Source organism: Oncorhynchus mykiss, chromosome 12 (assembly GCF_013265735.2).
Source record: "Oncorhynchus mykiss isolate Arlee chromosome 12, USDA_OmykA_1.1, whole genome shotgun sequence".
NCBI lineage: Eukaryota > Metazoa > Chordata > Actinopteri > Salmoniformes > Salmonidae > Oncorhynchus > Oncorhynchus mykiss.
The window spans coordinates 38,227,852-38,299,940 of NC_048576.1; the positions used below are offsets into that span (position 1 = coordinate 38,227,852).

Here is a 72,089-nt window from a genome sequence, read left to right on the forward strand (position 1 = left end):
CATCGATAAAAGACAGTACTGTGCAGTCGTCTTCATCGACCTGGTCAAGGCTTTCGGCTCTGTCAATCACCGTATTCTTATCGGCAGACTCAACATCCTTGGTTTCTCTAATGACTGCCTCGCCTGGTTCACTAACTACTTCTCAGATAGAGTTCAGTGTGTCAAATCGGAGGCCCTGTTGTCCAGACCTCTGGCAGTCTCTATGGGGGTGCTACAGAGTTCAATTCTCGGGCCAACTCTTTTCTCTGTATATATCAATGATGTCGCTCTTGCTGCAGGTGATTCTTTGATCCACCTCTACGCAGACGACACCATTCTGTATACATCTGGCGCTTCTTTGGACACTGTGTTAACAAACCTCCAAACGAGCTTCAATACCATACAACACTCCTTCCTTGGCCTCCAACTGCTCTTAAATGCTAGTAAAACGAAATGCATTTCCTTCAACCGATCGCTGACCGCACCCGCCTCCCCAACTAGCATCACTACTGTGGACGGTTCTGACTTAGAATATGTGGACAACTATAAATACCTAGGTGTCTGGCTAGTGTCACGCCCTGACCTTAGAGAGCCTTTTTATATCTCTATTTAGTTTGGTCAGGGTGTGATTTGGGTGGGCATTCTATGTTCTGTTTTCTATGTTTTTGTATTTCTATGTTTTGGCTGGGTATGGTTCTCAATCAGGGACAGCTGTCTATCGTTGTCTCTGATTGGGAATCATACTTAGGCAGCCTTTTCCCTTTTGTCATTGTGGGAAGTTGTCTTTGTTAGGGGCACTTATAGCCTTTGTAAGCTTCAAGGTCGTTTAGTTTTTTCTTGTTTTGTTGGTGACATTTTAACAAATAAAGAAAATGTACGCTCAGCACGTTGCACCTTGGTCTCATTCTGACGGCCGTGACAGCTAGACTGTAAACTCTCCTTCCAGACTCACATTAAGCATCCCCAATCCAAAGTTAAATCTAGAATCGGCTTCCTATTTCGCAACACCACTGTGACCTGTATGCTCTTGTTGGCTGGTCCTCGCTACATATTTGTCGCCAAACCCACTGGCTTCAGGTCATCTATAAGTCTTTGCTAGGTAAAGCTCTGCCTTATCTCAGCTCATTGGTCAACATAGCACATGCTCCAGCAGGTATATTTCACTGGTCATCCCCAATGCCAACACCTTCTTTGGCCGCCTTTCCTTCCAGTTCTCTGCTGCCAATGACTGGAACAAATTGCAAAAATCACTGAAGTTAGAGACATATCTCCCTCACTTACTTTAAGGGTCAGCTGTCAGCGCAGCTTACCGATCGCTGCAACTGTACACAGCCATCTGTAAATAGCCCATCCAACCAACTACCTACCTCATCCCCAAATGTGTTTTTGTTTTTCTGCTCTTTTGCGCACCAGTATTTCTACTTGCACATCCTCATCTGCACATCTCACTCCAGTGTAAATTGCTAAAGTGTAATTAAATCGCCACTATTGGCCTATTTATTGCCTTACCTCCTTACTTCATTTGCACACACTGTATACAGATTTTTCTATTGTGCTATTGACTGTACATTTGTTTATCCCATGTGTAACTCTGTGTTGTTGTTTGTGTCGCACTGCTTTGCTTTATCTTGGCCAGGTCACAGTTGTAAATGAGAACTTGTTCTCAACTGGCCTACCTGGTTAAATAAAGGAGATGTATATATTTTTTTTTAAAGACTAGAGCTCACACAACGCCTCAAGAAAATCCCATGCAGGGTGAGTGGCATGAACAAAAAAATCCAGTGCCCTAGAGAGAAACTCATTGGAAGGTTGGGGGGAGTAGGTTACAGAGTTGGGGGTGATTTGTGAGTGCAGTGTCTGCTTTAGTCAGGGAGCTGTTGTGAGAGCTACCACAGCCTATTAAGACATGGGCTGGCATTAATGAAGAGAGCCTATGAGCGCTTTCACAAACCAGTTCAGACAGGATTTACTGTGAGAATCCATCCTGTTGCTTCTGGACCTCCCTCAACCTGTTTAGCACACGTACATGCTCTAACACAGGCATGAACAAACACATACACTCACTCACTCAGTAAGTGTGTATGGTGTACGTGTGCCTATGGAGAGTTCAATTGTGTTGATATCTGCCTGGATGACTGTCCATAAATATATTTTCCCTAAGGTGGATGTGCAGAGGGAGGAATTATCCCTACTGCTTTCTGTTTGGGATGTAACCAGTCTAATGCATTAAAATGCTATGAGTTGATGCATTTTTTATGTGTATCTTATTTGCTTTGCGGAACTGCCTTTCTCTGTGGGACTGAAAGTAAGCCTTTTGAAATAGCATTTTCTCTGTAACACTGTGGCTTTGACCATTCAGAGCATTTTGCATTAGTGGATGTATGTTTTTCATAACCGAGACCAGACCATTGATTGTGTGTCAGCTTTGGTATGGATACGTGAGGTTAGTTTTCTCTTTACTGAGCAATGTGCATGATGTTGATGTTGAGGCTAATTTATAGCATCTTTAGAGTCTGACTAGGAAAGCTACAGTAAATGTTAAAAAAAATGCTATGAAAAGAAATGTAGTTATATGTATATTCTTACTTTTTTGGGAGGGTTAGGGCTAACCTTAGCTCGCTCTTCTCCTTGGTGATGCATCCTCTTATGCCAACATGCCCAACAAGCATTACATGATAAGCAATGGCGACAGGTAGCCTTAGTGGTTAGAGTGTTGGGCCAGTAACTGAAAGGTTGCTGGATTGAAACCCGAGCTGACAAGCTAAAAATATGTCATTCTGCCCCAGAGCAAGGCAGTTAACCCACTGTTCCCTGGGTGCCGTGGATGTTGATTATGGCAGCCACCTGCACCTCTCTGATTCAGAGAGGTTGGGTTAAATGCTGAAGACACATTTGAGTTGAATACATTCAGTTGTACAACTGACTAGGAATTCTTTCCCCAATGAGCAATAAAGAAATAATGTGTCTTAGTTCAAGTAAGAGAGTTGATTACTTGGTCACAATGTGATACCACTTTTACTGCGCAAGAGCTGTGGATTCTGTTGCTCAAGGCAGAATCGAGCCAAGCCTCTCAAGATTTTTCCTTTAAAGGGGAAATTTGCGGTTGAAACAATAACAAAGAATTTTCCCTGCCACTGTTTCGGTAAAAACCTGAGGGATGGGGCTGGAGAAATGTAACACTCAAATTCATAGATAGATCTATGGATGCAAATACTGACCATCCATGTAGTTTGAAGCATGTTTTGAGGCTATACAGTGTTTGTTTACATTTACTTTGTTTACAAACATTGGAGTAAAACAAGTTTAGCCTATATTTTAGGTTCTGATAGGGTAAGACAGTTGAACTAAGTTTGAGGCATTTATAAGATATATTCTTCATATTCTTCAAATATGGCCAATATACCACGGCTAAGTTCGCCACATACCACAAACCTCAGAGGTGCCTTAATGCTATAATAAAATGGTTATCAAAGTAATTAGAGCCGTAAAAATACATGTTTTGTCATACCCATGGTATATGGTCTCATATACCACGGCTGTCAGCCAATCAGCATTCAGGGCTCGAACCACCCAGTTTATAAATATCATGAATTTATAAGTTTAAAAAAATGGTTGTAGCAAATGCAGATCGATCCTTTAAACTAGAGGGAGGAGTGCCCCCTACTGGCTCATCAAGAACTCTGCATTGCAACTTTCCCAATGAGGTACTGAGCCTTCTTTAGAATTACATTCTGAAAGGTAAATCCATTACCTTCATTTGAAAGAACATCGTTATTTGTGTTTTTCTACAAGTGCTTGCCTAATACACCATAGGTAAAATAATAACCTCACCAATTTTGTTCATACTAATTTTTAATTTCCAGCATTTGCACCCCCTTATAACTCAGTATGTAGCCCCAGTACGCTAGGTGGAGCTAAACATTTTACGTACAAATCAATGTAGAAGAAGACAAACATCATATTCGAAAGATGTCGGCGACCAGGGAAAAAGATGGTCGACCTGGGAAACCGTCAGGAAAGGAATCTCAACCTTTGATTATAGCCAAAACTCCGGCAGAGGAGCAGCGCCTTAAATTGGAGAGATTGATGAGAAACCCTGTAAGTGTCGGGGGAGGTTATTTGACGATATAATCAAATAGATCATGTTTATCTCCACAGCCAGCAAGGCTAGCTAACGTTAGCGCCAAACGCAGTGATTCTGTTTACGCAGATAGTTAGCTAGAACATTCCCTGATTCACAGTCTGAGATTGATGGCATTCATTTGTTTGGAAAAATTCATCTCACAAGCCATAATGCTGAATACCATTGTATTTCAACGTAACGTTACTGTGCCATTTGTGTGTGCGGTTTGTCCTTTTTTTGGTAGGAATTTGAGAAAAATATCCGCAGGAAAGTACAGTATCAATAAACCACATTTTCCAAACGCTGGTAATGGTTTATATCACCTGTCACAAAACTTCCAAAATAATGCAAACACGTGTATGTATTTACATGCGCAACCGTTTCAGGTGATAAGGCACTTGAATGCACTACCAGCGCTTTGAAAAGGTTTCGTTAGTAGGGGGCGACAGGGAACTAGTTAGGTGACGAATATGGCGGAAGTGGATGCTGAGTTCGAATTAAGCAGGAAGTCAGTAGTGACAACAGTAGTATCGAAAACGAACGAAAATGAATTTGTCTAAGATTGGAGATGATAATGAATTGCTTCTTGTTCGGATGCATATGTGGAAAACCCGTTTGTGGTTTCGAAAATGTCAGAGTGACATGAGCTGTGTTCGAATACCCATACTAACTTACTGTGTAGTACATACTTAATGAGTATATATTATTAGTTCATTTTATTATACTGTAAACGAACAGTATCCTTTCAGTTGAGCATACCAGCGCTTCGCCTGTCTACAGGAAGTTGATTATGTTGCTATGCAACCTCTTGCTCTCTTATTAGCATAAAATTACTAGCTAGACTTCGAGTGTGTTTGTAAATTCAATCTGGAGTGCCAGAGTGTGCTTTGGGCGTTTGTTACATCAGGGCGTTGATTGTCCGTTCATAAATTCTGAGAGTTTCGCTCCTGGAGGAGTAGGGTTGATCTGAGCGTTCTGACCTCAACTGCACCCAAGCTAACTGGCTAAGGTTGGCTAGCTACTTCCAGACACAAATGAGAGAACACCTCACTCTGACCATTTTACTCGCCCCAGCAGAGTTGGTTAGGCAGTTTTCATGTTATCCAGAGCGTTGGTGACTAACTGTGCTGCTGGCAACAATTTAATTACGCTTTTTTGCCAATGTTTACTGACACCGGCCACATCCAACGATCGTTTGTAAATTCATCAGCTATTCTGCGTTCTGCCTCTGGCAGTCAGGCGAGAGTGCTCTGAAATCGGAGTAGATATTCAGAGTGAATTTATGAACAGACCCGAACGACTATACCACTTAGCTAAGCTATGAATGACGTGAATAATCAAGTCAATAAACGTTGGGTTGTTAGCATGAAGTAGATATACTGGCAAGTTCGATGTACTCGGAGCCAACAAATCTGAAAATGTTGTGAAGCCACGCCCATTTCCGAAGAATTGCATTAAGTGCCCTAAAAGCACGGAAATGTTGCCCATTGCTTTTATACTTTGTATTTTGGCGAATGTAGGACCACATCTGGGACATTTTGCCATACTAACTCTTTCCATACTATGACCAATAAGCATACTACATACTCAATTTAAGTCACAAATAGTATGGTTAGTATGAGTTTTCCAACACAGCTCAGGAGTGGTAATATTTTGATTAATTACATTTCTGAAGAGCAGAGGAAGATTGCAGTGGGCCTCAAAAGAATCAGGACAACAAAGGAGTCATCTCAGGGGTGACGAAGTATGTTCATGTTGAATACCTGAAGAGAATTCCTGATGTGGTTGGTGCCCGTAGTCTGACCCGCTGGGTGAATGGAGTAAAAGAAAGTCTGTCGGTCCTGTTGTTTTTTGATAAAGAGCAAATACCCACACAGGTGAACCTTGGTTATGTAAGATATGCCGTAATGGCTTTCATCCCTAAACCACTGCAGTGTAAGAATTGAAAAGGATTTGGCCATGTTTCAAGTGTGTGCAGATGAACAGAGTATACTGAAGAATGGTGTGTAAAAGGATGACGTTGTTGCAATTGTGGTGGGGATTATGATCCTGAGTTCCTGGAATGCCCTGTAAGAGTGAAGGAAATTGAGGTGGCAAAAGTCAGAGTGGTCAATTGAATCTCCTATGCAGAGGCGATTTTAAAAGAATTGAGAAAACAAGTGATGCTAGTGAAGATATGGTAGTGGATACACCACAGCCTGTAGTAAATGTTTGCTGCCAGACAAGGGACCCTGTGTGTTAAATTGATTTTGTGTTCATTGCCACAGTTAAACTGTACAGCACAAGTCTCAAGGAAGTCGAGGAAACTGGACATTATTGTGGCTGTGGCAGAAATGTTTTTGGGACTCAAGGATTTTACATCTGAAGACTTGCAAGGGGTACTGGCGCTGGAAGACCCACACTCCCAGGTTCCCCATGAGCCTGTATAGGGATGTTTTTTTTATTTTTTACAAAAGTTGTTTAATTTAAAAATGTATATATTTTGTTTCTGGTAGTTCAGTTTTTTGGGGGGAATCCTGTTTCCATCCTGCATAGTAGGTGGCAGGATGCACATTAAATTGTGTGATCGCCAATATACCATAAAAGAAGAAGCACTTTGAAAAGTTGATTTAATTATGCTTTCCTGTGGACATTTTATCACCACTTCCTTCCATCAAAAGGACCAACAGAATGGGCAACCATTAAAGTAAGTTTAAATATAATTTATTCAACATTCTGGCTTGTAGAGACTTTTAGGGTAACTTAATTCAGACTGAATGTCCATGGGGTAACCATGGTAAGTCTGTATTAGGCAAGCTAGAACAGTGAGTGACAATACTAGCTAGCTAATTGTCGAAAAAATGAATACTCATGTATGTTTGTAGGATAAACCTGCTCCTATCCCAGACCGACCAAAAGAATGGAACCCTCGGGCTCCTCCGGAGTTTGTGCGGGATGTGATGGGTAAGCCTGCAAATTTAGCTAAATACCTGTGGTGGATTAATTTGTGAATTGGCAAGGGCATGGGCAAGTAATTTTTTTGCTGCCAACGAGTCGAGCGAGCTCTGCAAGAATTATGGTTATCTATCTTGCAAGACTAGTTATCTACGCACATACACACTATCACATTATTAGGTAGGCAATGGCATGTTGGCACAGTTCCGGCACTGGAAATCTTACCCCATACTACTGAGTTGATTTTAATAAAATCACTTTAAGCCCGCTGATGAGATGTGTAATGAATCTCCCCCTCCTCCAGGCTCCAGTGCAGGGGCTGGCAGTGGAGAGTTCCATGTGTACAGACACCTTCGCAGGCGAGAGTATCAGAGACAGGACTTCCTGGACAAGATGACTGAGAAGGTGGGCAGCTGACCTTATCGTTTCTCTTGGGAACCAATTTCTTTTAAACACTGGGGTTCAGCAATAAACTCTTTCCTTTTTCTTGCAGCAAAAGATGGATTTGGACTATCTTGACAAGGTGTCAGATAACCAACAGGTAGCTGATGAAAGAACAGCCAAACGCAGGAAGAAAAGGTTGGTACATTAATCAAGGACCCACTAAAAATAAAATCTATAAAGTTTTTATTCTCTGCTGTAAACTTTATACTTGCTGGTTTGTTACATTACACGTTTGTGTATTTCAGGGAAAAGCTGAAGCAGAAGAAGCTTATGGCAAAGAAAGCCAAGCAGGAAGCCAACAACGTTGAAGGTAAATTAAACAAATAATATTTAAGTGATGGATTTCATTGAAACATGTTCACTTCAGACTTTAAGTGTGATGAAAGAGCAAGTCCACTACTTGTGTTGCTATGGCCAGTGCAGGAGCCAAATTGTACTCGCATATTATGCTTCAGCAGGGTTTTTCTGGATCAGAAAGGGGCTTAAGTTGAGGGTGTGGCAATGGGCATGGTCAGCCTGTCGGTGTTGCTGAATTTTAGAGACCCCCATCTTGGCGGTGTAGAGACATTTTTGTAATTTTAAGCCAATTTCCTGCAATTCTACAAATGTATCCATGGAGCTGAGAAAAAATGTTTCCGTTTTAAATATGATTTCCTGTGACTACATATTCTGCCATGAAGCTGAGAGAAGATTTTGCTGTTTTTAAAGCTAATTTCCTTAAGTTCTATACCTTTTGCCATGGCTAATGCTTTATTTTGCTCAAACATGATAACAAAATCAATATTGCTAAATTCATTGTTTTGGAATTTTAAATTCTCCCATCTAGCTTTTATTTAGGTGATTGTTGTCAAATATGATTAAAAAAATAGGTAAATTGTCTTTTTAAGTAACTTTACAGTGCATTCGGAAATTATTCAGAACCCTTGACTTTTTCAACATTTTGCTATGTTACGGCTTAATTCTAAAATTGACTAAATTGTTTTCCCCTCATCAATCTACCTCATAATGACAAAGCAAAAACTGATTAATAACATTTACATAAGTATTCAGACCCTTTATTCAGTACTTTGTTGAAGCACCTTTGGCAGCGACTATAGCCTGTATTTGGGGAGTTTCTACCATTCTTCTCTGCAGATCTTCTCAAGCTCTGTCAGGTTGGATAGGGAGTGTTGTTGCACAGCTATTTTCAGGTCTCTCCATAGATGTTCGATCGGGTTCAAGTCCGGTCTCTGGGTGGGCCACTCAAGGACATTGAGACTTGTCCTGAAGTCACTCCTGCATTGTCTTGGCTGTATGCTTTGGGTCGTTGTCTTGTTGTAAGGTGAACCTTCAACCCAGTCTGAGATACTGAGCGCTCTGGAGCAGGTTTACATCAAGGAGCTCTTTGTACTTCGCTCCATTCATCTTTCCCTTGATCCTGACTAGTCTCTCAGTCCCTGCTGCTGAAAAACATCCCCACAGCACGATGCTGCCACCACCGTGCTTCACCGCAGGGATGGTGCCAGGTTTCCTCCAGATGTGGCATTCAGGCCAAATAGTTCAATCTTGGTTTTATCAGAACAGAGAACCTTGTTTTTCATGGTCAGTCTATTTGGCAAGCTCCAAGCGGGCTGTCGTGTGCCTTTTACTGTGGAGTGGCTTCCGTCTGGCCACTCTACCATAAAGGCCTTATTGGTGGTGCTTCAGAGATGGGAGAACCTTCCAGAAGGACAACCTTTTCCGCAGAGGATCTCTGGAGCTCTGTCAGTGACCTTCGGGTTCTCGGTCACCTTCCCGACCAAGGCTCTTCTCACCCTATTGCTCAATTTGGCCGGGCGGCCAGCTCTAGGAAGAGTCTTGGTGGTTCCAAGCTTCTTCCATTTAATAATGATGGAGGCCACTGTGTTCTTAGGGACCTTCAATGCTGCAGACATTTTTTATTACCCTTCCCCAGATCTGTGCCTCGACACAATCCTGTCTCGGAGCTCTACGGACAATTCCTTTGACCTCATGGCTTGGTTTTGCTCTGACACACACTGTGAACTGTGAGACCTTGTATAGACAGGTGTTTCTTTTCAAATCATGTCAAATCAATTGAATTTACCACAGGTGGACTCCAAGTTGTAGAAACATCTTCAAGGATGATCAATGGAAACAAGATGCACCTGAGCTCAATTTTGATTCTCCTAGCAAAGGGTTTGAATAGTTATGAATTCGGCAGGTGGCCTAGTTGTTAGAGCGTTGGGCCAGTAACCAAAAGTTTGGTGGATCGAATCCCAGAGTTGACAAGGTAAAAAATCTGTTCAGCCCCTGAACTGTTCTTGGGCAGTTATTGTAATTAAGAATAAGAACATACTTGCCTAGTTAAATAAAGGTTTAAAAATAAATAAAAATCTGTTTTCTATTTGCAAACATTTCTAAAAACCTGTTTTTGCTTTGTCATTATGGGATATTGTGTTTAGATTAATTGAGGACATTTGTGACCGACTGGCTCAAATCAGTTGTAGCAAAACTTGAAATATATATATATATATATATATATATTTTTTTTTAACATTGGATAAAAGCAGAGACTCAGAGCTACAAAATGTTATATAATACACTACAGTTGAGGAACAAGGGGAAAGTCATTTTGCTTTTGAGAAAATGGAATTTGAATGTTTTGGTACTACTATTGGAGAGCCCTTTGTGTACCCCGATTCTGCACCGTCCCACCCTTCTCTTTAAGGGTTGATCCTAATGTACTAACAGCAGTCAAGCACCCAAGCTATCTTGCTAGCTGTTTCCAGACATTTTAAGTGCGAGAGAACAGCTCACTGAACATTACTCGACCTAGCAGAGCTGGCTAGGCTGTTACGTTATTCAGTGCGTTGGTGACTGCAACTGTGTTGTCAGATCGCAAATTCAGAGCGTTTCACGTTGAGTGTATACTGGACGAGCTAACTGACTAACATTGGCTAGCTTGCTAGCTATTTCCAGACACATAATAAGAAATCCCGAATTCGAACCATTTTACTCACGCTAGCAGAGCTGGTTAGGCTATTTTGATGTTATCCAGAGCGTTGTTGACTAACTGTGCTGCTGGCAACAATTTAATTACACTTTTTTGCCAACGTTTACTGACACTGGCCACATTCAACGGGTGTTGAGCGTTCGTAAATCATCAGTTATTCTGCGCTCTCTGGCACACTGAGACGAGTGCTGGCCATCATGAATCTGCATGTAGCTAACCAACCAGGTTTAATGTAAGCTAGATAACATTAGGCTATAGCTAGCCAAGCAAATAGCTGAGATACGAATAATAATGTCATACACATTTAGCTAAATTTAACTAGTTAAACAATGAACAATCGTAACTCATGACTTTATTATTCTGCCTGAATCTGCAGGTGATTAACCAACCAGGTTCAATGTTAGCTAGCCAACATTAGGCTAGCCATGCAAATGGCTCTTTCTGTCAATTTTAAACTTGTAATATCTGAAAAGGTAGCTAGCTAGACTATCTTACCCATATACATCATTCATGGTTGGACGTGTCTCCTGTCGGATGCCATGGTTGCCCTTAGTTTGAAGATGTAATCCGGAGTCAGGTGTTTTCTCAATCTCCTTAGCTATCATATTTGAATTACACTGATTTTCAAAAACTCAGTCCTCCAGAAAGTGGAGAGCAACACTTATGTAGTTTTAGTACACAAAAATAAAAAAGCCGCATTAGACAGGATTACCTAGACATACTGACCAGCTCAAATAGACAGAAGCATGCTATATGCTCATCTATATGCTCATCTCTCGGCATCTCTCAGCAATCCAAACTCATCTCTCGGCATGTCCAGCCCACTTATCTCAGCCAGTCATGGCTAGCGGGAAGGTTGCTGACTTTTTCTGTGGTTAAACCAACTAGGCTCGTAATTTAACAAATGCCTTCTCGAACATGTGAACATTCATGTGCCTTTACAACAAACTTGTATGCCATCTGTAAATACGAATAAAAGACAGCAACCTTCGTCTTGCACCGAACTGCGCATATGCAGGCCGTCAAATCAGAAGGGACTGCTTTCAATAGTTGTTTTTGACGGGGGGGAAAACGTGTCAGTTTGTCACTTTTCATGAAGTTGGAGTAATAACATGTTCAAATACTTAAGACATTGGCTTCAATATATTTTTTCACTTCTCTCATTGACTTCTCAAACCCCAAATCCAGTTAAAATTGCATTTTAACTCTGTGATCTTAAAAGGTTGGTGACCACTGTTCTACAGTTTTCCCTGTTTACACTATCAACATTTCCCTTTACTGTGGAAATTGTGATCGAATCAATGCAATATTATCCATTTTATATGCAACATACCGAAACAACAAAAGGAACTATGCAAGAGATTTTGTTGTAGGCAGAACTTATCAGAGATGGATTCTATTGCATTGGTACACACAACTCAGCCTGTACTCTACACAGACCGGTGGGGCATAACCAATTAGAGCTGCAGTAGGCCTATATGCAAATAGACCATTTTCATATGGATCTGTGCCATTTACTTTTAACTAGACTGTGTTTACAGCATGAGTGGTAGTGAGTAGATACGCTTGTTTTGAGTTTAAAGCGAGAGCGGCATGTAGCCACGTTTGCACATTTTGTTCATGTCCTTTGCTAGTTAGTTGTTAGCACAGTTTTATAATTTGTAGCCAGCAATAGGGGAATGATTGCTTCCTACAAGAGCACAGAACGTGTACATTTCTAGGCACTTTGAAAGGCACTTATAGTGGCAGTGTTTTCAGTCGCCTCCTTGTCTGAAGGACAAGTGGATAAACAGGTTAATGTCAAGGCCTGCATGTTTTTTTTCAAGGCCTGCATGTTTTTTTGAAGTCTTATGGAATGTAGGCTTACAATGAACAGCATTTCTTTGGGGAACATTACTCCCAACCCATAGGAATCCCCACCCAGTTGACATTAAAATGGCAGAAGCCCTCAATGATAATGTCCATGCCAAAATGGATATAACTCCTCTAGAGCCCTCTTTTTACCTTTATGGTGTAAAGTGACGCGGGAGGGGAAACATATAATCCAAAGACACTTCTATGAGTGGTCTGATGCATTTGTTAGATTACTAGCATTTAAGTGCAACATTGGTAGCAATGGTTTTGGAAAACAACTTAGATTGAACACTAAACCCGGCCCAGTACAGTTTCTTAGTGGAAAATGGTAAAGGTAATAAGTTATGGCAGAAGAGACTGATTTTTAGATTGTACCCTCTGTTCAGATTCTGAGAAGTCCTCCTCCAGCGGTGAAGAGGACGACCAGGAGAGGGAGGCTGAGGATGATGCAGAGGCGCCCAGCTTCGTCATGGGGAAGAGGTGAATGCCTGCCACCGGGTCATGAGACACACTTCAGGAAGAAATTGAACAGGGGGGTCAATATCTAATACCTGTTTAGAAATCAACACAGCTGAGCAACACAGCCCAGCTTTTATCAATGTCATGAACTCCATAGACATCTGAGAGAGAACAAAGGGAGATGAGCCTCTGTTAGGGAACTGACATTATTCCAAACTCGTGTTTGTAGTTTAGAGCAGTGTTACCTGGCCCTGGTCCTCGGGTACCGCCAACAGTACACATTTTTTGTTGTAGCCCTGGACAAACACACCTCATTCAACTCATTGAGGGCTTGACGATTAGTTGACAAGTTGAAACAGGTGTGCTTGTCAAGGGTTACAATAAAATGTACTGTTGGGGATACTCAAGGAACAGGGTTGGGAAACACTGGTTTTAGAGGACCTTGTTCCAATTCAGTGATTTGAGGTTGACAAAGCTGGGTTTCGCATTTATTAGGCACCAAACAGAGGAAAACTGACTAAAACAGGGAGGAATATGAACTTGAAATGCTCCTATAAGAAATACATATTTTTGTTTTCTGTTGCAAAACCTTTTGCTACAGTGTGCCCTAATGAATGCAATGATACAGGTGTTTCTCATTTGAAACATTTTCTTTTGTGTGGTAGTATAATTGCTCACTTGTTTATTTTTTTTATACTGTACTTGTGTATATATTTTTAATAAACATCTGGGAAGAATAAGGCCTATATTTGCTGTATTTTCCTCCTGTAGAATCTTCTGGAATAGTTTATTACTAAATGATAGCCCAATTTCATAAGCCATACATTTACTTAAGGACAAGCATTGTCAAGCTATTTTCACAGTGCTGATCAGGACATAACTCCTATAAGGGTCACTCTCCACTCGTGAAATGAATTTGGGGAAGGATAATGGAAATGTGAGTATTTGTTCTAAGAGGAAAGCAGATGCTTGTATTAAGATTTTTATAAAGAAGTGCTTGCAGTAATAACCTGGGTAATACATGGGTCTGCAATTACTTTACCAGGAAGCAATCTTTGCAGGGTATGTTGTCATCTTTATTGCATGTGTCTTGTTCATCCAATGAACAAAACATTTTGGTCACCTACTAATTCAAGGGTTTAACTATTTTCTACATTGTCAAACTATGAAATTACACATGGTAATCATTTAGTATCCAAAAAGTGTTAAACAAATCAAAATGAGATTCTTCAAAGTATTGTCTGGAATGCTTTTCCAACAGTCTTGAAGGAGTTCCCACATGCTGAGCACTTGTTGGCTGCTTTTCCTTCACTCTGCGGTCCAACTCATCCCAAACCATGTCAATTGGGTTGAGGTCAGGTGATTGTGGAGGCCAGGTCATCTGATGCAGCACTCCATCACTCTCCTTGGTCAAATAGCCCTTACGCAGCCTGGAGGTGTGTTGGGTCATTGTTCTGTTGAAAAACAAATGATAGTCCCAGTAAGTGCAAACCAGATGGGATGGTGTGGCAATGCTGGTTAAGTGTGCCTTGAATTCTAAATAAAATCACCAACAGTGTCTCCAGCAAAGCACATCACACTTCCATGCTTCATGGTGGGAACCACACATGCGGAGATCATCACCTACTCTGCATCTCACAAAGACAAGGCATCTGGAACCAAAAATCTAAAATTTGGACTCATCAGAGCAAAGGACATATTTCCACCGGTCTAATGTCCATTGTTCATGTTACTTGGCCTAAGAAAGTCTCTTCTTATTGGTGTCCTTTAGTAGTGGTTTCTTTGCAGCAATTCAACCACGAAGGCCTGATTCATGCAGTCATTGTAAGTAAGAATTTGTTCTTAACTGACTTGCCTAGTCAAGTAAAGATTTTAAATAAAATAAAACAACTGTGAAGCAGTTATTTTGGCTACAATTGGAGGTGCAGTTAACTCTAATGAACTTATCCTCCTCAGCAGAGGTAACTCTGGGTCTTCCTTTCCTGTGGTGGTCCTCATGAGAGCCAGTTTCATCATAGCGCTTGATGGTTTTTGCGACTGCATTTGAAAGTCCTTGAAGTGTTCCAGATTGACTGACCTTCATGTCTTAAAGTAATAATGTACTGTCTTTTCTCTTTGGTTATTTGAGCTGTTCTTTCCATAATATGGACTTGATCTTTTACCAAGTAGGGCTATCTTCTGTATACCACCCATACCTTGTCACAACACAACTGATTGGCTCAAATGCATTAAGAAGGAAAGAAATTCCACAAATTAACAATGCACACCTGTTAATTGAAATGCATTCCGAGTGACTACCTCATGAAGCTGGTTGACAAAATGCCAAGTGTGCAAAAATGTCAAGCCAAAGGGTGAATACTTTGAAAAATATCAAATATTTTTATTTTTTAACACTTTTTTGGTTACTACATGATTCCATATGTTATTTCATAGTTTTTATGTCTTCACTATTATTCTACAATGTAGAAAATCGTTAATTAAAAAAATAAATAAAAAACTGGAATGAGTAGGTGTCCAAACGTTTGAATGGTAAATGAATAGGTGTCAACTTCTCTACTGAACTATGTTTTCAACATAACATTCTATTTAGAGTGTTCCTATTCTAAGATTTTTTAAAAGTAAGCTTAATCTTATTTCCACATCTACCAAGTCTAGACTTTTCACAAACTACCTCCGAAGTGGGTTGTTGCGCTAAAGTTGTAGAACTGGAGATGCAGCAGTGCAGTTGACAATGTAAACAACAGCTGCCTATATTTATGAAGCTGTCTGAATGTCTTGTTTACAGTCTCAACGCATTTTGTTTGTAGTCAAATGAAAGTCAAATGTTATGTCACATTTTTAGACTAACAAGTGAAATGCTTACTAACAGGTCCTTTTCCAACAATGCAGAGTTAAAGAAAATAAAAATAGTGACGCAAGAAATAAATAGACAGTGAATAACGAATAACAACTAGTAAAGATAACATGGCTATATACAGGGAGTACCAGCACCAAGTTGATGTTCAAGGTTACGAGGTTATTGAGGTAGCTATGTACATATAGGTAGGGGTAAAATGAGTAGGCAACAGGATAGATAATAGACTGAGCTGTAGCAGAAGCGTATACGGTGAGTGTGGCGTCAGTATGCGTGTGAGTAGAGACCAGTGTGAGTCGGTGCAAGAGAGTTAAGTAAATGCAGGTAGTCCGGGTATCTATTTAGCAGCCTGGTTTAGCAGCCTGGTTTAGCAGTCTTATTGCTTGGGGGTAGAAGCTGTTCATGGTCCTCTTGGTTCCCGACTTGGTACACTGGTACTGCTTGCCGTGCTTGGGTGGCTGCAGTCTTTGACAATGTTTTGGGGGCCTTCCTCTGTCACCGCTGGGTATAGAGGTCCTGGATGGCAGGGAGCTCGGCCCCAGTGGTGTACTGGGCTGTACTCGCCACCCTCTATTGCGTCTTGTGTTCGTTCGGGTGCCTTGCAGTTTCCGTACCAAGCGGTGATGCAGCCAGTCAAGATGCTCTCAATGGTGCAGCTGTATAACTTTTTTGAGGATCTGCTGGGAGCTGTGCTGGACTGGTGAGGCACACAGGGACAGAACCTAACAATGGGTAGTTAGTGGGGTTAATTTCAATGAATGCCAAGGCAACAAAAATGACTTATTGTGAATTTCTAAGTTATACCAGGTTATACAGCCCATTACATATTCTTTACCAACTAATGTCTCATCTTGAGGTGTGTCTGTTTTTGACTTCAGTCTTCCAAAGACCAGATAGATGTCGACTTCTCCTGCACGTAGCCCTGGGATCACAAATTACAGCACACACCACCTTAGTAACTACTACAGCAATGCCCATTAAGGAAAATACACTTTGCTTTAAGATGAAGGCATAACATGTCTTTTCTTTTATATAAAAAAGTGATCACTACAGATTTACATATCTGATCAAATCAGGTTTGTCTCATTTTGAAAAACACCCTAAACTGTTTAATATGTTTCAATTCCTACAAGTGTTATTTGACTTGCATAGGATAGATACCCTTTGAAGGTGTGAACATATGTTTGTAATACAAACTGAAGACTAATAACTTTGAATAGTTCTGCAGGTATATTTACAGATTCTCAAGCTGTTTCTTACACCTGTCCGTTTACAATGTAATAAACCACATCTCTGGAGAAATGAATTAACAATTGAGTAACTGGTAATACCTGCCAAGAATATGTCAAATGAATATTCACCTGAATGAAATAATAGTCAACATGGGCTATGCCATGCGGTTTTGGTGTATTAAGCAAATAAAACAAAATTGAACAAAAGAGTATGCATGTCTAGGCGTGCTAAGCACCTGTAGCAAACACCACAAATGGTTTCAATCAGGAATAACCACACACACCCATACAGACCAACCTGTGTTTGATTCATTCTCTTTTAAAAAGGGATGGGTAGGGAATCTATTTAGGAACGGTTCACATCAGCTAAGTTCAGTCACTTTCCCAGGCGCAGTGAGCAACATACAGCATACCAAAGTGTTAGAAGAAATGGCATTACTATTTTATGTAGTGTTGTGCCTGTCTGTCTGGACTGGGTTCTGTCAAAGTAAGTGGATTTTTTCAGTTGTAATATTCACAATATGTCGAGTGTCTGAATATGTTTTTTTGTGGATTGTTAAAGTTATTAATATCCAGGATTATCTGAGTATTTACCTCAGTTTCAGCAAGTTAGTATTTATTTAACCATTATTTTGACTGGGAGTCATGCTGAGACTAAGGTCTCTTTTACAGATGAGCCCTGTATCAAACATATACATTAATATACACTATAAACATCAATACAAGAAAAGCAAATCATTATTAAACAAATCAAATCAATAAAAAGGTCCTCAATCAGCCCTAGAGGAACCAACCCTTCCAATTTTAGAGAGCTTTGGAGATAATCCAGAAGTAAGGTGCAAAAAACCCAAACAAATCTGATTTAGCTAACTCAGTTGAGATCAAAGGGATCTCCAGAATTAGCCATTCCTGAGACCTGGTATGGTAGCTCATATGTTTTTTAAATGGCTGATAATCGAAAACAAATCACAGCAATTAAAGAAAGTGGGGATTTGAAATGTGTTTTTTTGGCATTGAATGCAGGCTGCATGTAACTGCTTTGCAAAGTTTTATGTCATTTGGAGTTCCTGTTGTGTATTCTGTTGGCTACAGGGAAAGCATACGTGTCAGAGTTTTTACTGAAAAACAGGTGGGTTCCATAAAACAAAATGTGCAACCTTTCTTCAGATTTAATGTGTGAAACTATCAAGCTGGCTCCACCAGTATTAGTCAGATGTGCTGAGTTTCTGCTGAACAACATTGCAGAAATTAGTCACTTAAATACGTGTGGAAAACACACTCACAAGGTATGCTGAATGGAACACCTACAATATTGGGAGGAGACGTAATTACTAGGTATAGTTTTCAGATCCAATTGGCATGACTGAACATGAGTAGTGTGACGTCTCATATGTTGCACAATAACCTGACCTCCCTCACTGGTTTGGCCAGTATTGAGAAATTGGGCCAAGATGACAGATGTGTCATTTCAATTAAATATATTGATGCAAAGTTGGATAGAAAGTCCATAACAGTTTTTTTTACAGGGTTTTTATACAACCGTCTAGCAGTTTCACTCGACACACCCAAAATGTGTGTTGAAACATTTCAGGTAGAAGAAGAATCTGTAAAAACAAAGAGAGGAAACAGTTTAGACTAGAAAACGTTCTCTTTCATTGTAATGATCAGATTATCAATAGTTTTTGGGAATAGTCTAAATGTTTTTTTCTTTGTCCTTTCACAGTACCAGTCAACAACACTCCTGCAATAAACCCTTCCAGCCTGGCTGCGAAACTGACCATTAATTCAGTGATACTGACGTCCCCAAGTTGTTACTTCAACAGTCTGGCCAATTTGCCCTGCAATTCTACTACTACCTGTGAATTATGGCTCGTATCGGCCATAGATACAGGTACTGGAATCCTCTGCATTTGATAGGAAATATAAAACCAAATGGCATACAGGAAGAGCAATTGAACATTCTTCCGTCTTTGATTTATAAAGAAAAAGACATGCAATGTCAACATTTCAGAACGCTTTGGTGCACCAAAGTAGATACAGTATGTAGTACTTCACATACAGAACAAAGACAAAGAAAGCACAGTATTGCATTTTTGTTCTTTCTTATTCTACAACCTTGTTACATTTCAACAGGAGTCAGCAATTATGATGCCGACAAGAACAGGCCCTTCATTGACACCCTCTCTCCTTATCCAACCGCCTTCTCTTCCAACACCTCAAAGAAATACTTCCTGACCAAGTTGGGGTTTCAGAAAGACTACCCCTGCCCCATCGTCGCTGGAACAGACTACTTCAGGGTTGGCTCTGACGGTAGCTGTTCCACTCCGAACTGTAATGGAATATTGCCTGTTGGCTCCACTGCCAGGTCAGAACCCCTCCTTCACCACAATGCATTGACTTTGGATCTAAGTTGAAGTACCATTGTGTGAATTCAATGCAACCAACCTAAATTATGTTCTTCCACTATTTCAGATTTAGGTATGTTCTTATCAACCCAGAGAACAAAACAGTTGTTGCGGAGAGTTTGTGGTCCAACAACATCACTCTTTACCCTTGTAAGGACTTCTCATTTATTTTCTGAATCTACAGTATTCAGTAAATCAGAAATCTCCATGTACCTCTGCTAAACGTTAAAACAACACCGTTGTCTATTCCTCCAGTGAAAGACCTTGAAAGCATTGATAATGGCTTTGCTGGAAGGTCTGCGTCCATGATTGTCATTACAGCTATCCTGTGTTCCTTCCTGGCCTTGCTGCTGCTGCTATTGCTCATCGTGCTGATCTATGTCCTGTGAGTCATATTACCTACTGCCTTTCCCAGTTAAACTTCATAGCATAGGGTTCATAGACACAATGTTCATTTCCATTTCCATAGTTGGCTACTTAGCATGTATCTAATAGGCTACCTGACATTTGTTGATTTCTCCAACCCTCTATGTCCTCTGCAGTTGCTGTCGGAAGGAGAAACAGGAAATCCAAGTTCCAGGATCAGTGCGCATGTATGACACTCACAACTTGAAGGAGCCTTCCCCCTATGTAAACCGTGCTTATGAGGATGAGCCACAGAGACCCACAGCCACTAGCCCCATTAGGCTCAAGAGCTACACTGACTATGATTTGAAAAAACCAGCCACAGAATTGTAGTAAGTGTTTATGAGAGGAAAATGTTGCACTTAGTGGTTCATTGACACAACATCAATTTCTTACTGTCATTCATGATCAATATGTTTATGATATTAAGGCTGGGGGTTTGATAGCTATTCAGAGGTCTAATTCTGTTGCTTCGTTTAAAATAGCCGGAGTCGAGTCCTATGTTTAAAATACAATGTTAAATTCACATTATAGGCTACATTTATTTGGAGGCAATGACTTGTGTCATAAATATAATCTATTTAGACAACAAAAATATGCAATTGAGTGCACCAAGCTAATCAAAACTCAATTTTTTAACCATATATTTATAGTTTTTTTTTCTCCCTTTTTACAATAATCAAAATAGAAAGAGAAGTTCATAATACTCAATTTCTCTCATATCTCCTATATGCTGTTATCATTGCTGTGTAGAGTGTAAATGGGTCATTCTATGAAAATGAACATTAAAAAGAATTGTTTACCAAACTTTGTCAGATAATAGCTAACCCCTTAACATTTTAAATCAACATAAATGACAGCTGGGGGTGATGCCTGTGCTGAAAGGACTAGTAATAAAGGACTGCTAACCTACAAAGCATTACATGGGCTTGCTTCTACCTATCTCTCCGATCTGGTCCTGCCGTACATACCTACACGTACGCTAAGGTCACAAGACGGAGGCCTACCCTGCCGGTCATCTTTGAACGTTTGAACATCATGGCCATGTACTGTTATAATCTCCATCCGGCACAGCCAGAAGAGGACTGTCCACCCCTCAGAGCCTGATTCCTCTCTAGGTTTCTTCCCAGGTTCCTGCCCTTCTAGGCAGTTTTTCCTAGCCACCATGCTTCTACATCTGCATTGTTTGGGGTTTTTGGCTGGGTTTCTGTATAGCACTTTGTGACATCTGCTGATGTAAGAAGGGCTTTGTAAATACATGTGATTGATTGACTAGTAAAGGCCTAGTGCACTACTTTTGATTAAAAAAAAACTACATGTATTCAAGCGTTTACCAGCATTGCCATTAAAGCATAATTTCCAATATATTTTTTCTTTATTATTTTCCCCTAACCCTAGCATCCCTCCCCTATTTAGAGTAAACTAATGGACAACAACACTTAGGCTTCTACTTCCAGCTTATACATACTATAAACATTTTACGGACACAGTATATTTTACAATAGTTATCTTTTGTTTGTTTTTATTCCCATCCAACATCTCCACTCAACTCCTCCCATCTACCTCTGAACACCATCCAGTTTTTATTTCTATGTGCCATATATTTTTAAACTGTGCTGTGATGTTCCACAAAAGTTCTGTACCTTTCTATTCTCATAGATCCTACATTATTGTAAATTAAAAATACACTTTTTTTGCCAAAGGTATTATTATATTATTGATAGTCAGTCTATGATTTATTTTAGGGCTCCCGGGTGGTGCAGCAGTCTAAGGTACTGCATCTCAGTGCAAGGGGTGTCACTACAGTCCCTGGTCCTCCCATTTTTGGGGGCATCTAAAGCACATTTCTACACAATTCTTTATGACACATGGCCCTTCTAGCCATCTCTATTTAGAAATACAAAAGTAAGCAAAAATGCCCACAGACATCAAGCTAGGTAAGCGATTATTAAATATATTTAAGTGATTGATAAGACTGAACTAGATCCATGATAATTCAATAATCAATATTGTGTTGCAATAATTGAAATTACCAGTTATTCCCAGATCCCAGACGGTAGCTTTAAGCTATATGTAGCTACTATAGGTTTAAGCATCAATTCAAGATGGAACTTTGAATCATTCACTGAATATACTGCAAAATTGCACTTGGGACAAGTTCTTGCAGCGGGTGGGAGTCAGACAGAAAGCCAGCGGGAGCAGGCAGGAGCAGGATGAAGAAATCGGTCCCACACAGACCTCTACTGTGCACCATGACAGTGAAGCCTGTAATGTTAGAGCTGTTTATTACTGTGTCAGTGTGAAAAGTAGGGAATTAGCTAGGCAAACTAACAGATCAGTAAAATGACATTGCCATACTGACTAATAAAACTCCCATTGCAATGAAAAAAATATCAATCTTCAATCGTTTGGCCGATTGTTTCATCGTTTGATTCAGGTCAAGTTTGAATGAGGCAAAAATAATAGCTAATGTAAGCCAACTTTTGACCAGCTCTCTCTCTAACGGTACATCGACTGGTGAACGCTTGCCAAGTTCATTAACTTCTGAAACGGGACAAAACAAAGGCTACAAAACATTTCCATACAAACAACTGCTGTTAGATAGTAATAATAGCCACCTCATATCGCTGTCTGACTGATAAATAGAGGCTAGAGCTGACCTGGCTGTGGTTGCTACTCACTAGCGTAGCATATTCATTCACCTCAGTCGAGAGGGGATGGAACATTAGCTAACGTTACATGTCAGTTACAATACTAGCGCAGCACTGCGAATAAACACTAGTTTAGTTTTTCCTGTTAAGTTAAACAACAGTTACCTTGCCAGCTACATTAGTCATCTAAAGAGTAGCCAGTTTCTGTTCTGCTACCTTTTACAACTCAGTGAAAGAGCGCAAAAGTTACACACTGAACCATGCTCAACTTTGCCTTCACACAGCCTGTCAGACCGCTCTGTGGTGTCTGCACAGTCCAAAATCCAGTGGGTAAACACTCCAAAAAGCCTACCCGATTGCTCGGAGGCGTCCGCAGGGTCCTAAAGCACACGTGTTTTGTATCACATTCCAATGTTAAATATGTCCCCCCTGTCCTCAGGGAAGGTTGTGCCCCTGCTTGATATACTATACAGCACAAAGCTGTTATCAAGGCAAAGGGTGGCTACTTTGAAGAACCTAAATATATTTTGATTTGTTTAACACTTTTTTGCTTACTGCATGATTCGATATGTGACATTTCATAGTTTTGATGTCTTCACTAATATTCTACAATGTAGAAAATAGTAAAACATAAAGAAAAACCCTTGAATGAGTAGGGGTGTCCAAACTTTTGACTGGTACTGTATGTTTTAGAGTTTCTTGAAATGCAACGTATTTCTATGTGGAAACTGAAATGGTCTATTCATTCCTTTTCCCTTTTAGTAGACGCTCTTATCCAGAACAACTTACAGTAGTGAGTGCATAGCCGTGGGAAGTAGTTTGGAGGTGGGGCTGCGATTTGCTGTTGGAAAATGTGCGCACTGAAGACATCTGTCATCTGCTAATACAGGACTAGTAAAGGCCCAGTGCACTACTTTTGTGAATAAAATATATATATTTTATGTAACTTTGTGACATCTGCTGCTGTAAAAAGGGCTTTATAAATACATTTGATTGATTGATATGTATAATATAGTAATGTACATTTACATTTAGTGTTTTTTTTTAATACTGAACTATCACATTTACATTATTATTCAGACCCTTTACTCAGTACTTTGTTGAAGCACCTTTGGCAGTGATTACAGCCTCGAGTCTTCTTGGGTATGACGCTACAAGCATGGCACACATGTATATGGGGAGTTTCTCCCATTCCTCTCTGCAGATTCTCTCAAGCTCTGTCAGGTTGGATGGGGAGCGAAGCTGCACAGTTATTTTCAGGTCTCTCCAGAGATGTTTGGTTGGGTTCAAGTCTGGACTTTGGCTGGGCCACTCAAGAACATTCAGAGACTTGTCCCGAAGCCACTCCTGCGGAGTCTTGGCTGTGTGCTTAGGGTCATTGTCCTGTTGGAAGGTGAACCTTCGCCCCAGTCTGAGGTCCTGAGTGCTCTGGAGCAGGTTTTCATCAAGGATCTATGTACTTTGCTCTGTTCATCTTTGCCTCAATCGTGACTAGTCTCCCAGTCCCTGTCGCTGAAAAACATCACGTCAGCATGATGCTGCCACCACCATGCTTCAATTGAAGAGTGGCTTCCGTCTGGCCACTCTACCATAAATGCCTGATTGTTGGAGTGCTGCAGAGATGGTTGTCCTTCTGGAAGGTTCTCACATCTCCACAGAGGAACTCAAGAGCTCTGTCAAATCAAATCAAATGTTATTGGTCACATACACATGGTTAGCAGATGTTAATGCGAGTGTAGCGAAATGCTTGTGCTTCTAGTTCCGACCGTGCAGTAATATCTCACAAGTAATATAACAATTTCACAACAACTACCTTATACACACAAGTGTAAAGGAATGATGCAGTAGATGGTATAGAGTACAGTATATACATATGAGATGAGTAATGTAGGGTATGTAAACATTATAAAAAGTGGCATTGTTTAAAGTGACTAGTGATACATTTATTACATCAAATTTGTTATTATTAAAGTGGCTAGAGATTGAGTCAGTGTGTTGGCAGCAGCCACTCAATGTTAGTGATGGCTGTTTAACAGTCTGATGGCCTTGAGATAGAAGCTGCTTTTCAGTCTCTCGGTCCCAGCTTTGACTGTACTGACCTCGCCTTCTGGATGATAGCGGGGTGAACAGGCAGTGGCTCGGGTGGTTGTTGTCCTTGATGATCTTTTTGGCCTTCCTGTGACATCGGGTGGTGTAGTTGTCCTGGAGGGCTGGTAGTTTTCCCCCGGTGTTGCGTTGTGCAGACCTCACTACCCTCTGGAGAGCCTTGCGGTTGTGGGTGGAGCAGTTGCTGTACCAGGCGGTGATACAAGCCCGACAGGATGCTCTCGATTGTGCATCTGTAAAATTTTGTGAATGTTTTTGGTGACTAGCCAAATTTCTTCGGCCTCCTGAGGTTGAAGAGGCGCTGTTGTGCCTTCTTCACCACGTTGTCTGTGTGGGTGGACCATTTCAATTTGTCCATGATGTGTACGCCAAGGAACTTAAAACTTTCCACCTTCTCCACTACTGTCCCATCGATGTGGATATGGGGGTGCTCTCTCTGCTGTTTCCTGAAGTCCACAATCATCTCCTTTGTTTTGTTGACATTGACTGTGAAGTTATTTTCCTGACACCACACTCCGAGGGCCCTCACCTCCTCCCTGTAGTCCATCTCGTCCTTGTTGGTAATCAAGCCTACCACTGTTGTGTCGTCTGCAAACTTGATGATTGAGTTGGAGGCATGCATGGCCACGCAGTCATGGGTGTTCAGGGAGTACAGGAGAGGGCTGAGAACGCACCCTTGTGGGGCCCCAGTGTGGAGGATCAGCGGGGTGGAGATGTTGTTTCCTACCCTCACCACCCGAGTGACCATTGAGTTCTCGGTCACCTCCCTGACCAAGGCCATTCTCCCATTTAAGAATGATGGAGGCCACTGTGTACTTGGGGACCTTCAATGCTGCAGACAGTTCTTGGTACCCTTCCCCAGATCTGTGCCTCCACACAATCCTCTCTCGGTGCTTTACGGACAATTCCTTTGACCTCATGGCTTGGTTTTCCTCTGACATTCACTGTCAACAGTGGGACCTTATAATGACAGGCGTGTGTCTTTCCAAATCATGTCCAATCAATAGAATTTACCACAGGTGGACTCCAATCAAGTTGTAGGAACATCTCAAGGATGATCAATTGGAACAGGATGCACCTGAGCTCAATGTCGAGTCGCACAGCAAAGGGTCTGAATACTTACGTAAATAAGACATTTCTGTTTTTTATTCTTTATAAATTGGCAAAAAAATCTAAAAACTTATTTTCACTTTGTCATTATGGGGCATTGTGTGTAGATTGGAGTTTTTTAAATTTTATTTAGTCAATTTTAGAACAAGGCTGTAACTAAACAAAATGTGGAAAAAGTACATTCCTGAATACATTCCGAAGACTCTGTATATATATTTTAGTTTTTTAAGTTGATTTTTCAAAGGGACCTGCAGCACCCCTACTTCCCGCGGCTATTCACGGGGGACACAAGTGTATTACCTGGATCCTAGATGATTGTTAAAATGGACTGTCTCAATATCAACACAAAAATATTTGCGATGTCTTGGACATACAGTTGAAGTCGGATATTTATATACACTTAGGTTGGAGTCATTGAAACTCATTTTTCATCCACTCCACAAATTTCTTGTTAACAAACTATAGTTTTGGCAAGTCGGTTAGGACATCTACTTTGTGCATGACACAAGTCATTTTTCCAACAATTGTTAACAGACAGATTATTTCATTTATAATTCACCGTATCACAATTCCAGTGGGTCAGAAGTTTACATACACTAAATTGACTGTGCCTTTAAACATTGTGAATCTAATGTTATATTTCGAAATGCAACCCTGGAATGCAGACTCAGAAAGTTAGTGCCAATGTGTGTGTGTTCAGATTTCACTTTCACCTGCTACTCTTTTTGTTTACTTTGCGACAAGATATTGTACCAAGTCATCTTATTCAACATTTGGTAAGTTGCTGAAATCAATTAGTGTAACACAAGGATCTTGTCTTATATACTGTTTATTACCATTCTGCGACGACAAACTTTTGACAGATAAATTAGCAGTATTTAAACATGAAAAACCACTTACTAATACTACTTTACAATATGCGTACACTTCCCAGTTGCCGAAATTTGAATGGTTCGTCTAATTTCAGTTTGTGATAAAACGAGCAATGTATAGTGTGCAGAATCATTGTTCCATCTAAAGCAGTGAGAAATATATGATCAATAACCAAAATATCCCATTTTCAGCACTTTGAAACTGGTGTACAAAACCGAAAGTAAAAGCTACAATTTTATTTAAGGGGAGAAAAGAAATGGTGCAAATAGAACAGGTCTACCGCTTCTCAGATTTACACTCACATTTGTAGATGAATTTGTTCGGGTCGCCCAAAAAACTGAGAGGGGTGCAATTGCGGTCCTCATTTCGGGCCGTTCCAGTATGTGGGCATTTCTGTATCTGCCCTTACGAAAAAATACTGCAGTCAGAGTGCAGTATAGCTGCAAATACTGCATCCAAACACCACAGTCGTTACTGCAGTTTCAAACTTTATATATTTTTTGTAAGGGTGCAGGAACCCCTCTTCATATTCTATCTGTTGGTCAATTTTTATTAAACTATGTCTCCGGTACATAGGTGGGAGTCGGGGGCGCGTACACGAGGTGGCGGTAATGCACCACAACGTTGGATGCCAACCGCGATAAACCCCACAGAAAAAAATAAGAGGCGGGGACAATAACCGTAACCAGTAATGCACTATTCGTAATTTTCTTGCTTCTGTTGGCCATCAAATAGGATACTATTTGATACAATACATATTGTAACGATCCTGTAAACACACCGAAACTCGCACGTTGTTTGTTGACTAGCGAAAACAGTCTTGGACACTGATTTCCCATCGAATGATCGAGTAGATTTTTGGGGGGATGAACAGAGTGCACACCAGCACTGACAAACCGCACACAACGCTTTCCCAAAAACTATCAGCATGCTTCCCGCATCCTCACATACAGCAACTCATTTGTATAACATGAGTTAGGCTGAGAGACTTTCGAATGGGTAAAACATTACAATATGTTGAAATGACGATATCATGACGATATCATGACGATATGACGATATCACTGGAGTCATTGCAAATCAATTTGTGCCGCTTGTATAGCTGTCAAACCAATTTTTATAAATAGCCCATAACTTCAGTTTGTTGTTGTAGCCTTGTGCAATTATTAATGGACATGTTTAGTTAATTAAATTGGAAGTTATCAAAGCTCTATGGCAATTGCCGATCAGTTGTTAGAATGCATTAGATTGACGCAACAATAGTCAGATTAAGCTACAGGTATAAAAAAAAATATATAAAAAAATTATTGTCAACAACATTGGCTGTTGTTCGCAAGCATATTTGGTTTATTCATATTTAATTCAGTGATTGAAATTATGACCCCCATCCTCAGTAGCCAATCCAGCAGGCTATTGGAAAACACAAGCATTTATTACCTCGAAATCGCCTCGCTATTCATGTTGAATAAATTCGTCTGTTAATTTGAACTAATTAAGCTGCTAAATCGTTCAGTTTACATCTTGCCTACATCTTGCCTAGGCTACTGTGGACTATCTGAAATGAGATGTAGGCCTATCAGGGGCTATAGGCTACCTGCCTTTATATAAGCAAACCATGGCAAAATGTACAATCCTAAACCCAGATTTTTTTTAAATATATATATATATATATACCTTTATTTAACAAGTTCTCATTTGCAACTGCGACCTGGCCAAGATAAAGCAAAGCAGTGTGACACAGACAACAACACATGGAGTAATCAATAAACATGCCAATAACACAATAAACAAATCAATGACACAGTAGAAATAATAAAGTCTATATACAGTGTGTGCAAAAGGCATGAGGAGGTAGGCAATAAATAGGCCATAGGAGCGAATAGCTACAATTTAGCAGATTAACACTGGAGTGATAAATGAGCAGATGATGATGTGCAAGTAGAGATACTGGGGTGCACAAGAGCAGAAAAGTAAATAAAATAAAAACAGTATGGGGATGAGGTAGATAGATTGGGTTGGCTATTTACAGATGGACTATGTACAGCTGCAGCGATCACTTAGCTGCTCAGATAGTTGATGTTTAAAGTTGGTGAGGGAAATAAAAGTCTCCAACTTCAGCTATTTTTGCAATTCGTTCCAGTCACTGGCAGCAGAGAACTGGAAGGAAAGGCGGCCAAATTAGGAGTTGGCTTTGGAGATGATCAGTGAGATATACCTGCTGGAACGTGTGCTACGGGTGGGTGATGTTATTGTGACAAGTGAACTGAGATAAAGCGGAGCTTTACCTAACATAGACTTATAGATGACCTGGAGCCAGTGGGTCTGGCGACGAATATGTAGCGAGGGCCAGCCGACTAGAGCATACAGGTCGCAGTGGTGGGTGGTATAAGGTGATTTGGTAACAAAACGGATGGCACTGTGATAGACTGCATCCAGTTTGCTGAGTAGAGTGTTGGAAGCTATTTTGTAGATGACATCGCCAAAGTCAAGGATCGGTAGGATAATCAGTTTTACTAGGGTAAGTTTGGCGGCGTGAATGAAGGAGGCTTTGTTGCGAAATAGAAAGCCGATTCTAGATTTTTGATTGGAGATGTTTAATATGAGTCTGGAAGGAGAGTTTACAGTCTAGCCAGACACCTAGGTATTTATAGTTGTCCACATATTCTAGGTCGGAACCGTCCAGGGTGGTGATGCTAGCCGGGCAGGCTGGTGCGGGCAGCGAACTGTTGAAAACCGTTTGTAATGTTTTGTAGTCTGGCACATAATAACAGCACAATTACCAGAAAATAGTCTAACATTTGTTTTTTTAATGTTTATCCAAGTGTTTCTTGCTTAGAGATTTCGAGATCCTCTGACCAGTTTTCATCACTCAAACTCTCCTGTCAGATTTATCTACAGTTATGCACATGCGCAAAGGGGATTTATTTACAATTATAAACCTGGTTCGAGCACTTAATGCTGATTGGATGAACGCCTTGGTATATCAGACCATATACCATGGGTATGACAAAAAAATATTTTTTATTGTTCTAATTACGTTGGTAACCAGTTTATAATAGTAATAAGGCACCCCAGGGTTTGTGGTATATGGTCAATATACCACGGGCTAACGGCTGTATCCAGGCACTCTGCGCTGCATCACGCTTAAGAACAGCCCTTAGCCGTGGTATACAGTGCATTCGGAAAGTATTCAGGCACCTTGACGTTTTCCCCATTTTGTTACGTTACAGCCTTATTCTAAAATTGATTAAATTGTGACTCCTTGCGGTGGGCTGGGCACCTGCAGGCTGAACGTTTTTTCCTCAGGTGAACGGTGTTTCCTCCAACACATTGGTGCAGCTGGCTTACGGGTTAATCGTGCGGGTGTTAATTAAGAAGCGAGGTTTGGTGGGTCATGTTTTGGAGTATGCCTGACTTGAACTTCGCCTCTTCCGAGCCCATTGGGGAGTTGCGGCGATGAGACAAGATCACAAAATTGGGGAGAAAAAGTGGGTACAAAAATAAATAAACGGAAATATCACATTTACATAAGTATTCAGACCCTTTACCCAGTACTTTGTTGAAGCACCTTTGGCAGCGATTACAGCCTTGAGTCTTCTTGGGTATGATGTATATCTGTCTAAAAACATAATCTCGAAAAATACCTAATTCTGAGAGCAATTTGATGTCGATGCAACATTCAAAGTTCTATTATGTGCTTCATTTAGTCAAATTTCTCATAAAAACATAATGTCTGTCAGTTTTATTTTGTTAGGGGTAATAAGTCTTACTGCCAGTGACGGATAAGGAAGAAGAAGTGTGGAGAACACAAAATGGCAAGTAGGGCTCCTCCCTCCCTCGGTAAGTTCTGTGGCAATGTTCAGGATGTACAGTACCCTGTAAAAGAAAAACTCATTCCCATTTGAGGAGTGCCTCAGGAATATACTGAGCTCTTTCTTTGACAGGGGAGACCCACCATCGGTCAGAGATGAAGATTGTGCTAATTGGGGGAAGACAGATGTGGGATATAGAAGCCAGCGGGAAGAGTTCAATAGGAAACACCATCCTGGGCAGAGACATTTTTGAGACAGGAAGAAGAACTGCCCAATGTGTGAGTGGACAACGGTATGTGTATGGGAGGCAGATCACTTTGATTGACACCCCAGGCTGGTGGTGGGGTTATCCTGTAGATAATACTCCCAAATTGGATCAATTGGAAATCATGAGAAGTGTATATCTATGTCATCCTGGACCCCAAGCCTTTCTCTTGGTCATTCCCGTGGACACCGTTTTCCCCAACATATTCAAAAGATCGTTACAGGAACACCTGGAGCTATTCAATGATAGAGTCTGGAGACACACTATTGTGCTGTTTAGTACAATCACTCCCCCCAATGACAGAAGTTTACAGAAACACATAAGCGATTGGCCGGATCTTCAATGGCTTATTAAGAAGTGTGGGAACAGGTATCATGTTTTGAATGTCAATAACAGGGGTGATGACACCCAGGTCACAGAGCTGCTGGAGAAGATAGAAGAAATGGTGGCAGGAAACGATGGCAATCATTATGAGACAAACCAAGCTCTGTCTGAAGAGCTGGAAGAGAAGAGATTAGCAGTGATTGAAGTAGCCAAACGGATGATGGCTAAGGTACAGAGACAAAGGACCAGACTCAGAGCGCTGATCAAAGGTGAGCTTAAATGTGTGTGTGAAATACTAAGGACAATATTGAATGAAACCTGACAGCATTATACATATAGTTTCTTCTTGAGTACCAGAAAAATTGCATAACACAGGAGCAACCACCGCTTCTCTTACATCAGAGCATTTGATCTGCATCCTCCCTGTAGATTTCTGATTTATTTTCAATTTTTAAGGAGAGGCAACTAGCCCAACATACCTCAGGCTTGTGATTGTTGGGGCACAATGGGCTGCCAGGAGCTCAGCAGGAAACACCATTCTGGGGGAAGGTGTGTTTGATGTTGCTGATAATACAAGAAGAACAGTGCACTGTGTGACAAGACATGGTGAAGTAGCAGGGAGGCAGCTTACGGTGGTTGACACACCAGGCTGGCACTACAATAGTTCTCTACAGAACACCTCCAAGATGGATAGATTTGAGATAGTGCACAGTGTGTTTCAATGTCCTCCAGGACCCCATGCGGTCCTTCTGGTGGTTCCCTTTGCAACAGCATTCAACAAATCATATGAGAGAGCTGTTGAGGAGCACATGGGTCTCCTCACAGATGCAGTCTGGAAGCACACGATTGTGCTCTTCACACGAGGAGACTGGCTGGGAGACACAACTGTTGAGCAGCGCATTGCGAGTGAAGGGAAGGGTCTTCAGTGGCTCATTGAGAAATGTGGTAACAGATACCATGTTTTTGACAACAAGAATCGAAGTGATGCAACACAGGTAATCGAGCTGCTGGAGAAAGTAGAGGAGATGGTGGCAGAAAACAGAGGTTGTCCTTATGAAATTGACACAGATGTTTCAGCAGATTTGGAACAGAAAAAGAGGGCTGGAAAAGAAAGAGCTCAAAAGATCACAATGAAGGTGCAGAGACAAATGACGACACTCAGAGAACTGTTTAAAGGTGAGTTTATTTGAATTCTAAGCATTAAACGAACAGATTATGTCTACTTTCACCACTTCTACATTGTTGTTTCTGTTTCCTCTGTGGACAAACATTTGTGCATATCTCCTAGGTAAAAAAAAGGCATTTGTTATTGATTTAGTTTGGAATTAGTCTTTGTAAACACCCTTGAGTTGAGGAAATAGAAGAAAAGTTCGTTTTTTTTGTAACAAGAGCATGCAAAAATTGTAGATTTTTATTTTTAAGGGGAGGAACAAATATTCTCTGAGGATGAGTTGAGAATTGTACTTGTTGGGAGAAGAGAGGCTGGGAAGAGTGTGGCAGGAAACACAATACTGGTTGGAGAGTTGTTTCCGACAGCTATGACCAAGGTATGGAAACTTGAATTCACCCTGCTCTATATCCCTTCAGATACTGTATGTGTCATGTACTGTCATGTTGTGTCTTGTTTCTGTCCTTTCCCTTCACCCTGTCTCCCTCTGCTGGTCGTTGTTAGGTTACCTTTTCTCCCCCTCTTTCCCCCAGCTGTGCCTTGTCTCCTCCTAACTACCTCGTCACCCCTTTTCCCACCTGTTCCCTTTTTCCCTCTGATTAGTCCTCTATATCTCTCTCTGTTTCTGCTCCTGTCTTTGTCGGATTCTTGTTTGTGTTGTTCATGCCTGAACCAGACTATCGTCATGTTTGCTGCAACCTTGTCCTGTCCTGTCGGAACCTGCCGGTCCATCTGAGCCTACGTTTTGTTTTGTTATTAAAGAAGCTCTGTTTACGTTAATTTGCTTTTGGGTCCTCATTCACGCACCGTAACAGAAGAATCCGACCAAGAATGGACCCAGCGACTTCGGATCCTCTCCACTCAGCCGTCGAGATCCAGGGAGCGATGCTAGGCAGACACAAGCAGGAATTGTCTGCTGCTCGACATGCCGTTGAGACCCTGGCCACCCAAGTCTCCAACCTCACAGAACAGGTTCACCATCTCCGCCTCGATCCACCGGCCACTTCCAGGGCTTTCGAATCTCCGGAGCCCAGAATCAATAACCCGCCGTGTTACTCTGGGGAGCCCACTGAATGCCGCTCGTTCCTCACCCAGTGTGATATTGTGTTTTCTCTCCAGCCCAACACTTACTCCAGGAGCACTGCTCGTGTCGCCTACGTCATATCTCTCCTTACTGGACGGGCTCGTGAGTGGGGCACGGCAATCTGGGAGGCAAGGGCTGAGTGTACTAACCAGTATCAGGACTTTAAGGAGGAGATGATACGGGTTTTTGATCAATCTGTTTTTGGGGAGGAGGCTTCCAGGGCCCTGTCTTCCCTATGTCAGGGTAATCGATCCATAACAGACTACTCTATTGAGTTTCGCACTCTTGCTGCCTCCAGTGGCTGGAACGAGCCGGCTTTGCTCGCTCGTTTTCTGGAGGGTCTCCGCGCAGAGGTAAAGGATGAGATTCTCTCCCGGGAGGTTCCTTCCAGCGTGGATTCCTTGATTGAACTCGCTATTCGCATTGAGCGACGGGTTGATCTTCGTCACCGAGCTCGTGGAAAGGAGCTCGCGTTCTCCGTTGCCCCCCTCTCCGCATCACTACCATCTTCCTCTGCCGGCTCGGGTGCTGAGCCTATGCAGCTGGGAGGTATCCGCATCTCGACTAAGGAGAGGGAACGGAGAATCACCAACCGCCTCTGTCTCTATTGCGGTTCTGCTGGTCATTTTGTCACTTCATGTCCAGTAAAAGCCAGAGCTCATCAGTAAGCGGAGGGCTACTGGTGAGCGCTACTACTCCTGTCTCTCCTTCAAGATCCTGCACTACCTTGTCGGTCCATCTACGCTGGACCGGTTCGTCAGCTTCCTGCAGTGCCTTAATAGACTCTGGGGCGGAGGGCTGTTTTATGGACGAGACCTGGGCTCGGGAACATGACATTCCTCTCAGACAGTTAAAGGAGTCCACGGCCTTGTTCGCCCTGGATGGTAGTCCTCTCCCCAGGATTCAGCGTGAGACGCTACCTTTAACCCTCACTGTTTCTGGTAATCATAGCGAAACCATTTCTTTTTTAATTTTTCGTTCACCTTTTACACCTGTTGTTTTGGGCCATCCCTGGCTAGTTTGTCATAATCCTTCCATTAATTGGTCTAGTAATTCTATCCTCTCCTGGAACGTCTCTTGTCATGTGAAATGTTTAATGTCTGCTATCCCTCCTGTTTCCTCTGTCTCTTCTTCACAGGAGGAGCCTGGTGATTTGACAGGGGTGCCGGAGGAATATCACGATCTGCGCACGGTGTTCAGTCGGTCCAGGGCCACCTCTCTTCCTCCACACCGGTCGTATGATTGTAGTATTGATCTCCTTCCGGGAACCACTCCCCCCCGGGGTAGACTATACTCTCTGTCGGCTCCCGAACGTAAGGCTCTCGAAGATTATTTGTCTGTAGCTCTTGCCGCCGGTACCATAGTCCCCTCCTCCTCTCCCGCCGGAGCGGGGTTTTTTTTTGTTAAGAAGAAGGACGGGTCCCTGCGCCCCTGCATAGATTATCGAGGGCTGAATGACATAACAGTGAAGAATCGTTATCCGCTTCCTCTTATGTCTTCAGCCTTCGAGATCCTGCAGGGAGCCAGGTTTTTCACTAAGTTGGACCTTCGTAACGCTTACCATCTCGTGCGCATCAGGGAGGGGGACGAGTGGAAGACGGCGTTTAACACTCCGTTAGGGCACTTTGAATACCGGGTTCTTCCTTTTGGCCTCGCTAACGCTCCAGCTGTCTTTCAGGCATTAGTCAATGATGTCCTGAGAGACATGCTGAACATCTTTGTTTTCGTTTACCTTGACGATATCCTGATTTTTTCACCGTCACTCCAGATTCATGTTCAGCACGTTCGACGTGTCCTCCAGCGCCTTTTAGAGAATTGTCTTTTTGTGAAGGCTGAGAAGTGCTCTTTTCATGCCTCCTCCGTCATATTTCTCGGATCATTAATCCTGTCGCAGTTCGACTTCTTCTTCCGCGATATCTTCGTCGCGTCCACCCGGTCTTCCATGTCTCCTGTGTCAAGCCCGTTCTTCGCGCCCCCGCTCGTCTTCCCCCCCCCCCCCCCCCATCCTTGTCGAGGGCGCACCCATCTACAGGGTCCGTAGGATTTTGGACATGCGTCCTCGGGGCCGTGGTCATCAGTACCTAGTAGATTGGGAGGGGTACGGTCCTGAGGAGAGGAGTTGGGTTCCCTCTCGGGACGTGCTGGACCGTGCGCTGATCGATGATTTCATCCGTTGCCGCCAGGTTTCCTCCTCGAGTGCGCCAGGAGGCGCTCGGTGAGTGGGGGGGTACTGTCATGTACTGTCATGTTGTGTCTTGTTTCTGTCCTTTCCCTTCACCCTGTCTCCCTCTGCTGGTCGTTGTTAGGTTACCTTTTCTCCCCCTCTTTCCCCCAGCTGTGCCTTGTCTCCTCCTAACTACCTCGTCACCCCTTTTCCCACCTGTTCCCTTTTTCCCTCTGATTAGTCCTCTATATCTCTCTCTGTTTCTGCTCCTGTCTTTGTCGGATTCTTGTTTGTGTTGTTCATGCCTGAACCAGACTATCGTCATGTTTGCTGCAACCTTGTCCTGTCCTGTCGGAACCTGCCGGTCCATCTGAGCCTACGTTTTGTTTTGTTATTAAAGAAGCTCTGTTTACGTTAATTCGCTTTTGGGTCCTCATTCACGCACCGTAACAGTATGAGTGCAACATACTTTGAGATTTTGGGTCCTCCTGTCCTGTAACTGTAACTATCGTTTAAAGTGTCTCTATCATTAAAGTGGAAATTAAAGCCCAGGAAATGTTTCTTTAATACTAAGGAGTTTGTTGAAATTAAAAACATAAAGTGATGTTTGTTTATGACATTCCCCTGTTGGTAACTCCTAAATACAGGTAAAGTGATTTTCTGCTTAATTATTCTGCTTATAAATGTTTTTGTTGTTGATATATTTAGGAATTCAGAATTCAAAACAGAACTACGCGGTGTGTAATGCATCAAAAGAGAGTTGCTGGGATGAAGCTCAAAGTTGTAGATACACCAGGCTGGTGGAAGAGAACACCACAGGATGCACGAGATAAGGTTCAAGATGAAGTGGTGCGCAGTGTGTCTCTCTGTCCACCTGGCCCCCATGCTTTTCTTCTGGTCATTCCCATTTCTGCACCATTTTCAGAGGGAGACCTCAAAGCAGTAGAGGAGCACCTTGGGCTATTAACTGAGAAAGTCTGGAGACACACAATGGTGCTGTTCACCTGGGGAGATTGGCTAGGAGACAGAGCCATTGAGGAATATATTGAGAGAGAAGGAGAGGCACTCCAACAACTTGTTGAAAAATGTGGGAACAGGTATCATGTAATGAACTGCCATGGCTGGGATGATGGCTCTCAGGTCACAACACTGTTGAGGAAGGTAAAGGAGATGGTTGTACGTAACAAAGGGCACAATTTCACTATTGAACAGAAGAGTAGGCAGAAGCCAATGCTTCACTGGTTAGCAGGAAAGGGCATGATGACCGAAGAGGAATGGAACAGGAGAGAAGAGGAACTCATAGAGCGGATGTTGAAGGCAGTGGTGGTAGAACCAGAGGAATCGAAACTGCCATTTGTACGGGGGAAGGAAAGCATTGATTTCTTCATCCCTAGCAGTACGTTTGACATTACGTTTTCCAAATCTGTTTTTTTAATTTTTTTTTATCTTAGAAATGTTTCTTAGAATCCTTAACATTTATTGTTGGGTATTCCAGTCAAAGGGATCTTCTAACAGTGTTTGTTGCCCTGGTTTTCAGTGAGCTGTGAGACTCCCTCTGAAGTTGGGAGTTCCTACATAAATTATGGAGCACATGCCAAGGTGTCTGAATGGAGAGTGAAGTATGCTGGGAGATCTGCTGCATCCTCTGGGCACGGCACTATGAGTTCAGCAGTCAGTTACATGGGCGAATCTCTGGACCGATGGGAGAATCTAGTCAAGGAGAGTCTGGGGGACGGCAAGATAAGGGCAAGGATGTTGGATAGTCCTGCAAAGTCAGAGGCCCACACTTATGGGGTAAAAACCAAACGTAGGAATTCACATTGAGCATAGTTCAAAATGACAATACTAAGAGTAAGAAAGTAATACCTACTTTTGAGAAAATACATAACACATGTACTGTTCTTGGAGCAAGCTCTTGCCTTGGCTTGACACATCTGGGGCATAATATCAGGACCTCATCTGAGAATTGCCATAAGCAAAAGTTCTTGCAGGATATTTCAGCTTTGTCATGGGAGTTTCTTGATGTTCTTCTTTTTAGTTGAAGATGGTGGCAGATTACTTGTATCTTTCCATGAATTTGTTTACATATACCCTGAGTGTACAAAACATTAGGAACACCTGCTCTTGGTTTCACCAGGTGAATCCAGGGGAAAGCTGTGATCCCTTACTGATATCAGTAGGAGACAGGTAAAGAAGAATTTTTTAAGCCATTTGAAGCATGGATTGTATATGTGTGCCATTCAGAATGGGCAAGACAAAAGATTTAAGTGCCTTTGAACGGGCATGGTAGTAGGTGCCAGGCACACCGGTTTATGTCAAATACTGCAACACTGCTGGGTTTTTCATGCTTAAGAGCTTCCCATGTGTATCAAGAATGGTCCACCACCCAAAGAACATCCATCCAACTTGACACAACTGTGGGAAGCATTGGAGTCAACATGGGCCAGCATCCCCGTGGAACACTTTCGACACCTTGAAGAGTCCATGCCACAACGAATTGAGGCTGTTCTGAGGGCAAAAGAGGGTGCAACTCAATATTAGGAAGGTGTTCCTAATGTTTGCTATACTCAGTGTACATTATCAAGTCAAACCAATTAACAAATGATATGTTGAACAGATATGTATGTGACTACTATATACTACTATTCTACTATTATGACTCTTTCAACATGCCACTGAAAAGATTGAGAGCTGCAATTATTTGTGTTCCTAATGTTTTGTACACTCAGTGTATGTTGACAGAGATGGGCAGTATTTCTGTTACATGTCTTTGAAATATGTATTTCCATTAACTTTGTGTATTCCATCATTTATATTTCACTGGCCTGAACAAGAATTAGATTAGTTTTGTAACAATGAACTTTAGAGATCTGTATTTTTGTATTTTCAAAATATAAAATGCTTCTCTATTAAAAAATGTTTTATCCACAACTTTGTGGCCCTAAATGTAAATGAGCACTTGCAAAGCACACATGGTATTATTTTAATGAGCTCCGTACCTAAACAAGCAAGAGGCTTGACTCCACCCTAAAATCTGGTTGTGCAAAATTACAGCGTTAATCAGTGGAAGTGGGGATTTTTTTGCATGGAGGTCTATGAGAGAGTCGAATTTGGTCAAAATAAAATATAATTGCTAATTTGCTATGTGAGGCTTATTTGATCGAATATGCGTTTTTTTATGTGTAGGTTCTAAAAAATGTACTCATAAACAGTCAGGTTCACAATTATTGGCACCCTTGATAAAGATGAGCAAAAAATACTGTATGAACTAAATAATACAAATACTGAAGCAAAAACAAAAATTATATATATTATTTGAAAGTAATACAATTGCTCAGAGAAAAATATTTTGTAATATAGTAATAAAAAGATCTAAAAAAGATGACCCCTGTTTTCAATTATTTCAGTACCGCACCTTGCGAGGATAATGGCACTGAGCATTTTTATCAAACGTTTTCTGAAATTGGAGAACACATTGGGAGGGATCTTAGACTATTCCTTCATAGAGAATCTTTCTAGATCCTTGATATCCATCATATGGTATAATGAACTTCCCACTGGGGGCTGTGTGTTTGTTTGAGTGAGAAAGGCCTACCAGAAACCAAACAGTAAAACATAACATCCCCTTTATTATCAATGCATCATGCAGTTTTTCATGCAGACAACATCAAAAGAGCCATTCTAGATTCTGAAGTCAGGAAACTTCGAGTTAGGTGGTATCCAGACTAGAGGAAACCAGGTTTGGCTAAAATGTCCTGGTACTTGGTAAAGTTCATGATGCTGCTGACCTTAACATGGGTCCCAGGATCAGTGGAGGCAAAATAGCCCCATAACATAAAAGATCCATATGTTTCAGTTTTTCGAAGCCAAACATACCACTGGTGTGTGTGGCTAATGAGCTTTATTTTCATGTCATCTGACCATAGCACCAGTTTCAAACCAAGTGCCAATGCTGTTTAGCATTCCAGGCGGTGCTATGGTCAGATGATACGAAAATAGAGCTCTTTGACCACACACACACTAGTGGTGTGTTTGGCATCGAAAAAACGTAAGTAAAATCTTTGTTAAAATACAAATTGTTTGGGGCAGAGCTCATTAGAATAGTTCTCAGTTTGCACATTTACATTTAGGTAATTTAGCAGACACTCTTATTAAGAGCAACTGAGGTTGATAAACAACCACATAAAACAGTCATAACAAGTCAAACGGTTATGTAACCTTTACTGAGAATGTAGTTGTAGTTTGGGGGCTACTTGCAGTGGTAGTTTTGGTGTTTTACTTGGCAAAAGTATCTTTGCCCATCTCTGTATATTTATTGTTGTTTTTTATGTCCCTTTTGTATGGTGTTTTGGACCAAATGACTAACTTTTTGGGGATAATAAAGTTAAAGATATGCTTTGGAACTTTGGAGACTACTAAGTATTTTTTAAACCTCTCGCTTTGGGCTGGAGGTGTCAATCTGTAGTTCATACATGCATCATCTATGAGTGGAAGGACTGTCTTACCTCCATTTAAAAGTAGTCAATTCCTTCTACTTCTATGAGTTGGTTAACACACTGAAAGGGTGTACACTACTACCGGGAGTGTGTTGTCTGAACAGATAAAAAGCCAAGGTTGGTGATTTACTGCCATCTGCAGTTATGGAATCCCTTTCTCTCCCGTGTAGAGTGGACACCACCAGAGGGAACTGTGGCCTTTCCTCAATTTAATTTTATCAACTCCTCGCATCATCTCCTCCCATCCTTTACTCTCCTCAGTGAGGAAGCGAGGAAAGGAAACGTGGAAACAAAGGCGCTTGTAAGAAATGAGACTCCTTCTCCATTAGCAAATTATGTTTATCGGGGTGGAATCCAAAAATACATGTGTAAAGTGGTAAAAAGAAGTGCAGTTAGTAGTGCTATACATTTTTATAGATAAATGGATAATTAGCGGATCATTTTAAAATGTGTGGAAGCATGCTTTTCTCCTCTGAGAAATATCAGCCATTTGCAGGAGGTGTAGCTGATTTCAAAAGTCTTCCACAGTAGGATACACCTGAGCATCCTCCACCAGAGGAGGCAATTGAAGAGAGTAGGAAAATCCTTCATTCACCTAATAACGAATTGACACTCTCCTACATTTGTCAACCACTTTTCAGTTTCAGGGTCACTGAGAATTTTATCCAATTGAGAAAAGGCCTATGGGTCTATCCTCCCTATCAGTAAGCTTAAGCCCTTCCCCATCCACTATCCTACCTATTATGATTAAGGACATTGACGGCCGGAACGTCATGTTTTTAGTAGTTGTAGAAATAAAATAGCAAGTTTCTAATAGTGAGCAAGCACTGCGCCTGTTCGTGCTAAAGGTGATAACCCTTTCTGCTTTACTTCTGTATCTAGTCCCTTACTGTTTTAATTTAATCTACCAGATGCCTTTTAGGATGATTTTTTATTTACGAATATTGATACATTTGAAGGATTGATTGATTAAGTGTCGAAAGTAAACAAAATATCCCAAAACTGCCTTCATAAATCAACTACAGCCAAGGTAGAAGGAAAATCGTGTTAGTTTGTATTCTGAGTAAATCTCTTTAAAGACGATGCAGTGTAAGTTTGAAACAATAACACTTACCCTCAGATTCCAAGTTGTTTTTGCTAAGCAACATTTGCAAATGGTTTTGAATTACTCTGCAGTATTTTCAGGTATCATAAAATTCATTGCAGTGCTCAACCTATTCAATGGTATGTTGAAAGAGTTATACAGTAGATGAGCGTCACATACAATTAACATATCATTTTTTAATTGGTTTGCCTTGATAATGTACTCCTGGGGCAATGGACATTCAGGAGAACATTTACAGAATGTTCACATAGAAATGTATTGTGTAGAACAAATATGACAATATGATTGGAATAGTATAGGAGATTGTGTGTGCTCTATTCATGATAGTTCTATGTTCAACATGCCTCTTCCAGATACAGCCCTACCATTAATTGAAGACAGTCAATCCAATAGTTTCTGAAAAATAGTCACCTCCTGAGATCTGTATTAAAATTAATTGTTTAAGTAGTTGCTTTGTCGGTGTCACGACTTCCGCCGAAGTCGGCCTCTATCCTTGTTCGGGCGGCGTTTGGTGGTCGACGTCACTGGCTTTCTAGCCATCGCCACTCCATTTTTCATTTATCCATTTGTTTTGTCTTGTTCCCTGCACACCTGGTGCACACATAATTCCCCAATCACACTACATGTATGTATTCCTCTGTTCCCCCTCATGTCTTTGTGTGAGATTGTTTTGTGTTACGTGTCTATGTTGACCCGCTTTACTGGTATGTGTTTATTCCGTGTTTTATTTCACGAGGTATGTTATTGTGTTTATACAATATTACTGTGACTGTTTGCGCGTTTGCACTTTTGCATTGGCTGGAGGTTTCGACGCAGTGGCGTCCGTCTGTTGGTTTCTCCTGCCTAATAAAGTGTGCGCCTGTTCACAACTCTCTGCTTTCCTGCACCTGACTCTGCTCCCAGTACGCACACCATTTGGCAGTCGGATCTGTTTTCAAATGGGTCAATAAGAATTCAACCCCTTTCTTGTGGTAAGCCTAAATAAGTTCAAGCCTAAGTAACAAGTCACATAATACGTTGCATGGAGAAAACTGAGGATGGATCAACAACATTGTAGTTATTCCAATATCCACAATATTAACCTAATTGACATACTGAAAAGAAGGAAACCTGGTTCAGTCTGATTTCCACCAGACACTGGGAGATGAATTCATCTTTCAGCAGAACAATAACCTAAAACACATGGCCAAATCCACAGTTGTGGCCAAAAGTTTTGAGAATGACACAAATATTAATTTTCAAAATGCCTGCTGCCTCAGTTTGTATGATGGCAATTTGCATATACTCCAGAATGTTATGAAGAGTGATCAGATGAATTGCAATTAATTGCAAAGTCCCTCTTTGCCATACAAATAAACTGAATCCCCCAAAAACATTTCCACTGCATTTCAGCCCTGCCACAAAAGGACCAGCTGACATCATGTCAGTGATCCCTCATTAACACAGGTGTGGGTGTTGACGAGGACAAGGCTGGAGATCACTCTGTCATGCTGATTGAGTTTGAATAACAGACTGGAAGCTTCAAAAGAAGGGTGATGCTTGGAATCATTGTTCTTCCTCTGTCAACCATGGTTACCTGGAAGGAAACACGTGCCGTCATCATTGCTTTGCACAAAAAGGGCTTCACAGGCAAGGATATTGCTGCCAGTGAGATTGCACCTAAATCAACCATTTATCGGATCATCAAGAACTTCATGAAGAGTGGTTCAGTTGTTGTGAAGAAGGCTTTAAGGCGCCCAAGAAAGTCCAGCAAGCGTCAGGACCGCCTCCTAAAGTTGATTCAGCTGCGAGATCGGGGCACCACCAGTACAGAGCTTGCTCAGGAATGGCAGCAGGCAGGTGTGAGTGCATCTGCACGCACAGTGAGGCGAAGACTTTTGGAGGATGGCCTGGTGTCAAGAAGGGCAGCAAAGAAGCCACTTCTCTCCAGGAAAAACATCAGGGACAGACTGATATTCAGCAGATTGGACTGCTGAGGACTGGGGTAAAGTCATCTTCTGAATGAATCCCCTTTCCGATTGTTTGGGGCATCTGGAAAAAAAGCTTGTCCGGAGAAGACAAGGTGAGCGCTACCATCAGTCCTGTGTCATGCCAACAGTAAAGCATCCTGAGACCATTCATGTGTGGGGTTGATTCTCAGCCAAGGGAGTGGGCTCACTCACAATTTTGCCTAAGAACACAGCCATGAATAAAGAATGGTAACAACACATCCTCCGACAGCAACTTCTCCCAACCATCCAGGAACAGTTTGGTGATGAAAAAGTGATAACTAAGTGGCTTGGGGAACAAAACATCGATATTTTGGGTCCATGGCCAGGAAACTCCCCAGACCTTAATCCCATTGAGAACTTGTGGTCAATCCTCAAGAGGCGGGTGGACAAACAAAAACCCACAAATTCTGACAAACTCCAAGCATTGATTATGCAAGAATGGGCTGCCATCAGTCAGGATGTGGCCCAGAAGTTGATTGACAGCATGCCAGAGCAGATTGCAGAGGTCTTGAAAAAGAAGGGTCAACACTGCAAATATTGACTCTTTGCATCAACTTCATGTAATTGTCAATAAAAACATTTGACACTTATGAAATGCTTGTAATTATACTTGAGAATTCCATAGTAACATCTGACAAAAATATCTAAAGACACTGAAGCAGCAAACTTTGTGGAAATGAATATTTGTGTCATTCCCAAAACTTTTGGCCACGACTGTACACTGGACTTGCTTACCAAGAAAACAGTGAATGTTGAGTGGCCGAGTTACAGTTTTGACTTACATATACTTGAAAATCTATGACTAGACCTCAAAATGTTTTAGTAATGATAGATTAATGGGAAAATATTGCACAATCCAGGCATGCAAAGCTCTTAGAGACTTACCCAGGAAGACTCACAGCTGTAATCACTGCCAAAGGTACTTCGACAAAGTATTGAGTGAGGGGTGTGAACACTTACGTAAAAGAGATATTTCTGTATTTCATTTTCAACACATTTGCAAAAATTTCTACAAACGTGTTCACTTTGTCGTTATGTGGTATTGTTTATAAATGGGTGAGAAAAAAATATTGGCCAAATTAGCCACATTTACATGTCCTTAAAAACAGCCTATAGCAAATGACAAAACCACAAAAAAAACACAATATTACAGAAATGACCAATAAGTACCATCCCCAACAAAGGACAGCAATAGGCTAATTATATTTATTTTACAACAAGCCTAGTTATAACCTATCTTAAACTAAATAAGAAGTACAATTAAAAAGACAGAACATTTTCTATTTAGCCAATGAAAATGTCTCAACAGAATGAAACAAAAGTTTTCATATTTAAAGAACTAGTTTAGAGTAATAAATATGACTACATTAATACAAATGATGTACTGTACAGTAATAATAATGACGAAACAAATGATTATGAATACGAAAAAATGTAAACATTTAAAATGACATCCTAAATGAATAGCGAGTTGCACATTAGCCTGTATTTGGCCAAGCCAATGTTCTTCCCATCTTTGTCCATCACAATATTACAACTTGTCTATATGGAGGACCTTCCCCTTATAGGCTTTTCACTTTTATTTCAATGATAAAGGCCTCCATCTTTGCAATCAACAGTAGCCCAAGGCTCCTCTCTCGCTTTCTCTCGCTCCTCAATAGCATGCATGTCAGGCAGTGGGCACGGAGTGAGAAAATGACCCTGAAGCGTGAAATCAGGATGTATGATATGCAGGTATACTTAATTTCAAAATAGGCCATCATCACTGTCAAAAGTGAATGATAATTCTTCATGTTTTACCAGTGAAATGTCCAAACTGCATCTGCATGCCAATCATTTGATCTCAATCAGTTTCATGGGAATATGCATAATATGCAATAGATCTTCTTGAATGACTGTTTCATGTGTGAATTAGAGCAGATGGTGTTAACAAACTATTAGACTTTCTTGTATTTTGTTTCAATCAAAGCATATATCCTGCCTTGTGGGGCTTGCTGTTGAGTTTTGACCGGATGAGAACATAAATGTGACTATTGAGCTTCAGCTAACCATCCTAAAATCTCACTACAAATTAGGTGTTTTTGGCTGTAACAGTAACGTTACAGGACTACTATGCTATGCTATTGTATTCGGTTCTGTTATGTAAAATACTAATTCATCATTATGTGATCTTGCAGTAAATGATTCAGCTTCAGAATCTTTTTTTCCAGAAATATTTTTACCAGGTCAGTGTATTTTCAAAATGAAAAAAAATGAGGCCTTGCACTCTTGCAGCACTACACCCCTGGTAGGCTGCTATCCTACTTGAAATAAAATCACGTGGGAGAAAAAAATGGCCCCATTACCATGATACCCAGTAGGAAGCACTTCGATGTAACATCAGTGCATTGGTCACCAGGTTAAGGCGTCCGCATGCTTCACAGCCAAAATAGTTCGGAACCGTTTGTGCATATATTATGACGACCGTTTCTAACGTTTTTGTTTGTTTTGGACTTCGGCATGAGGCAAGCTGAAATCTACACCCTCATTCAACAAAAGACGACTTGTCCTCATGCACATTTTTGGGAGAAATGCTGCACCAAACATCCTGGTCAGATAATTAAAATCTCCTCGGAAAAACGTCAAAATTAATGACCGAATTCTTGAGTTGTTTTAGATTAATTCGGACTATTTTGAGGAAGGGTATACTGGCTACGGCATCTCAAAATGGACAAAGAGTACTGTTGCCACTTTTGTCAAGTTTTTCAAGTGAAGGTCATTTAAGGGAGTATGCAAGCACACTCCTTCGGTTCACCTAGCCGAGAGTGTGTAACCCTGTCATCAAGGCAAAGGGAGGCTACTTTGAAGAATCTCAAATATAAAATATATTTTTATTTCTTTAACTCTTTTTTGGTTACTACATGGGGTGGCAGGTAGCCTAGTGGTTAGAGCGTTGGACTAGTAACCGAAAGGTTGCAAGATTGAATCTCCGAGCTGACAAGGTAAATAACTGTCATTCTGTCCCTGAACAATGCAGTTAATCCACTGTTCCTAGGCCGCCATTGAAAATAAGAATTGGTTCTTAACTTACTTACCTAGTTAAATAAAGGTTAAAAAAACATGATTCCATATGTATTATTTCATAGTTTTGATGTCTTCACTATGATTATGTAGAATATAGTAAAAATAAAGAAAAACCCTTGAATGTGTAGGTCTGTCCAAACTTTTGACCGGCACTATATATTGTGATGTCTTTGATTGTGGCCATTTCTCAGAATTTGCACTTTCATTTTCAAGCTTGCAATATTCCATTTGTCCACAAGATATAGCAGGTACTCCATGCAATTTCACCATACTTGTATTTCCCTTCAATAAGCAAGTCAGCCCTCTGTTTGACTAGATTTCTTTAATAGCTTTATATCACCCCATCAATGTATTTCATTATTCTTGTTCATTCTTATTTCAGTCCTAATTCATTCATTCTTATTTATAGTTTGGCAATGGTTTTCACTGATAAGGAAAATGCAATAGAGGACTAGTATAGTTTCACCTGGAAAATGAACATACTGTATACAGTATACTGCAATGAAGCATCAATGATACAAGACCTTAAAAGAGGACTTGCGTCAATAAATCAGGGTATCTCTAATTTTGTACTTGTTTTTTACGGTTCAATTCCAACATACAGGTTTGTACTTTGTACTTATTATTTTGTTAAAAAATGTACAAAACCAACAAATACAAATATGAAAACAACAACAACAAAAAACAACAATATCATAACATGACAATAGAAAAACAACACACACAGAAGTAAGGCATTTTACATTGCATCTTGGTGACCAAACCTTGCACAAAGATTATGCCAGATCATGCCATCCGGTATTGAATTAATTCTAATCTTGAGGTCTACAGAATTCAGATAAATGTTTTGCATACATCCTATGATTCGAAAAGGACTGAAATGACATTCACGTTGAATATGATTACATGCCAGATGGCCTAATATGAGCATTCAATTCATTTGGCATACATGGACATTTGTGGAAGTGTGATGGTCCATAGAGGTGTCATGGTAGAAATCAACACTTAGCTGCAATGAATAAAGATTTCTCTAGACTCTAGTAATCACGTCACAAGAAGTTAACAGTTTCTGCTCTTGCTTTAGCCTGGTGCTGGTGCTCATCACTGATTTCCATATAACTTTTTGTACTCACACTCCCTCCATCCTTCACTGCCCTTTTGGGCTGCTAATGATCTCTCCCTCCCCCTGACATACTGTATGTGATCATTACTCATCATTGAGCCAACATGGTGTCTTGTTTGCCAGTTGCCAGCCAGTGTCTTTTGGATAAGTGATGTGTTAGTGCTCAAGTCTGTCTCTGGTGACATTCTGCTTTGATTGCCTTTACAAGCTACTCTTGTCCCTGAGGGGGGTTTGTATAGCATGTAACACAGCATCCCAGAGTTATTGCAGGCACTTCAGTTAAAGAAACAAGTTGAGGAAAAAGTAACTAAACAAAACGTGTTTTATTGGCACCTGAAACAATACATTATCCTGAATGAAAAGGCCATATTTTGCAATCTCCCCAAAATAAATGTTCATTCAGTAGAGCGGCAAGACTCCGTGAAGATGATGTGTGGTGTAATGAAATACGGCACAATGTGTATAGGGCATAAACAGCTATCTTGCACACATTACTGAAATGTAATAGAAGAAAGCTCTCACAAATGTTGTATATCAAATCATGTAAAATGAATTGACTTTAAGATCTTGCAGAAAATACACCCTTGTAATAACTTGTCTAAATTCATGGACATAGAGGACAATTTTTTTGTGAAAACGAAGGGGAAACTTCTTTGAGTGTGTCACGACTTCTGCCGAAGTCGGTTCCTCTCCTTGTTCAGGCGGTGTTCGGCGGTCGACGTCACCCGTCTTCTCGCCATCGCCAATCCATTTTTCATTTTCCATTTGTTTTGTCTTGTTATCCCACACACCTGTTTTTCATTCCCTCATTACATGTTGTGTATTTAACCCTCTGTTCCCCCCATGTCTTTGTGTGGAATTGTTTGTTGTAAGTGCTTGTGCACATGTTGACTGATGCGCGTCGGGTTTTGTACCCAAGTTGTTATTTTCTTGATGCCGTTGGTTTTGGAATTAAACTTCTCCGTCTATTACCTAGTTCTGCTCTCCTGCGTCTGACTTCCCTGCCACCAGTTTACGCACCCCTTACAGAGTGTGACTCTGTGAAGTTATTTTGGAGCGAGCTAAGTAATTACATTTTTAATTTCATGAATAAGACCCATGTATTTACAATGACAGATGTAATATGTTAATATTAAAATGAAAACAAAGCTACTGAATTAGTTGTTCAGTTTTACATACACAAAAACAAATATTTGAAATCTGTCCCCAAATGCATTATATTTGCAATATATACTTGAAATTAAATATTTAATAAAAACATGTTGTTAGCCCAGCTGACAACATGGACACTGGCAGTTGTGAATCTGATGCAGCAGAAGAGCTACTGCCACCTTACCCGGGAAAGCACCGAACAACAGACAGGGACGTTGGTCCATTGAAGAGGCGCAACTATGATGAGAAATACATTGATTTGGGTTTTACTTGTATTGGGAGTAGTGCCTTTCTTCAGCCACAGTGTGCTATATGTGCAAAAGTACTATCACACAACTCAATGAAACCTTCACTCTTGTGCAGACATTTAGAAACAAAACATGCCAATTTGAAAAAAAGCCACAGGAGTTTTTGAGCAAGAATTAAGATTACTTTTGAGTAGTAAGACATGTATAAAAGCAACAGATACCATTAATAAGTAGGGGCTAGAAGTGTCTTATATGGTGAGCTACCGAGTGGCTAGGACAGTCAAGCCTCATACTATAGTGGAGGGTTTTTCTTGCTGCTCCGGATATGGCTGGGACAATGCTGGGGGAAAAGGCCAAAAAAACGATACAGACAATGTCTTCATCAAACAACACTGTTTCACGATGCATCAGTGACATGGCAGGAGATGTTTTGAAACAATTACTGCTTCGCATACAAGCCAGTGAATTTTATGCGTTACAGCTGATGAGTCAACAGACGTGGCGAGCCTGGCACAGCTCCTGGTATTTGTCCATTACATTTATGGGGGGTCAATTAAGGAAGGCATCCTCTTCTGCCAACCACTGGGAACCAGGACAACATGAGAGGATCTTTTTAAAGTACTGGACAGCTTTGTGACATCAAATGGACTTTGGTGGTCAAGATGTGTTGTACTGATGGTGCAAAAGCCATGACAGGGAGATATAGTGGAGTGGTAACGCATGTGCAAGCAGTTGCTCCCGATGCCACTTAGGTACACTGCAGCATCCAATCAGTCAATCAATCAAATGTATTTATAAAGCCCGTCTTACATCAGCTGATGTCACAAAGTGCTGTACAGAAACCCAGCCTAAAACCCCAAACAGCAAGCAATGCAGGTGTAGAAGCACGGTGGCTTGGAAAAACTCCCTAGAATGTCTGGAACCTAGGAAGAAACCTAGAGAGGAACTAGGCTATGAGGGGTGGCCAGTCCTCTTCTGGCTGTGCCGGGTGGAGATCATAACAGAACATGGCCAAAATGTTCAAATGTTCATAGAGGATCAGCAGGGTCAAATAATAATAATCACAGTGGTTGTAGAGGGTGCAACAGGTCAGCACCTCAGGAGTAAATGTCAGTTGGCTTTTCATAGCCGATCATTCAGAGTATCTCTACTGCTCCTGCTGTCTCTAGAGAGTTGATAGCATTGCATTGTTTGCAGTAAGCCACTGATTCCTTCCAAACCAATCATTGTTGAACGTGCAATTTCCAACTTGTTGTGTAATGTTTATGTTCAATGGCCGATGAGCACCGATACGTTTTATCTATAATTTCTCTTCATTATTTCTCTTCATATGACAAGGATTGAAAAGGATTTGCCAGTAGATTGTCGACTTGATTCATGATGATGACTGCTAGCTTGCTAGCTAAGATTTTTAAGGTATGGTGATGACATGATCAGTCCAATCAAAGCCACTGAAGATGTAATGTGATTTGATATAATTTTATCTGTGGCCAATGACCTTGAGCCTTCTTGGATGGGCACTTCTATTCGGACTCTATGGCAGCACCCAAGGGGCTTGACTCTACCCGTAGATTTTGCGGTGACGTAGTGTCCCAATGAGTGACAGAACACTGAGCCAATCACGGCGCAATTAGAGAACATTACCAATTACCAAGTAGAGAACATTGGCTGCCCAACCACCACAGAATGCACTGAGCTAGGCTGAAACACCTGCATTTTGGTACTGCCTTACTCAAGAAAGCAAAAAAGAGACCATGTTTATATGCAGCTTTATTAAGTAAAGATTTTTTTTTTTAAGTTTGCAAATTGATATGTAACACGTGTTAATGCCAAAATATCATGCACAACAAAAAATATATCTATTTGTTTTCTTTCTTTTGTTAAACAGGTGGGGCCCTGAATGACGGGTCGCCACTGGTTGAAATACAGCTTTTTTTTTCTGGTTTGGCTTCCACCTGAGATTTTACCCACGCACAACTACTGGACCCCGAGGAGAGTGCCACCGCGTGACACAGCATGCCAAAGTGAACGTGATTGTTTAAAAAATCCCATGCTTCAAGCCTAATACATTTCCTGCTTTCTAGACTCTAGACTTAGCTATCGTTGATGAAAGTTATGTTTGTGATGCTAACGTTAGCTTATGAATGTGAGGATGTTTGAGTTGGAAAACCCCCCAGGAGTTAAAAAAAACAACAACTCTTGTTCTTTTCAACATAATATTTGCCTTGATGTCTTGATGGTTAATTTATGGTGAGCGATTGGATAGCGTGCACTGCAGTACACCCCGGCAGCTATGCTCCGGATCATTTGTTTACTCACAGTTGGTATTAGATTTTGACAGGCAGTGGTACTTGGTGTCCTATTTGTTTTTTAAATTGTCAGTTTGGCCCTAGAATAAATGTTTCGGACAAACATCGATGCCACATTGGCCATTTCAACCAGAGAAGTTGGTTTTTGCGTTCAGTTGCTATTTAATCATAACAATCTATTCCTGCCTTTCATTCATTCATATTGTCCAACCTAAAATCAGACATTCATTTTGACTCATGCTGTTCAGCTTGTTTTTTATTTTATTTTATTTAACCTTCATTTAACTAGGCAAGTTGTTTCAGTATGATATGTTGGATAAAGGAATAAAGACAGACACCAATGTCAAGTTCAATAGCCTGGTTCAAGCATTGTACAAATCCCTACACACGGAGTCCATGGAACAGTCCGGCTAGGCAATTACCTATCATCTAGACTCCGTAACACAAGTCAGTTAAGAAAAATATATTATTTACAGTGACGGCCTACCCCGGCCAAACCCTAACTCCCAATCACTGCCGGTTGTGATACAGTCTGGAATCAAACCAGGCTCTGTAGTGAATCCTCTAGCACTGAGATGCAGTGCCTTAGACCGCTGCGCCACCTGGGAGCTCTTGTTTTATGCTACTCACATTATTGAGTGAAAATGTAATAATCATGTTGAGATGGAGTAGGAGTTTTTACAACAGTAAGCATCCATCTGAATGAATATTCTGCTGAATATGTAACTGAGCTGGACCCTTGCTAGCCTGTTGCTATAGGTCATCTTGGTGTGATTATCACAGCCCCCATTAACAGAGTCAACTCAAATACCTGTGTTAACTCAAGCATCCACCATGCGCAGGGCAAATCCCTGGGGTGATACAATACTGGCAACCACATCCACACCCAGCTATATGCACACGCACTCTCACACTCACAGCAGCCTCCCGCCTCTTACCAGCCTTACTTGGTAATCACTCTGTGTCTGTTTTGGTGCTGCTTTTCAGATAAAGGAGCGCCGTACTACTATGGCTGACCCTGTAAAACAACACATTTCACCTATCTTGTGTATTTGACAATAAAACATGTTTTTTTCCCACAACATGTCAGAGTAAACACAACTGTGATGATTCGATGACATTCATTAAAAATGTATTAAACATTTATGACACATGTAATGACATTTTAGAGTTCGATATTACTTGTCTCACAAGGTCTATCTACTGATCTCTTTACACCAATCCCCAGCATAGTCTGTTGTCAAAAGGTTATCTGATTTGACCCCTGAGAGTTTCATGTGCCTTTCCTTTCAAGGTTAGGATGTGATGAAGAGTGATGACATGGACACCCATAAAAAGCAGTCGATGGTGGCCTGTTTTTGTTTGAAGTCAGTTGATGTTTCAGGCGAGCATCTGTTTTACTGTTCCTCTGGGTCATATACAAGCTGATAGACTATCAATGTTAAGTATTCATCAAGCTATAAACAAAAGGTGTGGCGGTGTCTATGTTGACACAGGTAATGAATACAGACTCACTGTGACACATTAACAGACCCCCACCCCACAGGTCAAACACTGACTGTTGTGTCCTTGCTGAATGAGAATGTGATGATATGGTTTCATTCATATCTACATTACTGAATGGTGTCAATATGTGCGCCTCATTTTGTGTCACGGTTTCACTTAAACTTCCCTGTAAACCACAAAGTACAAATCGTTCTGTTCAATGCGCACACTCAGCACAGCTTCCAACAGAAAGAAAGAAGGAGAGAGAATGTGTACTTTTTCTCTCGTAAGGCATAAGGTCAAAGACAGAGCACTGTTCAAGGGAATCTGGTCTTGTTAGTTCCGCACATTTTTCATTTCAACTGATAAGTCGTACACATCTCCACTTTCTGGCAAGTCAACAGGCCCCAGCAGCACAGTCTTTCATAAATTAATCAAGATAATATTTGAATATCCTGGTCTGTATATTAGCTACAGAAAACTCATCAGCACACACAGTTATTTCTGAAAGAGACAAGGGCTGACAGGTTGTAGGCCTAATACAACAACGAAGCGGCTTATTTTTATTTTGAACAAGCCAAAACCATTTTTCTCCTTATGGAGAGGTTGTTGAATATAATGTTGTGAGTGAGTGGGAGTCATTGGAATGTGGCAATGCCAACAAGAGCAAGTGAGAAAAATTTTAAATGGTGAAAAAATCTGATGACACGTGCACTCCCCAGGTTTCATGCTCATAGTGGTCGGTGCGCAATGCTCTGTATCATCACTGTTATTACGTTGCACTATATGGAAACTTTTGATAAGATAAACCAGCATTTTCCACCTTGTTTTTCTGTGTTTTAAATATAAATACTATGCAATGGATATACCCATTAATTTTTTGAAGAATTTAATTTATAAATGCCTCCTAAGCTTAGCTCAACTGTCATTCCCCATCATAACATCAAATATATACTTGTTTCACTCCATTGTTTGTTATCAATGTTAATCGTAAACAAACATTGTATCGCCTCAAAACATGGTTAAAACTCTCATTTTGATGTCATGGATGGTCAGACCTCGTATCCATAGCTCTATGAATTTGAGAGTGGTTACATTTCTCCAGCCCCATCCCTCAGATTTTTACTAAAACAGTGGTGGGGTGAGGCTTTGGTATTGTTTGAAATGCGGATTGCACCTTTAATCTATTTACACAGATCATTAAGCTCTTTTCATCATCTAATAAGCACATTTTATCCTCCAGTCATGTCTGCTCTTGTATGCTCATCATGTATCGGAGTCCATGATTCATCTTTCCTGGAACTTTCCCACTCCCGGCAAGCAAAGGTTCATGTCGATACAAACATTCCACAGTGTCAAGAGTCAGGACAGATGCCTTCAATTACAGAAAAGGCAAGTTGTTTAAATGTTGGAGTTGACATGTTATGGAATAAACCTGTACCCTCCCTGCTTGAGCCCCCTGAAGACATTGTTTTTGAGAGCCTGCAGTGTGATTGGAGTGTTGAAGCAGACTCCGCCTCCAGCCTGAAGGGGGAGGGCTCACTTACCGTAAGTGGCACTGGGTGGAACACTTCCCACTTCAAGGGAAAGAGCTGCCTTGGCCCAGAGAAGCCCTTTCACATTTTTTTGCCTTACCCTCTAGTGTCAAAGACAACTGGCAACCTGCCACTTTAAACAAACAGCCTAGCCTAATCTGCTTTTATCAGATATGGGGCGATAAACATCCCACAAGTTAGTACTGGTGGAGGCGTCCGAGTGGAGGTGGTGTGCGTACTCTGCCCAAGGTTCCAAATACCTGAGAAATGCAGGGCCTCCCTTTCAGCGTTTTCACTCCTTACTTTGACTGAGTGTTTATATGGTCTCAACTCACATTCCTTGTATGGTTATTCACGGAGTACCTTTTCATCACTGTAACATACCATGTTTGAAATTGGCACAGATTCAGATAAAAGTAATAATAATCTGTTACATTTGTAAAGCGCTTTTCATTATACAAGAATAATCTCAAAGTGAATCAAATCAAATAAAAACATGTTTAAAAAACAAAACAAATATATCTAACCATATCACGAAAGCAACAATCAAAGTCTAGGAGTCTAGGAGGAAGGGTAGGCCAGCCAATAAAGATAAGTCATAGTCCTTTCCTGCAGTCAAATGACCTAGTGGCCTCACTGGTGGAATGTTATTCATATTTTTCATAATTAATAAACATAAAAAACATAACACTGAAAATACGGTATTTCTATGTCAAACAGCTTTGTTATAGTTCAGTCTTGTGATGTACTGTATATAAAGTGAAATATTGGGATGCAAACTCAAAATTGAATACATTTCAACTCTGCAGTATATCTGACATGGTGCAGGTGACTTATTTTTTGTAAGTCCATAACCATGTGTAAGGTGTATACTTTTGTTTCAATGTAGATTTGTTTAAGACTACCAAAAAAACATTCTGTGTGACCTTTATTTAGCCAGCTGAGGTAAAAGGTTAAGGCCTGCTTTAACAACAGTCTGAACAGCCCTGATATTATCTGGAAGGGAGTTCCATAGGAGTGGTGCATGGGAGAGGAAGGCATAGTCCCCCATTGTTCAGAGCCTGGTCCTGAGGGCATGAAGGAGTTTGGCGTGGTTTGAATGTGGGGTGTGTGGAGGTTCGTTGGGGGAGAGTAGGTCTGACGGGGGGGGGGGGGGGGGGGAATACTTTTTTGTTTGTCAGAATCGTTTCGGCTCTGCTTTGGATGAGCTATAGCTTATGAATTGAATTTGCAGGCAGATTACCAAGTACTGTGCACCCATAATACATTTTGGTGAAAATGTATGCATGGATTAGCTTTTCTGAGTCAGATGTGGTGAGGCGGGCTGCTTTTAGTGTTTTGAAACAGCACCTGGTGGTCTGTATAGGCCATTAGGTGGACAGTTAGGCCAGTACTTCCCCACAAACTCCCTAAACTTCGGCCATGCGCAGCCCCTTTGTGAACCGTTGGAAGGATACTTGACGTGTTTTTTCAGGGGCAAGGCTGTTTAAGGTGTGCTTAGAATGCTATTATACAGGTCGAACATCTCGTCAGGGGTGGACTGAAGGCACTCAGCTTGTAGGGCAGGGCAAACAGACTCCTCGAAGACGGAATGTTGAAATCTCCTAGGATAACAACATTGGACAGGGTAGGACAAAGAGAGGTTATCAGCTCAGAAAAGTTTGTTTTGGGAGGGTGATAGATGAGTTATCACAGTGAGAGAACTGGGAGACTTAATTTTAAAAGCCATGCACTCAAATGACAAGCCAGTAGGAACACGCAACATTTTCAGGTCAAAACTGTTTTTGTAGAAAACAGCAAGACCACCATCCCTGCCATGGGCGTGGGCTTTTTCCAGACATTTCTAACCAGGTGGAGATGTTTCATTGCGTAAGTAGAATTCACAATTTCTGTGCTACGTCTTCGTCAAGCATATTAATCCCAGGTCATTGTCACTGATGAACTCTTGTACTAGTATAGACTGGTTAAAGAGGTCTGAATGAGAGGTGGTACATTCACTTTTTTAACTGGCTGCAGCGTCAGAATCTGCGCTGCATAGAGGGGTGAGAGAGGGGGACGTATAGTTCTGTGTGGACTCTTTTGGCTTATGAATGGAATTTGTACCACCTTGCCATCCTCGATGTTTAAGCTTTTTCTGTAGGATTTCAAGTTGAAAACTACATTTTTGAGCTCCTTACTCAGGGTTTATTTAATCCTCTTGAAACTATGAAGGAATCCTCCTGAGTAAAATATATGAGTGTTCCCCATTTCTGTACTTTGTGGTCCTTTGTAGTCCTCCAGGAGATAGTAAGTGAAACACTTCAACTTAGGTATTCAACTTAGGTAGTCAAAAGAAAACAGTAACAAACATCTAGCTATACTTGTTATACTGTTGATGGCAGGAAAGTCCAATTCCTTAACTGTTTCCAACGTTCAAAATTACTAGATTAAAATGACCAGTACTTGATTAGTTACTCAAAAACAAAAGGCTATTCAATAGAAATGCACATTAAAAAACACTTAAAACAATAAATTGCTAATTAAATGGCAAAGCAATCAGCCTCGCCTCTTCGCCTCTTGTCACCAAAAGCACTCACAAACTTCTACAGATGCATATATACGGCAACTGATACGGCAACTGCTCCGCCCACAACCGTAAGGCTCTCCAGAGGGTAGTGAGGTCTGCACAACGCATCACCGGGGGCAAACTACCTGCCCTCCAGGACATCTACACCACCCGATGTCACAGGCCATAAAGATCATCAAGGACAACAACCACCCGAGCCACTCCCTGTTCACCCCGCTATCATCCAGAAGGCGAGGTCAGTACAGGTGCATCAAAGCATGGACCGAGAGACTGAAAACAGCTTCTATCTCAAGGCCATCAGACTGTTAAACAGCCACCACTAACATTGAGTGGCTGCTGCCAACACACTGACTCAATCTCCAGCCACTTTAATAATGAAAATGGATGGAAATTGATGTAAAAATATATCACTAGCCACTTTAAACAATGCCACTTAATATAATGTTTACATAACCTACATTACTCATCTCAAATGTATATGTATATACGGTACTCTATATCATCTACTGCATCTTTATGTAATACATGTATCACTAGCCACTTTAAACTATGCCACTTTGTTTACATACCCTACATTACTCATCTCATATGTATATACTGCACTCTATAGCATCTACTCCATCTTGCCTATGCCGTTCTGTACCATCACTCATCCATATATCTTTATGTACATATTCTTTATCCCTTTACACTTGTGTGTATAAGGTAGTAGTTTTGGAATTGTTAGGTTAGATTACTTGTTGGTTATTACTGCATTGTCGGAACTAGAAGCACAAGCATTTCGCTACACTCGCATTAACATCTGCATGTGACAAATACATTTGATTTGATTTGATTTGAGGCTGCAATAAGGGTGCCATGGCAACGAATTGACGTGGCAACATTGGCACTCTATATTGTTTTCTGAGATACTGAGCAACATGGCTTTGTTGTCTATTGTGCAGTCTGAATATCCAGAACCATTTAGCTCAAAGTGTGCTGTGTGCTGCCATAACAACTCCTTTTTACAGTGCCTTCATTGTAAGAGTAACACAAGGCTGGCCCTGACAGATACAATATCCATTATTCTCTAATGACCACATAAATCTGTAATGACATATGAAACTAAAAGCATGGTACGTTTGACAGGCACCATGTCATTATGACATTGTTATAGAGCAGCGAGGCATTTAGTCTTTTCAGGTATGTCACCTAATGCCCTACTATCATACTATTCTACTAATGAGAGATATGATGATGGGTATGGTGTTTGATGCGTTTATATGAAAGGTATGTTTCCCAGGGTAGGCCAATAGCCCATTTCCTCTAGTTTGTTAGGCCATGCTTCGCCTGTGCAATAAAAACATGTTGTAATGATTCACTTGAGCATTTTAATGAGCCTCTGCCGGGGATGGTTACCATAGAAGCCAGACGTCACAGTCTGGTCTGCTGAGTTTATTGGTTTCTAATAACCTGACTGCTCATAGTGTTTTGGTTAGAGCTACTGTGTAGGCTACTAAGTAGTGTCAAAACGGAGCACCAAATCATTTTTTTTATTTTTTATGTTACATTCATATGGAAATTGCAGGAGTTGATCTACTGTGCTACTATGCAACTATATCTTTGGTAATCAATTTGTGCAACTAAAGTGAATGTGTGGTTAAACAATTTATCTTTAAAATGTGTTATATAGGTGTGAGGACACAGTCTTATAACCAAAGGATATTACACAAAGTGCATTTATTGGTTCAATCTCTAGTTAAAGGGACACCATGATAAAGGAGTCAAAGTTACCAGAGAGCCACTGGACTATGGAAATCCTTGCATAAGCTAGCTGTTATGTGTCACTGTCGGGAACTAATGTTGGAAATCTATAACTGTAAATAGGAAAAATACCAGAGCTAAGTAAGGTTTACTTCTACAGCCAACTAAGGGCTCAGACACACAAATAGCGTTTGCGAAACAAATGTGCACCGATTTTACATGTAGAATCATGTGAAAAGTGCCTGCACTCAGATGTCTACTGCGGGTGGTCCCTAAAATACAGCGCGCTGAATGATCGGCAGACGACCGCTCAGTGACCTGTATTCATGTATGATGCCAAGGAAAGCCAGCCTCCCCAAATAATTGATCTTTTATCTCTGTGCTTCATAATTTTCCTTCAATTCGCAAGAGGCTGAATATATCTCACCGGAGAAAGCATCCGAGCAAGCGAAACAGCACCCCTCTGTCTCTGTACATGTAGGTAATCTATCTGATGCTGTCTGGTCAAAAAGAGTATGACATTGTTACCGCCAATAGCATTGAATCCAAGGGAAACCAGCAAGCATTTGGCCTGCCTTGATAAAAAATAGTTGTAAAATAAACTGATTGAGCTCAACTGTGAATGGTTCTGGAGCACCAAAAAAGTGTCAAAGGAAGCCAGTTTGGGATTTGATTTCACTCCAATCACATCGAGAGCAATACGTCATTGACAGGACAGAAACAACTTGAGTTGCTGCATCTTGTTGTCCTTCGGTGGCTAGCTAGCTAAAATGGTCAATTTCCTAAATTAGCCATGAATGGAGATAGGGATTTGGATTTGTGGTTTTACTTAATTCGCTGTACTGGCCAATGATTATAACAGCGATTCTGTTTCAACCATAAATTCATACATTGTGCCCCTGGCCTGAGAGGATGGAACTTCAACATGTAGCTAGATGTACAGTAGAAGGCTAATGTTAACTAGCTAATGTTGCCCATGAAAGGAAGTTAGGCTAGTGAGCAAGCAATTTAGCCAGGTATCTGAGGACAACCAAAAATAAAAGCTCTGTATGACAGAGTCATAGACAGTTTTGTCAACATGAATGAGAGGAGGATGGCATTGGCGTTTCTCTACAGGTAGGGTGAGTCAACATGTTTTTTTCTACTTGCACACACACACACGAAACATGGTACAAACATTACTGGGCACAGACAACAGCACAAAGGTCAAGAAGGTAGAGACAACGTTTCATGTTATATGGTTATTGTCAGTTTCTTTAAGAAACCACTTGAACTCAAACAACTAATTTTGCTGAGCAATAAATTGGAAACTGTTGAAATTTTCAGGGGCAGAACGACAGATTTGTTCCTTGTCAGCTCGGGGGTTTGAACTCGCAACCTTCCGGTTACTAGTCCAACGCTCTAACCACTAGGCTACCCTGCCACTAGGCTACCCCTTCCATGCTGATCGATGGTCTAGACCAGGTATTCCCAAACTGGGGTACACGCGCAATGCCGTTGGGGGTATGCCAAATAAAAATGGGATTCACTTAAAAAATATATATATTTAAATCATTTTCAAACAGTACATTTATATTTTCCAACGGGGCCATACATTTGATGAGTTTTTTTTCTCGCCTGAGTAGCCTCGCTTCACTGCCAAATATAAAATTAAACCATCTAGTGTTCAGCAAAATAACAACACAATATCAAATATAGGTAGCTTAGTCAAATAATTAACATCCAATCACACTCTCGAGGGAAACCTTCACTCTTAAGCAGACATTTAGAAACGAAACATGTCAATTTGAAAAATAAGCCACAGGAGTTTTTTGAGCGAGAATAAAGACGACTTTTGAGTAAAAGCAACAGATACCATTAATAAGAAGGGGCTAGAAGCGTCTTATATGGTGAGCTACCGAGTGGCTAGGACAACCAAGCCCCATACTATAGTGGAGGACTTCATTCTTCCTGCTGCCGCGGATATGGCTGGGACAATGCTGGGAGAAAAGGCCCAAAAAACTATACAGACAATGCCTTCATCAAACAACACTGTTTCACGGCGCATCAGTGACATGGCAGGAGATGTTTTGAAACAATTACTGCTTCACATACAAGCCTGTGAAATACATGTGTTACAGCTGGATGAGTCAACAGACGCCACGGGCCTGGCACAGCTCCTGGTATATGTCCGTTACGTTTATGGGGGGTCAATTAAGGAAGACATCCTTTTCTGCAAACCACTAGAAACCAGGACAACATGAAAGTATATGTTTAAAATACTGCACAGCTTTGTGACATCAAATGGACTTTGGTGGTCAAGATATGTTGGTATCTGTACTGATGGCGCAAAAGCCATGAAAGGGAGACATAGTGGAGTGGTAACGTGTGTGCAAGCAGTTGCTCTCGATGCCACTTGGGTACACTGCAGCATCCACCGAGAGGCTCTTGCCACCGAGATACTCTAAGGAAATGCCTGACAGCTTGAAAGACGTTTTGGACACTACAGTGAAAAGCAAGGCCCCTGAACTCTCGTAAATTTCTGCATTATGCAATGATTTGGGCAGCGACCATGTAGCGGTTTTACAACATACAGAAGTGCGCTTGTTATCAAGGGGGAAATAATTGACATGTTTTTTTAAATTGAGAGATGAGCTTAAAGTTTTCTTTACTGACCATAATTTTCACTTGTCTGACCGCTTGCATGATGACGAGTTTCTCGCACGGCTGGCCTATCTGGGTGATGTTTTTTCTCACCTGAATGATTTGAATCTAGGATTACAGGGACTCTCTGCAACTATATTCAATGTGCGGGTCAAAATTGAGGCTATGATTAAGAAGTTGGAGCTCTTTTCTGTCCGCATTAACAAGGACAACACACAGGTCTTTCCATCATTGTATGATTGTTTGTGTGCAAATTAACTCAAGCTTACGGACATTGTCAAATGTGATATAGCGAAGCACCTGAGTGAGCTGGGTGTGCAATTACTCAGCTACTTTCCCGAAACAGATGACACAAACAACTGGATTTGTTATCCCTTTCATGCCCTGCCTCCAGTCCACTTACCGACATCTGAACAAGAGAGCTTCATCAAAATTGCAACAAGCGGTTCTGTAAAAATGCAATTTAATTCGAAACCACTGCCAGATTTCTGGATAGGGCTGCGCTGAGAGTTTCTTGCATTGGCAAATCGCTGTTAAGACACTGATGCCCTTTGCAACCACGTACCCAGAGAATGTAGAGTGGATTCCCGGCCCTCACTAGCATGAAAACTAAATACAGGCACAGACTGTGTGTGGAAAATGATTTAACTTAAGACTAGGGACGCCTGTCGACAACATCCGGTGAAATTGGAGGGCAAGCAATTCAAATAAATATCATTCAATAATTTATTCAAACATTTATGAACATACAAGTATCTTATATTTGTTAAAAGCTTAAATTCTTGTTAATCTAACTGCATTGTTCGATTTACAATAGGCTTTACAGCAAAAAATATACCATGCAATTGTTTTTAGGACGGCGTCCCACATCAACATATTTTTCAACCAGCACAGGCTTCATAAAATCACAAATAGCAATTAAATAATCACTTACCTTTTGAAAATCTTCCTCTGTTTGCAATCCCAAGGGTCCCAGCTACAACATGAATGGTCGTTTTGTTAGATAAAATCCTTCTTTATATCCCGAAAAGTCAGTTTAGTTGGCGCCATTGATTTCAGTAATCCACTCGTTCAACTTGCAGACAAAGGAATCCAAAAAGCTACCGCTAAACTTTGTTCAAACAAGACAAACTACCTTTCTATTTAATCCTCAGGTACCCTAAAATGTAAATGAACTATAATATTTTATACGGAAAGAAGTATGTTCAATAGAACACTAAAATTAGCAAGTGCGCGTCCTCTTCCTCTCTCGCCCACAGACTGATTTTCCACTGTGACTCTTCGTACCAAAACTCCAAATTCTTCCTTGTTTTGGAAGAAACAAGCCTGACACCTTGAACAAAGACGGTTGACATCTATTGTAAGCCATATGTATTGCAATCTGGGAGCTGGAATTACATAGGACCCATAGCTTTCCATTGAAAGAGCATGGGATCTCAAAAAGCAAAACATTCTGGTTGCTTTTTCTTCGGATTTTCGGCTACCATATCAATTGTGTTATAGTCTCATACATCATTTTTACATTTTTACAAACTTAAAGTGTTTTCTATCCAATGATACCAATTATATGCATATCCTGGCTTCTGGGCCTGAGTAACAGGCAGTATACTTTGGGCATGTCAGTCAGGTGAAAATTCTGAAAAAAGGACCCTAGCCTGAAGAAGCTTTAGATTTCTAATTAGACTGAGACTCTCTCCAATACAACCCAACATTGCAGAGTTATGTGCATCCTTTCAAGCACACCCTTCTCATTAACCTGTGGTGAGTTATTTATACATTTTGATGAACAAATAAGGTTTTATATGTAAGGTGGCTAAATAAAGAGCAAAATGATTGATTATTATTATAATATTATTCGTGCCCTGGCCCTATAAGAACTCTATGTCACTTCCCACGAGCCGGGTTGTGACAAAAACACACACTCATTCTTATGTTCAATAAATGTATTGTATAGTATGTGTGTGGCAGGCTTACAATGATGGCAAAAAACAACATTTGGGAGTGCGCTGACCCTGGTACTAGAGGGGGTACGCAGCTGGAGGTTGAATGTTTGAAGGGGTACGGGACTATACAACGTTTAAGAACCGCTGGTCTAGAGCCTCACTCTGGGAGGCCTTCTGTTGAAATCCATGTAAATAATGAATTCCTTTTCATGTGGGTTAGTGTAAATGTCTGCATGTTATGTTTCCTAGGAGCTAGAGGGAGATCATAGAGGGATAGCACTTGTGTAACAGTATCTCTGACTCAAGCTGTAATGTAGTGCCGTTTCCACCAATAATGTGTAGCTCTCTCTAAAGACAGTGCTGACTTATGGTAATGTTCTTCCAGATTGCATGCTATATTCTAAGATAAAGCACACCTACCAACCGACATGCCAGCCCACTCCATAACATACGTAAACAACTGAAAGCAGTGGGGTTTTATTGTGGGAGTTCTCGTCTAAACGTGATAATCTACAACTACAGTATATGGCACTTCCCCCTCCCTCTAGAAGCTGTCTGTGTGTATGTGTATATATTTGTCTGTGTTTCTAGTGCGTAAGTGTGCATGGGAGTGGGACTGAGTATCTTGTCTGTATGTCAATATCATTGAGTGTTCTGCATGTGTGTGTGTATGTGTACAGTACCAGTGGACATACTCATTCCAGGGTTTTTCTTTATTTTTACTATTTTCTACATTGTAGAAAAGTAGTGAAGACTTCAAAACAATGAAATAACACATATCATGTAGTAAGCAAAAAAGTGTTAAACAAATCCAAATATATTTTCTATTTGAGATTCTTCAAAGTAGCCATCCTTTGCCTTGATGACAGCTTTGTACACTCTTGTCATTCTCTCAACCAGCTTCATGAAGTAGTCACCTGGAATGCCTTTCAATTAACAGGTGGGCCTTTATGAAAAGTTCATTTCTATAATTTCTTTCCTTCTTAATGCGTTTGAGCCAATCAGTTGTGACAAGGTAAGGGTGGTATACAGAAGATAGCCCTATTTAACCAGGCAGGCCAGTTGAGAACAAGTTCTCATTTACAATTGCGACCTGGGTAAGATAAAGCAAAGCAGTGCGACAAAAACAACAACACAGAGTTACAGATGGGATAAACAAAACGTACCGTCAATAACACAACATTAAATTCTGTATGCAGTGTGAGAAAATGAAGTAAGGAGGTAAGGCAATAAATAGGCCAATAGTGGTGAATCAATTATAATTTAGCAATTTACACTAGAGTGATATATGTGCAGATGAGGATGTGCAAGTAGAAATACTGGTGTGCAAAATAACATAAAAACAAAAACAAATATGGAGATGAAGTAGGTAGTTGGATTGGATGGGTTATTTACAGATGGTCTGTGTACATCTGCAGCGATCGGTAAGCTACTCTGACTGCTGACACTTAAAACGAGTGAGGGAGATTTTTGTAATTCGTTCCAGTCATTGGCAGCAGAGAACTGTAAGGAAAGGGGACCAATTAGGTGTTGGCTTTGGGGATGACCAGTGAAATATACCTGCTGGAGAGCGTGCTAAGGGTGGGTGTTGCTATGTTGACCAGTGAGCTGAGATAAGGCGGAGCTTTACCTAGAAAATACTTACAGATGGCCTGGAGCCAGTCAATCCGGAACATTTCAAGAACTTTGAAAGTTTCTTCAAGCGGAGTCGCAAAAACCATAGAGCGCCATGATGAAACTGGCTCTTATGACGACCGCCATAGGAAAGGAAGACCCAGAGTTACCTCTGCTGCAGAGGATAGGTTCATTAGAGTAAACTGCACCTCAGTGGGGGTGCTTTGCTGGTGACACTGTCTGTGATTTATTTAGAATTCAAGGCACACTTAACCAGCATGGCTACCACAGCATTCTGCAGCGAAACGCCATCCCATCTGGTTTGTGCTTAGTGGGACTATCATTTGTTTTTCAACAGGACAATGACCCAACACACCTCCAGGCTGTGTAAGGGCTCTCGGAGAAGGAGAGTGATGGAGTGTTGCGTCAGATGACCTGGGCTCCACAATCACCCGACCTCAACCCAATTGAGATGGTTTGGGATGAGTTGGACCGCAGAGTGAAGGAAAAGCTGCCAACAAGTGCTCAGCATATATCGGAACTCCTTCAAGACTTTTGGAAAATCATTCCAGGTGAAGCTGGTTGAGAGATTGCCAAGAGTGTGCAAACCTGTCATCAAGGCAAAGGGTGGCTACTTTCAAGAATCTCAAATGTATGTTTAACACTTTTTTTGGTTACTACATGATTCCATGTGTTATTTCATAGTTTTGATGTATTCACTATTATTCTACAATGTAGAAAATCGTAAAGAATAAAGAAAAACCCTTGAATAAGTAGGTGTGTCCAAACTTTTGACTAGTACTATATGTGTGTAGTGAGGTGGTGGTGGGTGGGGGTTCTCTGAGTGTACAGTACATGAGTGAACAAGCACGAGAGGGGTGCTTGGCTGGGGATTTGCTCCAACCTCAGTTGGCTGAAGACCAGCAGCACATTTCCTTATTCTTATTTAGGGTGTGACGTCAATGGCAGTGCCAGGGGCAGTTTCTCAGGTAACCACTTGCAGATGGAGCTGGCTGACTGGCTCACTGGCTGGACCTCCCATAGCACTGTTCCTGGAACTGAGCAGCCACTGGGTAACCTGACAACAAAACAACACACAGTGTAGTACAGTAAACATAACTGTTTGGTCAGAGAGAGTCTTTACTGTGTGTGTGTCAAGGTTTTTATAGTTTTGTGATTTTCTATTCTTTTTTTCTATTAGATTATTTGAAATTCAGTTTAGTATCAGTTCGTTTTCATACTTGATTTACTAGTTTTTATCCAGTTTCAGTTTTTATATTATTTAGTTTCAGTTTTAGTGTTAGGGAAAGAAAGTTGTTTTATGCATGGGAGGCTAGGAGCCATTTATGTTTTGTATAGCAGGGGTACTCAAGTACTATTTGTGATTGTCCGGTCACACAAATGTCCTAGGTGACAAAGGTCCGAATGGATTTGATCATTTATTGGCATAGTAACAAACCCCTACCTCAAACCCATATGACCCCAAACTGTCTCAAACTGTTCAAACCAGTCTTTTGTTGGAAGAGGGAAAAATTTGCAGTTATAAAGTAAATATTCTGCAATTCCACATGTTAGGCCATCAAGCGAAAAGAACATTGAGAAGTTTTAAAGCTAATTTCTTGCAATTCTACACATTTTCTATGTCTTATCTGTATTCATGTGATACCAGGTGTCGAATTCTGACCGGATTCCAAAAATGTGACCGATTTATATTGCAACATTTGAAATTGTGTTTTTTACATTGGATAAAAGCAGAGACACAGGGCTATACAATTGTATATCATACACTGCATTGGAGGAACAATGGGGAAGTAATTATGCTTTGAAAGTTTATAAACTTGTAACCTCACTTTTGAGAAAATGGCCTTTGAATGTTTTGTTACCTACTGGAGAACTCTTCTTTGTTTACACCCATTCAGCATCGTTCACATATTTTTAAGCTTTAGCCCCACCCATCTCTTTAAGGATTGATCCAAGCATTCTGTTCTAACAACAGCAGTCAAGCACCCAAGCTAACTGGCTAACGTTGGCTAGCTTGCTAACTACTTCCAGATGCAAATGAGAGAACAGCTTACTGACCATTTTATTCACCCTAGCAGCACTGGTTAGGCTGTTTTTATGTTATCCAGAGTGCTGGTGACTGCAACTGTGCTGCTGGCAAAAATGTGCACTTTTTTGCCAACGTTTACTGACACCGGCCATATTAAACAGGTGTTGAGCGTTTGTAAATTCATCAGTTATTTGCCAGCTACGTCTATCAACAGTTGTCGCAGTGACATTATATTGATATGGTTACTTGCATGGTGGAGTCTTTTGTTAAGACATGTAGCTAGCTAGCTAGGTAAACAATGAACCATAATCCCAACTCATGACGTTACTACCCTGCATGAATCTGCAGGTAGCTAACCAACCAAGTTCAATGTTAGCTAGCTAACATTAGGCTATAACTAGCAAATCAAATGGCTCTGAGATATGAATAATAAGATCATACATGTAACGTTAGCTAGCAAGCCAGCCAGTTAACATTAGCTAGCTAGCTAACAGTACATGTTAACTTCAAATGAAAATGACTTTCTGTCAAAATTAAAAACGTGTAATGTCTGAAATGTAGCTAGCTAGACTATCTTACATGGAATGGCCACTTCTCCCTATCACTGATGCCATGGTTGCCCTTAGTTTGAAGATGTAATCCGTATATCGGTGTTTTCTCCATCTCCTTAGCTATCACACTCTAATTCCACTGATTTCAAAACTCGGTCCTACAGAAAGTGGAGAGCACACTTATGCAGATCTACAATGCAATATATATTTTAAAAAGCATAATTAGACAGGATTACCTACACGTACTGACCAGCTCAAATAGACAGAAGCGTGCTATATGGCAGACCAATCCAAACTCATCTTTGAGCATGTCCAGCCCACTCATTATCTCAGCCAATCATGGCTAGCGGGAAGGTTGGTATCCTTTTCTGTGGCTAAACCAGTTAGGCTTATAATTTAACCATTTTATTCGTATTTATTCAGATGGCATACAAGTTTGTTATTAAGGCACATGAAAGTTCACATGTTCCAGAAGGCATTTCTGCCAAAAAAACACATTTGGATTTAAAAAAAGGTTTACGTTCAAATGGCTCTCCTGTGAAGTAGTGACCTGCAACAAACGGCTAGTTTCCTGAAAGGAGTCACAAATAAAATAATGGCTGTTTCACCATCCTGAAATTCTTTGTGGTTGCTGTTCAGATTAACTTTGAGGTTGGTTGGGTTTTTCCCTTTCATCTCTGTTCCACACTACAATACATCTGCTTTTGTCCCTTCCAGCAATTGACTTTTGCAACCGACCACTGCTGGTGTTGGGTTTACTGCCTCCACTGTACACACCTACTGTATGGTCTGCTCTCGCCCCCTGATTTCTTCCCTGTCAGCTACTGATAGCTAGTGATAGTGATGCTAGGCCTTTATGAAAAATAATCATCTACTGGCAGCATTTACTCCCCCGATTCAGAAGCTCAACCCCCCCTCCCCCCAAATAAACATAATTTATGATGGTTTTATTTTATTTTAGTTCGTTTTGCAGTCAAAGATAATAGCTTCAGTATAGTTTTAGTTTTTCAAATGTTTTTCTTAGTTATATGTCAGTTCATTACAGTTCACTTTCCAATTTTTATTTAATTTTAATTTCAGTTTCGATTACCATAATAACCTTGGTGTGTGTGTGTGTGTGTGTGTGTGTGTGTGTGTGTGTGTGTGTGTGTGTGTGTGTGTGTGTGTGTGTGTGTGTGTGTGTGTGTGTGTGTGTGTGTGTGTGTGTGTGATAGAGAGAGAGGGAGAGAGAGAGAGAGAGAGAGAGAGAGAGAGAGACCCATATCATAACATGTTTTGCATGAGAATTGTAGCTATGTGTAGTGAAAGTGATGAAGTATCCTACTGTACAGTAACACACCTGTCATTGCATGGTATGTATGTACACATCATTATCTGTCTTTTATATCTCCCTGAGGCAATAACACAGTTAGTGAGTAAACCTCTGACAATTCCATATGCTCATTGTAGGTGGGCCTACTCATTGGGTCAATATTTCCTAAAAATCCAGTTTCAAAGATTGCAGATGTTAATCAAGTGTTCATTAAGAGGGTGCTATCTGGGGTGTAATAAGGCCTATTGTCACAGACCTGCATAATCAATTGTGCTGCCCATTGACGGTAACACTCAAGATATGAACAGGAGTTTCCAGGAAAAGGCCATTAAAGTGTTTTTGGAGTAGGCAGTGGAATCCTTCTGTGACTGGTTTTAATTTGCAATGTGGTAGAAGGGGCAGGCTGACTCCTTCATTCATCTTTGTAGTGTATCTGAGACCTTTGTAAAATGTAATCTAACACTGTTATACAATAATACCATTATATTCTACAGAGGTTTATGGTATTATTATAGCAACTTATAATACTATTTTTTATATAGTATAAGAAAAGGGACAAACTTAATTTTTGTATGCAGCACATTAGATAGGCAGCTACTAAGTTCATAATATGATACAGATATATCTAAGTTATATAACTGAGATAAATAACATGCCTCAAGGCACCATCTGATTTACCATTATTTATAAAGAAAGACTGGGCTAGATTTTGTTTCGTAAGCGCCATTTTGTCTTTTCAGTTGTGGGGGAGGTGTTTTCTCTCCCACACGGATTGCCAGTGAAGGCAGATGGAGATGTTAACCTTTATTGCTAACATACACTCAGTAATGCTACTGTGCGCTGCCATCCTTACTGTATGGGCCAGTGTGGAGACAGGACTGTAATGTCTGTGTGTCTGTGGAAGTGGGAAGGTATGTTACTGTGTGACTAAACTCAATCTGTGAGGTCCAATAACTTTTACGGGGCTCCTCAAGGTTCCATATTTAAGTCCACTTCAATTCCATTTACATTCACTGCTGAGTTGTTTTTGAACACTGGAACAATGTTTTTTTGTAGAAATGAAACGTCAGATATCCAACTATAAACTCCAGCCCTATTGGTCTGAATGAATGTAATGTAATTTTGAAGCTGCAACATGAAAGTTAGACATTATTATTAAATGTGATTGGTTTGGATAAACCACGCTCAGTTCTATTTGCTATCTATGATACCTTGCATCAAAATAAACAAGTGTCTTTGAAGAAAACTCTGTCTGACAACCTGCTCATTTTGACAGGCACTTGGAGGTTGACTCTCATAGACACCCACTTCCAGTTTGTTTACATAGCAACAAAAAGAGACAATGATACCTATATTGTGATTCATTTTAAAATGTTCTTAGTGAACTCAGGGATACATGTAAGTGAAGCCAACAAGAGTGTCGGTTTTATGGCTGATTTGTGTGACCTCTCCCAAATTCTATGTTATTCGCTTAAAGCCATTTGCAATCTGAATTTGCATATTTACTATGGAAAAAAGAAAGTAATTTATAATATTAATCATACGTTACCGAAATAGCCATCTTACTGTTTTCTTTCAACTATATACATCCACAATTTCACTATAGACCAAGTTAAATGACCATAGCGTTGTCTAACAGGTCCCCCGTATTCAGTAAGACTAAGTTATGATCCATAGAAATGAATTTAAATAGAATCTTATTTTTATATCAACAGTATATCTATAGGTTTTCTACTCGAAGATGTATTCATAGCCGCAGGCTTCAGTCACTTTCAGTTGACAGTTCTCTATCTGAGCATGAATCACATAACAGAGGGTGAAGCAGCAGTTGTTCAGCAATTGCCTGTAGATGACAGACTTCTACTCCTTCAAACCATATATACTGCTAGTTCTTCCACACACTCATTCATAAGAAACCATGTTCTGTACACTTCAGTGTTGTCCTTCACTGTAGAACAGCATGTTCCTCAAGGGGCCGATTCAGACCCAGGTTAAGCGTGCGTAAATGGAACTTAATTGCTTTTTTATGGACTTTTCTCTCTACGTGTATTCTGACCCTCAACTTAAGCATGAGAATAGCATGCTATTCACCTGCTATTTGTTTGAGGTGGAGATCTGTGCCGGAGGCGTATCTACAGATATGCCATATTCTGACTTTGACTTAATTCCCAAAAATTCCCCCACCTTTAAAAGCTAGGAAACCATGAATAAGGTCAAGTGAAAAAATATAAAATATTAATAATAGCATTCCCCATACACTGTCATTTATAAATTCTTAAGAGCTATTAAAAATAGCTAGGTAAAGAAGTAATCCATTTGGAGAAGTGGATTCTCCAAACCCCCTCAGAGTTGCGTGCTTAGTCCCCTCTTGTACGTCCTGTTCACCCACGACTGCATGGCCGCGCACGACTTCAACACAATCATTAAGTTTGCAGACACCATGAAGCTGATAGGCCTGATCACCGAAGACGATGAGACAGCTTATTGGGAGGATATCAGAGACCTGGCAGTGTGGTACCAGGACAATAACCTCTCCCTCAACATTAGCAAGACAAAAGGAGCTGATCGTGGACCACAGGAAAAGGAGGGCCGAGCACACCCCCATTCACTTTGGCGGGGCTGTAGTGGAGCAGGTCGAGAGCTTCAAGTTCCTCGGTGTCCACATCACTAAGGACCTATCATGGTCCAAACACACCAACACAGCCGTGAAGAGGGCACGACAACGCCTCTTCCCCCTCCGGAGACTGAAAAGATTTGGCATGGGCCCTCAGATCCTCCAAAAGTTCTACAGCTGCACCATTGAGCATCTTGACTGGCTGCATCACCGCTTGGTATGGTAACTGCTTGGTATCTGACCATAAGGCACTACAGAGGGTAGTGCGTACAGCCCAGTACATCACCCGGGCTGAGCTCCCTGCCATCCAGGACCTCTATACCAGGCGGTATCAGAGGAAGGCCTTAAAAATGGTCAAAGACTACAGCCACCCAAGTTATAGACTGTTTTCTCTGCTACCACTCGGCAACTGGTACCGGATCGAAAAGGCCAAAAAGGCTCCTGAACAGCTTCTAACCACAAGCCATAAGACTGCTGAACAGTTAATCAAATGGCTACCCAGACTATTTGCATTGACCCCCTTTTTTTTTTGCAATGACTCTATGCACACTCATTGGACTCACATGTACTACACTGACACACACACACACACACACACACACACACACACACACACACACACACACACACACACACACACACATACACACACACACACACACACACACACACACACATACACACACACACACACACACACACACACACACACACACACACACACACACACACACACACATAAACATACTTTCACACTCTTTCACACACTTTACATACGCTGCTATTACTCTGTTTATTATCTATCCTGATTGCCTTGTCACTTTTACCCCTACCTACATCTACATATTACCTCAATTTCCTCAACTACTTATATCCCTGCACATTGAGTCGGTACCGGTACTCCTTGCATATAGTGTCGTTATTATTATTTAGTGTTAAGGTTTTTCATGTTTTTTGTCACATTTTTTTGTCACATTTTTCTTACTTTTTCACTCTGCATTGTTGCGAAAGGGCTCGTAAGCATTTCACGGTACAATCTACACCTGCTGTATTTGGCGCGTGACAACTAATTTGATTTGATTTGATTTTTGATTTGATTGTAAATACTGTACACATAGCAATTGTTGGGGGGGATTTTTCCACTTTGATTCTTGGAGACAAATGTGAAACCAGGCAAACTGAAAATCACATCAACATGACATGCATTGTGGCCCCTTTAACACAGTGACATAAGCTATAGATAGCTGGGCCGTTATTCAGAATTTTTATTATGTGCCCTCATAATTTTAGTGTGTGAAATTTGGAGCC

General features: G+C 40.9%; 3 protein-coding genes and 1 long non-coding RNA gene across 6 annotated transcripts; 3 read left to right on the forward strand and 1 right to left on the reverse strand.

Moving 5' to 3' along the window:
* Nucleotides 1-3,885: 3,885 nt before the first annotated feature.
* Nucleotides 3,886-13,525, forward strand: prkrip1 (PRKR interacting protein 1). Of its 2 annotated transcripts, none has more exons than XM_036937514.1 (6): nucleotides 3,886-4,077; nucleotides 6,967-7,045; nucleotides 7,341-7,441; nucleotides 7,530-7,615; nucleotides 7,726-7,790; nucleotides 12,695-13,525. In XM_036937514.1, exons 1-6 carry the CDS (start codon nucleotides 3,949-3,951, stop codon nucleotides 12,808-12,810), a joined length of 576 nt encoding a protein of 191 aa, XP_036793409.1. In that variant the 5' UTR covers nucleotides 3,886-3,948; the 3' UTR covers nucleotides 12,811-13,525. The 2 variants fall into 2 exon arrangements, with proteins under 2 accessions (XP_036793409.1, XP_021479368.2); XM_021623693.2 differs by having other exon boundaries at nucleotides 3,889-4,077; nucleotides 12,713-13,525.
* Nucleotides 13,526-14,256: 731 nt separating this feature from the next.
* Nucleotides 14,257-19,832, reverse strand: LOC118937669. Its single transcript, XR_005034971.1, has 3 exons — nucleotides 19,777-19,832; nucleotides 16,475-16,561; nucleotides 14,257-16,361 (listed from the first exon to the last, which is right to left on the reverse strand). It is a non-coding gene; the product is annotated as an uncharacterized LOC118937669 (long non-coding RNA).
* upk3b (uroplakin 3b) lies at nucleotides 17,227-20,600 on the forward strand. The gene is made up of 6 exons (XM_021623694.2): nucleotides 17,227-17,358; nucleotides 18,595-18,762; nucleotides 19,005-19,236; nucleotides 19,344-19,426; nucleotides 19,532-19,661; nucleotides 19,819-20,600. Exons 1-6 carry the CDS (start codon nucleotides 17,301-17,303, stop codon nucleotides 20,012-20,014), a joined length of 867 nt encoding a protein of 288 aa, XP_021479369.1. The 5' UTR covers nucleotides 17,227-17,300; the 3' UTR covers nucleotides 20,015-20,600.
* Nucleotides 20,601-26,205: 5,605 nt separating this feature from the next.
* On the forward strand, nucleotides 26,206-39,641 carry LOC110537563 (GTPase IMAP family member 8). 2 transcript variants are annotated; one of them, XM_036937515.1, is made up of 7 exons: nucleotides 26,206-26,324; nucleotides 30,162-30,261; nucleotides 30,366-31,091; nucleotides 31,279-31,998; nucleotides 32,245-32,369; nucleotides 35,947-36,634; nucleotides 36,776-39,641. In XM_036937515.1, exons 2-7 carry the CDS (start codon nucleotides 30,234-30,236, stop codon nucleotides 37,060-37,062), a joined length of 2,574 nt encoding a protein of 857 aa, XP_036793410.1. In that variant the 5' UTR covers nucleotides 26,206-26,324; nucleotides 30,162-30,233; the 3' UTR covers nucleotides 37,063-39,641. The 2 variants fall into 2 exon arrangements, with proteins under 2 accessions (XP_036793410.1, XP_036793411.1); XM_036937516.1 differs by lacking the exon at nucleotides 26,206-26,324 and having other exon boundaries at nucleotides 29,703-30,261.
* Nucleotides 39,642-72,089: the final 32,448 nt, after the last annotated feature.

Coding starts and splice junctions, on each gene's coding strand:
- LOC110537563 (XM_036937515.1), top strand. CDS start 30,234: ATGGCAAGTAGGGCTCCTCCCTCCCTCG. Junction 32,370..35,946: donor TTCCGACAGCTATGACCAAG/GTATGGAAACTT, acceptor TGATATATTTAG/GAATTCAGAATTCAAAACAG. Junction 36,635..36,775: donor TGATTTCTTCATCCCTAGCA/GTACGTTTGACA, acceptor CCTGGTTTTCAG/TGAGCTGTGAGACTCCCTCT.
- prkrip1 (XM_036937514.1), top strand. CDS start 3,949: ATGTCGGCGACCAGGGAAAAAGATGGTCGACCTGGGAAACCGTCAGGA. Junction 4,078..6,966: donor AGAGATTGATGAGAAACCCT/GTAAGTGTCGGG, acceptor GTATGTTTGTAG/GATAAACCTGCTCCTATCCC. Junction 7,442..7,529: donor TGGACAAGATGACTGAGAAG/GTGGGCAGCTGA, acceptor TTTTTCTTGCAG/CAAAAGATGGATTTGGACTA.
- upk3b (XM_021623694.2), top strand. CDS start 17,301: ATGGCATTACTATTTTATGTAGTGTTGTGCCTGTCTGTCTGGACTGGG. Junction 17,359..18,594: donor CTGGACTGGGTTCTGTCAAA/GTAAGTGGATTT, acceptor GTCCTTTCACAG/TACCAGTCAACAACACTCCT. Junction 19,427..19,531: donor CAACATCACTCTTTACCCTT/GTAAGGACTTCT, acceptor CTATTCCTCCAG/TGAAAGACCTTGAAAGCATT.